General features: G+C 47.2%; 1 protein-coding gene across 1 annotated transcript; it reads right to left on the bottom strand.

Annotated features, from left to right (window-relative positions):
- Positions 1-44751: 44751 nt before the first annotated feature.
- Positions 44752-70373, bottom strand: LOC306982918 (tomoregulin-1-like). The gene is made up of 10 exons (XM_079583363.1): positions 69713-70373; positions 65529-65638; positions 65298-65427; positions 61324-61350; positions 61156-61246; positions 55936-56084; positions 55780-55827; positions 55537-55657; positions 48640-48801; positions 44752-44945 (listed from the first exon to the last, which is right to left on the bottom strand). The coding sequence occupies exons 1-10, from the start codon at positions 70335-70337 to the stop codon at positions 44861-44863; spliced, it is 1548 nt and encodes a 515-aa protein (XP_079439489.1). The 5' UTR covers positions 70338-70373; the 3' UTR covers positions 44752-44860.
- Between the last annotated feature and the right edge of the window lie 612 nt (positions 70374-70985).

The following is a 70985-nucleotide window of genomic DNA, read 5'->3' as shown; positions in this document are numbered from 1 at the left end:
CCCTGTATGGTCCCTGTATGGTCCCCGTATGGTCCCTGTATGGTCCCTGTATGGTCCCTGTACGGTCCCTGTATGGTCTCTGTATGGTCCCTGTACGGTCCCTGTATGGTCTCTGTATGGTCCCCGTATGGTCCCTGTATGGTCCCTGTATGGTCCCTGTACGGTCCCTGTATGGTCCCCGTATGGTCCCTGTATGGTCCCTGTATGGTCCCTGTATGGTCCCTGTATGGTCTCTGTATGGTCCCTGTACGGTCCCTGTATGGTCCCTGTATGGTCCCTGTATGGTCCCTGTACGGTCCCTGTATGGTCCCTGTATGGTCCCTGTATGGTCCCTGTATGGTCCCTGTATGGTCCCCGTATGGTCCCTGTATGGTCCCTGTACGGTCCCTGTATGGTCCCTGTATGGTCCCTGTATGGTCCCTGTACGGTCCCTGTATGGTCCCCGTATGGTCCCTGTATGGTCCCTGTATGGTCCCTGTATGGTCCCTGTATGGTCCCTGTATGGTCCCCGTATGGTCCCTGTATGGTCCCTGTATGGTCCCCGTATGGTCCCTGTACGGTCCCTGTATGGTCCCTGTATGGTCCCTGTATGGTCCCCGTATGGTCCCTGTATGGTCCCCGTATGGTCCCTGTATGGTCCCTGTATGGCCCCTGTTTGGTCTCTGTATGGTCTCTGTATGGTCCCTGTATGGCCCCTGTTTGGTCCCTGTATGGTCCCTGTATGGCCCCTGTTTGGTCTCTGTATGGTCCCTGTATGGTCCCTGTATGGTCCCTGTATGGTCTCTGTATGGTCTCTGTATGGTCTCTGTATGGTCCCTGTATGGTCTCTGTATGGTCTCTGTATGGTCTCTGTATGGTCCCTGTATGGTCTCTGTATGGTCTCTGTATGGTCTCTGTATGGTCCCTGTATGGTCTCTGTATGGTCCCTGTATGGTCTCTGTATGGTCCCTGTATGGTCTCTGTATGGTCTCTGTATGGTCTCTGTATGGTCCCTGTATGGTCTCTGTATGGTCTCTGTATGGTCTCTGTATGGTCTCTGTATGGTCTCTGTATGGTCCCTGTATGGTCTCTGTATGGTCTCTGTATGGTCTCTGTATGGTCCCTGTATGGTCTCTGTATGGTCCCTGTATGGTCTCTGTATGGTCTCTGTATGGTCTCTGTATGGTCCCTGTATGGTCTCTGTATGGTCTCTGTATGGTCCCTGTATGGTCTCTGTATGGTCTCTGTATGGTCCCTGTATGGTCTCTGTATGGTCCCTGTATGGTCCCTGTATGGTCTCTGTATGGTCTCTGTATGGTCTCTGTATGGTCCCTGTATGGTCCCTGTATGGTCTCTGTATGGTCCCTGTATGGTCTCTGTATGGTCTCTGTATGGTCTCTGTATGGTCCCTGTATGGTCTCTGTATGGTCCCTGTATGGTCTCTGTATGGTCTCTGTATGGTCCTTGTATGGTCTCTGTATGGTCTCTGTATGGTCTCTGTATGGTCTCTGTATGGTCTCTGTATGGTCTCTGTATAGTCTCTGTATGGTCCTTGTATGGTCTCTGTATAGTCTCTGTATGGTCTCTGTATGGTCTCTGTATGGTCTCTGTATGGTCCCTGTATGGTCCCTGTATGGTCTCTGTATGGTCCCTGTATGGTCTCTGTATGGTCTCTGTATGGTCTCTGTATGGTCCCTGTATGGTCTCTGTATGGTCTCTGTATGGTCCTTGTATGGTCTCTGTATGGTCTCTGTATGGTCTCTGTATGGTCCCTGTATGGTCTCTGTATGGTCTCTGTATGGTCTCTGTATGGTCTCTGTATGGTCCCTGTATGGTCTCTGTATGGTCCCTGTATGGTCCCTGTATGGTCTCTGTATGGTCTCTGTATGGTCTCTGTATGGTCCCTGTATGGTCCCTGTATGGTCTCTGTATGGTCCCTGTATGGTCTCTGTATGGTCTCTGTATGGTCCCTGTATAGTCTCTGTTTGGTCCCTGTATGGTCCCTGTATGGTCCCTGTATGGTCCTTGTATGGTCTCTGTATGGTCCTTGTATGGTCTCTGTATGGTCTCTGTATGGTCCTTGTATGGTCTCTGTATGGTCTCTGTATGGTCTCTGTATGGTCTCTGTATGGTCTCTGTATGGTCTCTGTATAGTCTCTGTATGGTCCTTGTATGGTCTCTGTATAGTCTCTGTATGGTCCTTGTATGGTCTCTGTATGGTCTCTGTATGGTCTCTGTATAGTCTCTGTATGGTCCCTGTATGGTCCCTGTATGGTCTCTGTATCGTCTCTGTATGGTCCCTGTATGGTCCCTGTATGGTCCCTGTATGGTCTCTGTATGGTCCCTGTATGGTCCCTGTATGGTCTCTGTATGGTCCCTGTATGGTCTCTGTATGGTCCCTGTATGGTCTCTGTATGGTCCCTGTATGGTCCCTGTATGGTCCCTGTTTGGTCTCTGTATGGTCTCTGTATGGTCCCTGTATGGTCTCTGTATGGTCTCTGTATGGTCCCTGTATGGTCTCTGTATGGTCTCTGTATGGTCTCTGTATGGTCTCTGTATGGTCTCTGTATGGTCTCTGTATGGTCCCTGTATGGTCTCTGTATGGTCCCTGTATGGTCCCTGTATGGTCCCTGTTTGGTCTCTGTATGGTCTCTGTATGGTCTCTGTATGGTCCCTGTATGGTCCCTGTATGGTCCCTGTTTGGTCTCTGTATGGTCCCTGTATGGTCCCTGTATGGTCCCTGTTTGGTCTCTGTATGGTCTCTGTATGGTCTCTGTATGGTCTCTGTATGGTCTCTGTATGGTCTCTGTATGGTCTCTGTATGGTCTCTGTATGGTCTCTGTATGGTCTCTGTATGGTCTCTGTATGGTCCCTGTATGGTCTCTGTATGGTCTCTGTATGGTCTCTGTATGGTCCCTGTTTGTCCCTGTATGGTCTCTGTATGGTCCCTGTTTGGTCTCTGTATGGTCTCTGTATGGTCTCTGTATGGTCTCTGTATGGTCTCTGTATGGTCTCTGTATGGTCCCTGTATGGTCTCTGTATGGTCCTTGTATGGTCTCTGTATGGTCTCTGTATGGTCTCTGTATGGTCTCTGTATGGTCTCTGTATGGTCCCTGTATGGTCTCTGTATGGTCCTTGTATGGTCTCTGTATGGTCTCTGTATGGTCCCTGTATGGTCTCTGTATGGTCTCTGTATGGTCTCTGTATGGTCTCTGTATGGTCCCTGTATGGTCTCTGTATGGTCTCTGTATGGTCTCTGTATGGTCCCTGTATGGTCTCTGTATGGTCCCTGTATGGTCTCTGTATGGTCTCTGTATGGTCTCTGTATGGTCTCTGTATGGTCTCTGTATGGTCTCTGTATGGTCCCTGTATGGTCTCTGTATGGTCTCTGTATGGTCTCTGTATGGTCTCTGTATGGTCTCTGTATGGTCTCTGTATGGTCCCTGTATGGTCTCTGTATGGTCTCTGTATGGTCTCTGTATGGTCTCTGTATGGTCTCTGTATAGTCTCTGTATGGTCCTGTATGGTCCCTGTATGGTCCCTGTATGGTCTCTGTATGGTCTCTGTATGGTCTCTGTATGGTCTCTGTATGGTCTCTGTATGGTCTCTGTGTGTGTTCCCTGTTTGGTCTCTGTATGGTCCCTGTATGGTCTCTGTTTGGTCCCTGTATGGTCTCTGTATGGTCTCTCTGTGTGTTCCCTGTTTGGTCCCTGTATGGTCTCTGTATGGTCCCTGTATGGTCTCTGTATGGTCTCTGTATGGTCCCTGTATGGTCTCTTTATGGTCTCTGTATGGTCCCTGTATAGTCCCTGTATGGTCTCTGTTTGGTCCCTGTATGGTCTCTGTATGGTCCCTGTATGGTCTCTGTATGGTCCCTGTATGGTCCCTGTATGGTCCCTGTATGGTCTCTGTATGGTCTCTGTATGGTCCCTGTATGGTCTCTGTATGGTCCCTGTATGGTCTCTGTATGGTCTCTGTATGGTCTCTTTATGGTCTCTGTATGGTCTCTGTATGGTCCCTGTATGGTCTCTGTATGGTCTCTGTGTGTGTTCCCTGTTTGGTCTCTGTATGGTCTCTGTGTTTTCCCTGTATGGTCTCTGTATGGTCTCTGTGTGTGTTCCCTGTTTGGTCTCTGTATGGTCTCTGTTTGGTCTCTGTTTGGTCTCTGTATGGTCTCTGTATGGTCTCTGTATGGTCTCTGTATAGTCCCTGTATGGTCTCTGTATGGTCTCTGTATGGTCTCTGTATAGTCCCTGTATGGTCCCTGTATGGTCTCTGTATGGTCTCTGTATGGTCCCTGTATGGTCCCTGTATGGTCCCTGTTTGGTCTCTGTATGGTCCTTGTATGGTCCTTGTATGGTCTCTGTATGGTCCTTGTATGGTCCTTGTATGGTCTCTGTATGGTCCCTGTATGGTCCCTGTTTGGTCTCTGTATGGTCCTTGTATGGTCCTTGTATGGTCTCTGTATGGTCCTTGTATGGTCTCTGTATGGTCTCTGTATGGTCCCTGTATGGTCCCTGTATGGTCCCTGTTTGGTCTCTGTATGGTCCTTGTATGGTCCTTGTATGGTCCCTGTATGGTCTCTGTATGGTCTCTGTTTGGTCTCTGTATGGTCTCTGTATGGTCCTTGTATGGTCCCTGTATGGTCTCTGTATGGTCTCTGTATGGTCCCTGTATGGTCCCTGTATGGTCCTTGTATGGTCTCTGTATGGTCTCTGTTTGGTCTCTGTATGGTCTCTGTATGGTCCTTGTATGGTCCCTGTAAGGTCTCTGTATGGTCTCTGTATGGTCTCTGTATGGTCTCTGTATGGTCTCTGTATGGTCCCTGTATGGTCTCTGTATGGTCCCTGTATGGTCTCTGTATGGTCTCTGTATGGTCTCTGTATGGTCTCTGTATGGTCTCTGTATGGTCTCTGTATGGTCCCTGTATGGTCTCTGTATGGTCTCTGTATGGTCTCTGTATGGTCTCTGTATGGTCTCTGTATGGTCTCTGTATGGTCCCTGTATGGTCTCTGTATGGTCTCTGTATGGTCTCTGTATGGTCTCTGTATGGTCTCTGTATAGTCTCTGTATGGTCCCTGTATGGTCCCTGTATGGTCCCTGTATGGTCTCTGTATGGTCTCTGTATGGTCTCTGTATGGTGTCTGTATGGTCTCTGTATGGTCTCTGTATGGTCTCTCTGTGTGTTCCCTGTTTGGTCCCTGTATGGTCTCTGTATGGTCTCTGTTTGGTCCCTGTATGGTCTCTGTATGGTCTCTCTGTGTGTTCCCTGTTTGGTCCCTGTATGGTCTCTGTATGGTCCCTGTATGGTCTCTGTATGGTCTCTGTATGGTCCCTGTATGGTCTCTTTATGGTCTCTGTATGGTCCCTGTATAGTCCCTGTATGGTCTCTGTTTGGTCCCTGTATGGTCTCTGTATGGTCCCTGTATGGTCCCTGTATGGTCCCTGTATGGTCTCTGTTTGGTCCCTGTATAGTCCCTGTATGGTCTCTGTTTGGTCCCTGTATAGTCCCTGTATGGTCTCTGTTTGGTCCCTGTATGGTCTCTGTATGGTCCCTGTATGGTCCCTGTATGGTCCCTGTATGGTCTCTGTATGGTCTCTGTATGGTCCCTGTATGGTCTCTGTATGGTCCCTGTATGGTCTCTGTATGGTCTCTTTATGGTCTCTGTATGGTCTCTGTATGGTCCCTGTATGGTCTCTGTATGGTCTCTGTGTGTGTTCCCTGTTTGGTCTCTGTATGGTCTCTGTGTTTTCCCTGTATGGTCTCTGTATGGTCTCTGTGTGTGTTCCCTGTTTGGTCTCTGTATGGTCTCTGTTTGGTCTCTGTTTGGTCTCTGTATGGTCTCTGTATGGTCTCTGTATGGTCTCTGTATAGTCCCTGTATGGTCTCTGTATGGTCTCTGTATGGTCTCTGTATAGTCCCTGTATGGTCCCTGTATGGTCTCTGTATGGTCTCTGTATGGTCCCTGTATGGTCCCTGTATGGTCCCTGTATGGTCCCTGTTTGGTCCTTGTATGGTCTCTGTATGGTCTCTGTATAGTCCCTGTATGGTCCCTGTATGGTCTCTGTATGGTCTCTGTATGGTCCCTGTATGGTCTCTGTATGGTCCCTGTATGGTCTCTGTATGGTCTCTGTATAGTCCCTGTATGGTCCCTGTATGGTCTCTGTATGGTCCCTGTATGGTCTCTGTATGGTCTCTGTATGGTCTCTGTATAGTCCCTGTATGGTCCCTGTATGGTCTCTGTATGGTCTCTGTATGGTCCCTGTTTGGTCTCTGTATGGTCCTTGTATGGTCCTTGTATGGTCTCTGTATGGTCTCTGTATAGTCCCTGTATGGTCCCTGTATGGTCTCTGTATGGTCTCTGTATGGTCCCTGTATGGTCCCTGTATGGTCCCTGTTTGGTCTCTGTATGGTCCTTGTATGGTCCTTGTATGGTCTCTGTATGGTCCTTGTATGGTCCCTGTATGGTCTCTGTATGGTCTCTGTTTGGTCTCTGTATGGTCTCTGTATGGTCCTTGTATGGTCCCTGTATGGTCTCTGTATGGTCTCTGTTTGGTCTCTGTTTGGTCTCTGTATGGTCTCTGTATGGTCCTTGTATGGTCCCTGTATGGTCTCTGTATGGTCCCTGTATGGTCCCTGTATGGTCCTTGTATGGTCTCTGTATGGTCCTTGTATGGGCCCTGTATGGTCTCTGTATGGTCCCTGTATGGTCTCTGTATGGTCTCTGTATGGTCCTTGTATGGTCCCTGTATGGTCTCTGTATGGTCTCTGTTTGGTCTCTGTATGGTCTCTGTATGGTCCTTGTATGGTCCCTGTATGGTCTCTGTATGGTCTCTGTTTGGTCTCTGTTTGGTCTCTGTATGGTCTCTGTATGGTCCCTGTATGGTCCCTGTATGGTCCTTGTATGGTCTCTGTATGGTCCTTGTATGGTCCTTGTATGGTCCCTGTATGGTCTCTGTATGGTCTCTGTTTGGTCTCTGTATGGTCCTTGTATGGTCTCTGTATGGTCCTTGTATGGTCTCTGTATGGTCCCTGTATGGTCTCAGTATGGTCTCTGTATGGTCCCTGTATGGTCCCTGTTTGGTCCCTGTATGGTCCCTGTATGGTCTCTGTATGGTCTCTGTATGGTCCCTGTATGGTCTCAGTATGGTCCCTGTATGGTCCCTGTATGGTCTCTGTTTGGTCTCAGTATGGTCTCTGTATGGTCCCTGTATGGTCCCTGTATGGTCCCTGTATGGTCCCTGTATGGTCCCTGTTTGGTCCCTGTATGGTCCCTGTATGGTCTCTGTATGGTCTCTGTATGGTCCCTGTATGGTCTCAGTATGGTCCCTGTATGGTCCCTGTATGGTCCCTGTATGGTCTCTGTATGGTCTCTGTATGGTCCCTGTTTGGTCCCTTTATGGTCCCTGTATGGTCCCTGTATAGTCTCAGTACTGTCCCTGTATGGTCTCTGTATGGTCCCTGTATGGTCTCTGTATGGTCCCTGTATGGTCTCAGTATGGTCCCTGTATGGTCTCTGTATAGTCCCTGTATTGTCCCTGTATGGTCTCTGTATTGTCCCTGTATAGTCCCTGTATGGTCTCTGTATTGTCCCTGTATAGTCCCTGTATGGTCTCTGTATGGTCCCTGTATGGTCCCTGTATAGTCCCTGTATTGTCCCTGTATGGTCTCTGTATTGTCCCTGTATGGTCCCTGTATGGTCTCTGTATGGTCTCTGTATGGTCCCTGTATGGTCTCTGTATGGTCTCTGTATGGTCCCTGTATGGTCCCTGTATGGTCCCTGTTTAGTCTCTGTATGGTCCCTGTATGGTCTCTGTATGGTCCCTGTATAGTCTCTGTATAGTCTCTGTATGGTCTCTGTATTGTCCCTGTATAGTCCCTGTATGGTCCCTGTTTAGTCTCTGTATGGTCCCTGTATGGTCTCTGTATGGTCCCTGTATGGTCTCTGTATGGTCCCTGTATGGTCCCTGTATGGTCCCTGTATGGTCTCTGTATAGTCTCTGTATAGTCTCTGTATGGTCTCTGTATGGTCCCTGTATGGCCCCTGTATGGTCCCTGTATGGTCCCTGTATGGTCCCTGTATGGTCTCTGTATAGTCTCTGTATGGTCTCTGTATGGTCTCTGTATGGTCTCTGTATGGTCTCTGTATTGTCCCTGTATAGTCCCTGTATGGTCCCTGTTTAGTCTCTGTATGGTCCCTGTATGGTCTCTGTATGGTCCCTGTATGGTCTCTGTATGGTCCCTGTATGGTCTCTGTATGGTCCCTGTATGGTCCCTGTATGGTCCCTGTATGGTCTCTGTATAGTCTCTGTATGGCCCCTGTATGGTCCCTGTATGGTCTCTGTATGGTCCCTGTATGGTCCCTGTATGGTCCCTGTATGGTCTCTGTATAGTCTCTGTATGGTCTCTGTATGGTCCCTGTATGGTCTCTGTATAGTCTCTGTATGGTCCCTGTATGGCCCCTGTATGGTCTCTGTATAGTCCCTGTATGGTCTCTGTATAGTCTCTGTATGGTCTCTGTATAGTCTCTGTATGGTCTCTGTATGGCCCCTGTATGGTCTCTGTATGGTCTCTGTATTGTCTCTGTATGGTCTCTGTATGGCCCCTGTATGGTCTCTGTATGGTCTCTGTTTGGTCTCTGTATTGTCTCTGTATGGTCTCTGTATGGTCTCTATATGGTCTCTGTATAGTCTCTGTATGGTCTCTGTATGGTCTCTGTATGGTCCCCGTATGGTCTCTGTATGGCCCCTGTATGGCCCCTGTATGGCCCCTGTATGGTCCCTTTATGGTCCCTGTATGGTCCCTGTATGGTCCCTGTATGGTCCCAGTATGGTCTCTGTATGGTCTCTGTATGGTCCCTGTGTGGTCCCTGTATGGTCCCTGTATGGTCTCTGTATGGTCTCTGTATGGTCTCTGTATGGTCCCTGTATGGTCCCTGTATGGTCCCTGTATGGTCTCTGTATGGTCTCTGTATGGTCCCTGTATGGTCCCTGTATGGTCCCAGTATGGTCTCTGTATGGTCTCTGTATGGTCCCTGTATGGTCCCAGTATGGTCCCAGTATGGTCTCTGTATGGTCTCTGTATGGTCTCTGTATGGTCCCTGTATGGTCCCTGTATGGTCTGTATGGTCTCTGTATGGTCCCTGTATGGTCCCTGTATGCTCCCTGTATAGTCCCTGTATGGTCTCTGTATGGTCTCTGTATGGTCTCTTTATGGTCTCTGTATGGTCCTTGTATGGTCTGTATGGTCTCTGTATGGTCTCTGTATGGTCTCTGTATGGTCTCTGTATGGTCTCTGTATGGTCCCTGTGTGGTCCCTGTATGGTCCCTGTATGGTCTCTGTATGGTCTCTGTATGGTCTCTGTATGGTCCCTGTATGGTCCCTGTATGCTCCCTGTATAGTCCCTGTATGGTCTCTGTATGGTCTCTGTATGGTCTCTGTATGGTCTCTGTATGGTCCCTGTATGGTCTCTGTATGGTCCCTGTATGGTCTCTGTATGGTCTCTGTATGGTCTCTGTATGGTCTCTGTATGGTCTCTGTATGGTCCCTGTATGGTCTCTGTATGGTCCCTGTATGGTCTCTGTATGGTCTCTGTATGGTCTCTGTATGGTCTCTGTATGGTCCCCGTATGGTCTCAGTTTGGTCCCTGTATGGTCTCTGTATGGTCCCTGTATGGTCTCTGTATGGTCTCTGTATGGTCTCTGTATGGTCCCTGTATGGTCTCTGTATGGTCCCTGTATGGTCTCTGTATGGTCTCTGTATGGTCTCTGTATGGTCTCTGTATGGTCTCTGTATGGTCCCTGTATGGTCTCTGTATGGTCCCTGTATGGTCTCTGTATAGTCTCTGTATGGTCTCTGTATGGTCTCTGTATGGTCTCTGTATGGTCTCTGTATAGTCTCTGTATGGTCTCTGTATAGTCTCTGTATGGTCCCCGTATGGTCTCAGTTTGGTCCCTGTATGGTCCCTGTATGGTCTCTGTATAGTCTCTGTATGGTCTCTGTATAGTCTCTGTATGGTCTCTGTATAGTCTCTGTATGGTCTCTGTATGGTCTCTGTATGGTCTCTGTATGGTCCCTGTATGGTCTCTGTATGGTCTCTGTATGGTCTCTGTATGGTCCCTGTATGGTCTCTGTATGGTCCCTGTATGGTCCCTGTATGGTCTCTGTATGGTCCCTGTATGGTCTCTGTACGGTCCCTGTATGGTCCCTGTATAGTCTCTGTATGGTCTCTGTATGGTCCCTGTATGGTCTCTGTATGGTCTCTGTATGGTCTCTGTATGGTCCCTGTATGGTCTCTGTATGGTCTCTGTATGGTCTCTGTATGGTCTCTGTACGGTCCCTGTATGGTCCCTGTATAGTCTCTGTATGGTCTCTGTATGGTCCCTGTATGGTCTCTGTATGGTCTCTGTATGGTCTCTGTATGGTCCCTGTATGGTCTCTGTATGGTCTCTGTATGGTCTCTGTATGGTCTCTGTGTGTGTTCCCTGTTTGGTCTCTGTATGGTCTCTGTATGGTCTCTGTATGGTCTCTGTATGGTCCCTGTATAGTCCCTGTATGGTCTCTGTATGGTCTCTGTATGGTCCCTGTATGGTCTCTTTATGGTCTCTGTATGGTCTCTGTATGGTCTCTGTATGGTCTCTGTATGGTCTCTGTATGGTCTCTGTATGGTCTCTGTATGGTCTCTGTATGGTCTCTGTATGGTCCCTGTATGGTCTCTGTATGGTCTCTGTATGGTCTCTGTATGGTCCCTGTATGGTCTCTGTATGGTCTCTGTATGGTCCCTGTATGGTCTCTTTATGGTCTCTGTATGGTCTCTGTATGGTCTCTGTGTGTGTTCCCTGTTTGGTCTCTGTATGGTCCCTGTATGGTCTCTGTTTGGTCCCTGTATGGTCCCTGTATGGTCCCTGTATGGTCTCTGTATGGTCTCTGTATGGTCCCTGTATGGTCTCTGTATGGTCCCTGTATGGTCTCTTTATGGTCTCTGTATGGTCTCTGTATGGTCCCTGTATGGTCTCTGTATGGTCTCTGTATGGTCTCTGTATGGTCCCTGTATGGTCTCTGTATGGTCTCTGTGTGTGTTCCCTGTTTGGTCTCTGTATGGTCTCTGTGTTTTCCCTGTATGGTCTCTGTATGGTCTCTGTATGGTCTCTGTATAGTCCCTGTATGGTCTCTGTATGGTCTCTGTATGGTCTCTGTATGGTCTCTGTATAGTCCCTGTATGGTCTCTGTATGGTCTCTGTATGGTCTCTGTATAGTCCCTGTATGGTCCCTGTATGGTCTCTGTATGGTCTCTGTATGGTCCCTGTATGGTCCCTGTATGGTCCCTGTTTGGTCTCTGTATGGTCCTTGTATGGTCCTTGTATGGTCCCTGTTTGGTCTCTGTATGGTCCCTGTATGGTCCCTGTTTGGTCTCTGTATGGTCTCTGTATAGTCCCTGTATGGTCTCTGTATGGTCTCTGTATGGTCTCTGTATGGTCCCTGTTTGGTCCCTTTATGGTCCTTGTATGGTCCTTGTATGGTCCCTGTATGGTCTCTGTATGGTCCCTGTATGGTCTCTGTATGGTCCCTGTATGGTCCCTGTATGGTCCCTGTTTGGTCTCTGTATGGTCCCTGTATGGTCCCTGTTTGGTCTCTGTATGGTCTCTGTATAGTCTCTGTATGGTCCCTGTATGGTCCCTGTATGGTCCCTGTTTGGTCTCTGTATGGTCCCTGTATGGTCCCTGTATGGTCTCAGTATGGTCTCTGTATGGTCTCTGTATGGTCTCTGTATGGTCCCTGTATGGTCTCAGTATGGTCTCTGTATGGTCTCTGTATGGTCCCTGTATGGTCTCAGTATGGTCTCTGTATGGTCTCTGTATGGTCTCTGTATGGTCCCTGTATGGTCTCAGTATGGTCTCTGTATGGTCTCTGTATGGTCCCTGTATGGTCTCTGTATGGTCCTTGTATGGTCCCTGTATGGTCTCTGTATGGTCCCTGTATGGTCCCTGTATGGTCCCTGTTTGGTCTCTGTATGGTCCCTGTATGGTCCCTGTTTGGTCTCTGTATGGTCTCTGTATGGTCTCTGTATGGTCCCTGTTTGGTCCCTTTATGGTCCTTGTATGGTCCTTGTATGGTCCCTGTATGGTCTCTGTATGGTCTCTGTATGGTCTCTGTATGGTCTCTGTATGGTCTCTGTATGGTCCCTGTATGGTCCCTGTATGGTCTCTGTATGGTCTCTGTATGGTCCCTGTATGGTCTCTGTATAGTCCCTGTATGGTCCCTGTATGGTCCCTGTATGGTCTCAGTATGGTCCCTGTATGGTCTCTGTATGGTCCCTGTATGGTCTCAGTATGGTCCCTGTATGGTCCCTGTATGGTCCCTGTATGGTCTCTGTATGGTCTCTGTATGGTCCCTGTTTGGTCCCTTTATGGTCCCTGTATAGTCTCAGTATGGTCCCTGTATGGTCTCTGTATGGTCTCTGTATGGTCTCTGTATGGTCCCTGTATGGTCTCTGTATGGTCTCTGTATGGTCTCTGTATGGTCCCTGTATGGTCTCTGTATGGTCCCTGTATGGTCTCAGTATGGTCTCTGTATGGTCTCTGTATGGTCCCTGTATTGTCTCTGTATGGTCCCTGTGTGGTCCCTGTATGGTCCCTGTATGGTCTCAGTATGGTCTCTGTATGGTCTCTGTATGGTCCCTGTATTGTCCCTGTATGGTCTCTGTATGGTCCCTGTATGGTCTCAGTATGGTCTCTGTATGGTCTCTGTATGGTCCCTGTATTGTCCCTGTATGGTCTCTGTATAGTCCCTGTATTGTCCCTGTATGGTCTCTGTATTGTCCCTGTATAGTCCCTGTATGGTCTCTGTATGGTCCCTGTATGGTCTCTGTATGGTCTCTGTATGGTCCCTGTATGGTCTCTGTATGGTCTCTGTATGGTCCCTGTATAGTCCCTGTATGGTCCCTGTTTAGTCTCTGTATGGTCTCTGTATGGTCCCTGTATGGTCTCTGTATAGTCTCTGTATAGTCTCTGTATGGTCTCTGTATGGTCCCTGTATGGCCCCTGTATGGTCTCTGTATGGTCCCTGTATGGTCTCTGTATAGTCTCTGTATGGTCTCTGTATGGTCCCTGTATGGCCCCTGTATGGTCCCTGTATGGTCTCTGTATTGTCTCTGTATAGTCCCTGTATGGTCTCTGTATAGTCTCTGTATGGTCTCTGTATAGTCTCTGTATGGTCTCTGTATGGCCCCTGTATGGTCTCTGTATGGTCTCTGTATTGTCTCTGTATGGTCTCTGTATGGCCCCTGTTTGGTCTCTGTATTGTCTCTGTATGGTCTCTGTATGGTCCCCGTATGGTCTCTGTATGGTCTCTGTATGGTCTCTGTATGGTCTCTGTATGGTCTCTGTATGGTCTCTGTATGGCCCCTGTATGGCCCCTGTATGGCCCCTGTATGGCCCCTGTATGGTCCCTTTATGGTCCCTGTATGGTCCCTGTATGGTCCCTGTATGGTCCCAGTATGGTCTCTGTATGGTCTCTGTATGGTCCCTGTATGGTCCCTGTATGGTCTCTGTGTGTGTTCCCTGTTTGGTCCCTGTATGGTCTCTGTATGGTCCCTGTATAGTCCCTGTATGGTCTCTGTATGGTCTCTGTATGGTCCCTGTGTGGTCCCTGTATGGTCCCTGTATGGTCTCTGTGTGTGTTCCCTGTTTGGTCCCTGTATGGTCTCTGTATGGTCCCTGTATAGTCCCTGTATGGTCTCTGTATGGTCCCTGTATGGTCTCTGTATGGTCCCTGTATAGTCCCTGTATGGTCTCTGTATGGTCCCTGTATGGTCTCTGTATGGTCTCTGTATGGTCTCTGTATGGTCCCTGTATGGTCTCTGTATGGTCCCTGTATAGTCCCTGTATGGTCTCTGTATGGTCCCTGTATGGTCTCTGTATGGTCTCTGTATGGTCTCTGTATGGTCCCTGTATGGTCTCTGTATGGTCTCTGTGTGTGTTCCCTGTTTGGTCTCTGTATGGTCTCTGTGTTTTCCCTGTATGGTCTCTGTATGGTCTCTGTATGGTCCCTGTATGGTCTCTGTATGGTCTCTGTATGGTCTCTGTATGGTCTCTGTATGGTCTCTGTATGGTCTCTGTATGGTCTCTGTATAGTCTCTGTATGGTCCCTGTATGGTCCCTGTATGGTCTCTGTATGGTCTCTGTATGGTCTCTGTATGGTCTCTGTATGGTCCCTGTATGGTCTCTGTATGGTCTCTGTATGGTCCCTGTATAGTCTCTGTATGGTCTCTGTATGGTCCCTGTATGGTCTCTGTATGGTCTCTGTATGGTCTCTGTATGGTCCCTGTATGGTCTCTGTATGGTCCCTGTATGGTCTCTGTATGGTCTCTGTATGGTCTCTGTATGGTCTCTGTATGGTCTCTGTATGGTCTCTGTATGGTCCCTGTATAGTCTCTGTATGGTCTCTGTATGGTCCCTGTATGGTCTCTGTATGGTCCCTGTATGGTCCCTGTATGGTCTCTGTATGGTCTCTGTATGGTCTCTGTATGGTCTCTGTATGGTCCCTGTATGGTCTCTGTATGGTCTCTGTATGGTCCCTGTATGGTCTCTGTATGGTCCCTGTATGGTCTCTGTATGGTCTCTGTATGGTCCCTGTATGGTCTCTGTATGGTCCCTGTATGGTCCCTGTATGGTCTCTGTATGGTCCCTGTATAGTCTCTGTATGGTCTCTGTATGGTCCCTGTATGGTCTCTGTATGGTCTCTGTATGGTCCCTGTATGGTCTCTGTATGGTCCCTGTATGGTCTCTGTATGGTCTCTGTATGGTCTCTGTATGGTCTCTGTATGGTCTCTGTATGGTCTCTGTATGGTCCCTGTATAGTCTCTGTATGGTCTCTGTATGGTCCCTGTATGGTCTCTGTATGGTCTCTGTATGGTCTCTGTATGGTCCCTGTATGGTCTCTGTATGGTCTCTGTATGGTCTCTGTTTGGTCTCTGTATGGTCCCTGTATGGTCTCTGTATGGTCTCTGTATGGTCTCTGTATGGTCTCTGTATGGTCTCTGTATGGTCTCTGTATGGTCCCTGTATGGTCTCTGTATGGTCTCTGTATGGTCTCTGTATGGTCTCTGTATGGTCTCTGTATAGTCTCTGTATGGTCCCTGTATGGTCTCTGTATGGTCTCTGTATGGTCTCTGTATAGTCTCTGTATGGTCCCTGTATGGTCCCTGTATGGTCCCTGTATGGTCTCTGTATGGTCTCTGTATGGTCTCTGTATGGTCTCTGTATGGTCTCTGTATAGTCTCTGTATGGTCCCTGTATGGTCCCTGTATGGTCCCTGTATGGTCTCTGTATGGTCTCTGTATGGTCTCTTTATGGTCTCTGTATGGTCTCTGTATGGTCTCTGTGTGTGTTCCCTGTTTGGTCTCTGTATGGTCCCTGTATGGTCTCTGTTTGGTCCCTGTATGGTCTCTGTATGGTCTCTCTGTGTGTTCCCTGTTTGGTCCCTGTATGGTCTCTGTATGGTCCCTGTATGGTCTCTGTATGGTCTCTGTATGGTCCCTGTATGGTCTCTTTATGGTCTCTGTATGGTCCCTGTATAGTCCCTGTATGGTCTCTGTTTGGTCCCTGTATGGTCTCTGTTTGGTCCCTGTATGGTCTCTGTATGGTCCCTGTATGGTCCCTGTATGGTCCCTGTATGGTCCCTGTATGGTCTCTGTATGGTCCCTGTATGGTCCCTGTATGGTCCCTGTATGGTCTCTGTATGGTCCCTGTATGGTCTCTGTATGGTCTCTTTATGGTCTCTGTATGGTCTCTGTATGGTCCCTGTATGGTCTCTGTATGGTCTCTGTGTGTGTTCCCTGTTTGGTCTCTGTATGGTCTCTGTGTTTTCCCTGTATGGTCTCTGTATGGTCTCTGTGTGTGTTCCCTGTTTGGTCTCTGTATGGTCTCTGTTTGGTCTCTGTTTGGTCTCTGTATGGTCTCTGTATGGTCTCTGTATGGTCTCTGTATGGTCTCTGTATGGTCTCTGTATGGTCTCTGTATGGTCTCTGTATGGTCCCTGTATGGTCCCTGTATGGTCCCTGTTTGGTCTCTGTATGGTCCTTGTATGGTCCTTGTATGGTCTCTGTATGGTCCTTGTATGGTCCCTGTATGGTCTCTGTATGGTCCTTGTATGGTCCCTGTATGGTCTCTGTATGGTCTCTGTATGGTCCTTGTATGGTCCTTGTATGGTCTCTGTATGGTCCTTGTATGGTCCCTGTATGGTCTCTGTATGGTCTCTGTATGGTCCTTGTATGGTCCCTGTATGGTCTCTGTATGGTCTCTGTATGGTCTCTGTATAGTCCCTGTATGGTCCCTGTATGGTCTCTGTATGGTCTCTGTATGGTCCCTGTATGGTCCCTGTATGGTCCCTGTTTGGTCTCTGTATGGTCCTTGTATGGTCCTTGTATGGTCTCTGTATGGTCCTTGTATGGTCCCTGTATGGTCTCTGTATGGTCTCTGTTTGGTCTCTGTATGGTCTCTGTATGGTCCTTGTATGGTCCTTGTATGGTCTCTGTATGGTCCTTGTATGGTCCCTGTATGGTCTCTGTATGGTCTCTGTATGGTCCTTGTATGGTCCCTGTATGGTCTCTGTATGGTCTCTGTTTGGTCTCTGTATGGTCTCTGTATGGTCCTTGTATGGTCCCTGTATGGTCTCTGTATGGTCTCTGTATGGTCCCTGTATGGTCCCTGTATGGTCCTTGTATGGTCTCTGTATGGTCCTTGTATGGTCCCTGTATGGTCTCTGTATGGTCTCTGTATGGTCTCTGTATGGTCCTTGTATGGTCCCTGTATGGTCTCTGTATGGTCTCTGTTTGGTCTCTGTATGGTCTCTGTATGGTCCTTGTATGGTCCCTGTATGGTCTCTGTATGGTCTCTGTATGGTCCCTGTATGGTCCCTGTATGGTCCTTGTATGGTCTCTGTATGGTCTCTGTATGGTCCTTGTATGGTCCTTGTATGGTCCCTGTATGGTCTCTGTATGGTCTCTGTTTGGTCTCTGTATGGTCTCTGTATGGTCCTTGTATGGTCCCTGTATGGTCTCTGTATGGTCTCTGTATGGTCCCTGTATGGTCTCTGTATGGTCTCTGTATGGTCCCGGTATGGTCCCTGTATGGTCTCTGTATGGTCTCTGTATGGTCTCTGTATGGTCTCTGTATGGTCTCTGTATGGTCTCTGTATGGTCTCTGTATGGTCCCTGTATAGTCTCTGTATGGTCTCTGTATGGTCTCTGTATGGTCTCTGTATGGTCTCTGTATGGTCTCTGTATGGTCCCTGTATGGTCTCTGTATGGTCTCTGTATGGTCTCTGTATGGTCCCTGTATGGTCTCTGTATGGTCCCTGTATGGTCTCTGTATGGTCTCTGTATGGTCTCTGTATGGTCTCTGTATGGTCTCTGTATGGTCTCTGTATGGTCCCTGTATGGTCTCTGTATGGTCTCTGTATGGTCTCTGTATGGTCTCTGTATGGTCTCTGTATGGTCTCTGTATGGTCCCTGTATGGTCTCTGTATGGTCTCTGTATGGTCTCTGTATGGTCTCTGTATGGTCTCTGTATGGTCTCTGTATGGTCCCTGTATGGTCTCTGTATGGTCTCTGTATGGTCTCTGTATGGTCTCTGTATGGTCTCTGTATAGTCTCTGTATGGTCCCTGTATGGTCCCTGTATGGTCCCTGTATGGTCTCTGTATGGTCTCTGTATGGTCTCTGTATGGTCTCTGTATGGTCTCTGTATGGTCTCTGTGTGTGTTCCCTGTTTGGTCCCTGTATGGTCTCTGTATGGTCCCTGTATGGTCTCTGTATGGTCTCTGTATGGTCCCTGTATGGTCTCTCTGTGTGTTCCCTGTTTGGTCCCTGTATGGTCCCTGTATGGTCCCTGTATGGTCTCTGTATGGTCTCTGTGTGTGTTCCCTGTTTGGTCTCTGTATGGTCCCTGTATGGTCTCTGTTTGGTCCCTGTATGGTCTCTGTATGGTCTCTCTGTGTGTTCCCTGTTTGGTCCCTGTATGGTCTCTGTATGGTCCCTGTATGGTCTCTGTATGGTCTCTGTATGGTCCCTGTATGGTCTCTTTATGGTCTCTGTATGGTCCCTGTATAGTCCCTGTATGGTCTCTGTTTGGTCCCTGTATGGTCTCTGTATGGTCCCTGTATGGTCTCTGTATGGTCCCTGTATGGTCCCTGTATGGTCCCTGTATGGTCTCTGTATGGTCTCTGTATGGTCCCTGTATGGTCTCTGTATGGTCCCTGTATGGTCTCTGTATGGTCTCTTTATGGTCTCTGTATGGTCTCTGTATGGTCCCTGTATGGTCTCTGTATGGTCTCTGTGTGTGTTCCCTGTTTGGTCTCTGTATGGTCTCTGTGTTTTCCCTGTATGGTCTCTGTATGGTCTCTGTGTGTGTTCCCTGTTTGGTCTCTGTATGGTCTCTGTTTGGTCTCTGTTTGGTCTCTGTATGGTCTCTGTATGGTCTCTGTATGGTCTCTGTATAGTCCCTGTATGGTCTCTGTATGGTCTCTGTATGGTCTCTGTATAGTCCCTGTATGGTCCCTGTATGGTCTCTGTATGGTCTCTGTATGGTCCCTGTATGGTCCCTGTATGGTCCCTGTTTGGTCTCTGTATGGTCCTTGTATGGTCCTTGTATGGTCTCTGTATGGTCCTTGTATGGTCCTTGTATGGTCTCTGTATGGTCCCTGTATGGTCCCTGTTTGGTCTCTGTATGGTCCTTGTATGGTCCTTGTATGGTCTCTGTATGGTCCTTGTATGGTCTCTGTATGGTCTCTGTATGGTCCTTGTATGGTCTCTGTATGGTCCTTGTATGGTCTCTGTATGGTCTCTGTATGGTCCCTGTATGGTCTCTGTATGGTCCCTGTATGGTCCCTGTATGGTCCCTGTATGGTCCTTGTATGGTCTCTGTATGGTCTCTGTATGGTCTCTGTATGGTCCCTGTATGGTCTCTGTATGGTCTCTGTATGGTCTCTGTATGGTCTCTGTATGGTCTCTGTATGGTCTCTGTATGGTCCCTGTATGGTCTCTGTATGGTCTCTGTATGGTCTCTGTATGGTCTCTGTATGGTCTCTGTATGGTCTCTGTATGGTCTCTGTATGGTCTCTGTATGGTCCCTGTATGGTCTCTGTATGGTCTCTGTATGGTCTCTGTATGGTCTCTCTGTGTGTTCCCTGTTTGGTCCCTGTATGGTCTCTGTATGGTCTCTGTTTGGTCCCTGTATGGTCTCTGTATGGTCTCTCTGTGTGTTCCCTGTTTGGTCCCTGTATGGTCTCTGTATGGTCCCTGTATGGTCTCTGTATGGTCTCTGTATGGTCCCTGTATGGTCTCTTTATGGTCTCTGTATGGTCCCTGTATAGTCCCTGTATGGTCTCTGTTTGGTCCCTGTATGGTCTCTGTATGGTCCCTGTATGGTCCCTGTATGGTCCCTGTATGGTCTCTGTTTGGTCCCTGTATAGTCCCTGTATGGTCTCTGTTTGGTCCCTGTATAGTCCCTGTATGGTCTCTGTTTGGTCCCTGTATGGTCTCTGTATGGTCCCTGTATGGTCCCTGTATGGTCCCTGTATGGTCTCTGTATGGTCTCTGTATGGTCCCTGTATGGTCTCTGTATGGTCCCTGTATGGTCTCTGTATGGTCTCTTTATGGTCTCTGTATGGTCTCTGTATGGTCCCTGTATGGTCTCTGTATGGTCTCTGTGTGTGTTCCCTGTTTGGTCTCTGTATGGTCTCTGTGTTTTCCCTGTATGGTCTCTGTATGGTCTCTGTGTGTGTTCCCTGTTTGGTCTCTGTATGGTCTCTGTTTGGTCTCTGTTTGGTCTCTGTATGGTCTCTGTATGGTCTCTGTATGGTCTCTGTATAGTCCCTGTATGGTCTCTGTATGGTCTCTGTATGGTCTCTGTATAGTCCCTGTATGGTCCCTGTATGGTCTCTGTATGGTCTCTGTATGGTCCCTGTATGGTCCCTGTATGGTCCCTGTATGGTCCCTGTTTGGTCCTTGTATGGTCTCTGTATGGTCTCTGTATAGTCCCTGTATGGTCCCTGTATGGTCTCTGTATGGTCTCTGTATGGTCCCTGTATGGTCTCTGTATGGTCCCTGTATGGTCTCTGTATGGTCTCTGTATAGTCCCTGTATGGTCCCTGTATGGTCTCTGTATGGTCCCTGTATGGTCTCTGTATGGTCTCTGTATGGTCTCTGTATAGTCCCTGTATGGTCCCTGTATGGTCTCTGTATGGTCTCTGTATGGTCCCTGTTTGGTCTCTGTATGGTCCTTGTATGGTCCTTGTATGGTCTCTGTATGGTCTCTGTATAGTCCCTGTATGGTCCCTGTATGGTCTCTGTATGGTCTCTGTATGGTCCCTGTATGGTCCCTGTATGGTCCCTGTTTGGTCTCTGTATGGTCCTTGTATGGTCCTTGTATGGTCTCTGTATGGTCCTTGTATGGTCCCTGTATGGTCTCTGTATGGTCTCTGTTTGGTCTCTGTATGGTCTCTGTATGGTCCTTGTATGGTCCCTGTATGGTCTCTGTATGGTCTCTGTTTGGTCTCTGTTTGGTCTCTGTATGGTCTCTGTATGGTCCTTGTATGGTCCCTGTATGGTCTCTGTATGGTCTCTGTATGGTCCCTGTATGGTCCCTGTATGGTCCTTGTATGGTCTCTGTATGGTCCTTGTATGGGCCCTGTATGGTCTCTGTATGGTCCCTGTATGGTCTCTGTATGGTCTCTGTATGGTCCTTGTATGGTCCCTGTATGGTCTCTGTATGGTCTCTGTTTGGTCTCTGTATGGTCTCTGTATGGTCCTTGTATGGTCCCTGTATGGTCTCTGTATGGTCTCTGTTTGGTCTCTGTTTGGTCTCTGTATGGTCTCTGTATGGTCCCTGTATGGTCCCTGTATGGTCCTTGTATGGTCTCTGTATGGTCCTTGTATGGTCCTTGTATGGTCCCTGTATGGTCTCTGTATGGTCCTTGTATGGTCCTTGTATGGTCTCTGTATGGTCTCTGTTTGGTCTCTGTATGGTCCTTGTATGGTCTCTGTATGGTCCTTGTATGGTCCTTGTATGGTCTCTGTATGGTCCCTGTATGGTCTCTGTATGGTCTCTGTTTGGTCTCTGTATGGTCCCTGTATGGTCTCTGTATGGTCCTTGTATGGTCCTTGTATGGTCTCTGTATGGTCCCTGTATGGTCTCTGTATGGTCTCTGTTTGGTCTCTGTATGGTCCTTGTATGGTCTCTGTATGGTCCTTGTATGGTCTCTGTATGGTCCCTGTATGGTCTCAGTATGGTCTCTGTATGGTCCCTGTATGGTCCCTGTTTGGTCCCTGTATGGTCCCTGTATGGTCTCTGTATGGTCTCTGTATGGTCCCTGTATGGTCTCAGTATGGTCCCTGTATGGTCCCTGTATGGTCTCTGTTTGGTCTCAGTATGGTCTCTGTATGGTCCCTGTATGGTCCCTGTATGGTCCCTGTATGGTCCCTGTATGGTCCCTGTTTGGTCCCTGTATGGTCCCTGTATGGTCTCTGTATGGTCTCTGTATGGTCCCTGTATGGTCTCAGTATGGTCCCTGTATGGTCCCTGTATGGTCCCTGTATGGTCTCTGTATGGTCTCTGTATGGTCCCTGTTTGGTCCCTTTATGGTCCCTGTATGGTCCCTGTATAGTCTCAGTACTGTCCCTGTATGGTCTCTGTATGGTCCCTGTATGGTCTCTGTATGGTCCCTGTATGGTCTCAGTATGGTCCCTGTATGGTCTCTGTATAGTCCCTGTATTGTCCCTGTATGGTCTCTGTATTGTCCCTGTATAGTCCCTGTATGGTCTCTGTATGGTCCCTGTATGGTCCCTGTATGGTCCCTGTATGGTCCCTGTATGGTCCCTGTATAGTCCCTGTATTGTCCCTGTATGGTCTCTGTATTGTCCCTGTATGGTCCCTGTATGGTCTCTGTATGGTCTCTGTATGGTCCCTGTATGGTCTCTGTATGGTCTCTGTATGGTCCCTGTATGGTCCCTGTATGGTCCCTGTTTAGTCTCTGTATGGTCCCTGTATGGTCTCTGTATGGTCCCTGTATAGTCTCTGTATAGTCTCTGTATGGTCTCTGTATTGTCCCTGTATAGTCCCTGTATGGTCCCTGTTTAGTCTCTGTATGGTCCCTGTATGGTCTCTGTATGGTCCCTGTATGGTCTCTGTATGGTCCCTGTATGGTCCCTGTATGGTCCCTGTATGGTCTCTGTATAGTCTCTGTATAGTCTCTGTATGGTCTCTGTATGGTCCCTGTATGGCCCCTGTATGGTCCCTGTATGGTCCCTGTATGGTCCCTGTATGGTCTCTGTATAGTCTCTGTATGGTCTCTGTATGGTCTCTGTATGGTCTCTGTATGGTCTCTGTATTGTCCCTGTATAGTCCCTGTATGGTCCCTGTTTAGTCTCTGTATGGTCCCTGTATGGTCTCTGTATGGTCCCTGTATGGTCTCTGTATGGTCCCTGTATGGTCTCTGTATGGTCCCTGTATGGTCCCTGTATGGTCCCTGTATGGTCTCTGTATAGTCTCTGTATGGCCCCTGTATGGTCCCTGTATGGTCTCTGTATGGTCCCTGTATGGTCCCTGTATGGTCCCTGTATGGTCTCTGTATAGTCTCTGTATGGTCTCTGTATGGTCCCTGTATGGTCTCTGTATAGTCTCTGTATGGTCCCTGTATGGCCCCTGTATGGTCTCTGTATAGTCCCTGTATGGTCTCTGTATAGTCTCTGTATGGTCTCTGTATAGTCTCTGTATGGTCTCTGTATGGCCCCTGTATGGTCTCTGTATGGTCTCTGTATTGTCTCTGTATGGTCTCTGTATGGCCCCTGTATGGTCTCTGTATGGTCTCTGTTTGGTCTCTGTATTGTCTCTGTATGGTCTCTGTATGGTCTCTATATGGTCTCTGTATAGTCTCTGTATGGTCTCTGTATGGTCTCTGTATGGTCCCCGTATGGTCTCTGTATGGCCCCTGTATGGCCCCTGTATGGCCCCTGTATGGTCCCTTTATGGTCCCTGTATGGTCCCTGTATGGTCCCTGTATGGTCCCAGTATGGTCTCTGTATGGTCTCTGTATGGTCCCTGTGTGGTCCCTGTATGGTCCCTGTATGGTCTCTGTATGGTCTCTGTATGGTCTCTGTATGGTCCCTGTATGGTCCCTGTATGGTCCCTGTATGGTCCCAGTATGGTCTCTGTATGGTCTCTGTATGGTCCCTGTATGGTCCCAGTATGGTCTCTGTATGGTCTCTGTATGGTCCCTGTATGGTCCCTGTATGGTCCCAGTATGGTCTCTGTATGGTCTCTGTATGGTCCCTGTATGGTCCCTGTATGGTCCCAGTATGGTCTCTGTATGGTCTCTGTATGGTCTCTGTATGGTCTCTGTATGGTCCCTGTATGGTCCCTGTATGGTCTGTATGGTCTCTGTATGGTCTCTGTATGGTCTCTGTATGGTCCCTGTATGGTCCCTGTATGCTCCCTGTATAGTCCCTGTATGGTCTCTGTATGGTCTCTGTATGGTCTCTTTATGGTCTCTGTATGGTCCTTGTATGGTCTGTATGGTCTCTGTATGGTCTCTGTATGGTCTCTGTATGGTCTCTGTATGGTCTCTGTATGGTCCCTGTGTGGTCCCTGTATGGTCCCTGTATGCTCCCTGTATAGTCCCTGTATGGTCTCTGTATGGTCTCTGTATGGTCCCTGTATGGTCCCTGTATGCTCCCTGTATAGTCCCTGTATGGTCTCTGTATGGTCTCTGTATGGTCTCTGTATGGTCTCTGTATGGTCCCTGTATGGTCTCTGTATGGTCCCTGTATGGTCTCTGTATGGTCTCTGTATGGTCTCTGTATGGTCTCTGTATGGTCTCTGTATGGTCCCTGTATGGTCTCTGTATGGTCCCTGTATGGTCTCTGTATGGTCTCTGTATGGTCTCTGTATGGTCTCTGTATGGTCCCCGTATGGTCTCAGTTTGGTCCCTGTATGGTCTCTGTATGGTCCCTGTATGGTCTCTGTATGGTCCCTGTATGGTCTCTGTATGGTCTCTGTATGGTCTCTGTATGGTCCCTGTATGGTCTCTGTATGGTCCCTGTATAGTCTCTGTATGGTCCCTGTATGGTCTCTGTATGGTCCCTGTATGGTCTCTGTATGGTCTCTGTATGGTCTCTGTATGGTCTCTGTATGGTCTCTGTATGGTCTCTGTATGGTCTCTGTATGGTCTCTGTATAGTCTCTGTATGGTCCCCGTATGGTCTCAGTTTGGTCCCTGTATGGTCCCTGTATGGTCTCTGTATAGTCTCTGTATGGTCTCTGTATAGTCTCTGTATGGTCTCTGTATAGTCTCTGTATGGTCTCTGTATGGTCCCTGTATGGTCTCTGTATGGTCTCTGTATGGTCTCTGTATGGTCCCTGTATGGTCTCTGTATGGTCCCTGTATGGTCCCTGTATGGTCTCTGTATGGTCCCTGTATGGTCTCTGTACGGTCCCTGTATGGTCCCTGTATAGTCTCTGTATGGTCTCTGTATGGTCCCTGTATGGTCTCTGTATGGTCTCTGTATGGTCTCTGTATGGTCCCTGTATGGTCTCTGTATGGTCCCTGTATGGTCTCTGTATGGTCTCTGTGTGTGTTCCCTGTTTGGTCTCTGTATGGTCTCTTTATGGTCTCTGTATGGTCTCTGTATGGTCTCTGTGTGTGTTCCCTGTTTGGTCTCTGTATGGTCTCTGTATGGTCTCTGTATGGTCTCTGTATGGTCCCTGTATAGTCCCTGTATGGTCTCTGTATGGTCTCTGTATGGTCCCTGTATGGTCTCTTTATGGTCTCTGTATGGTCTCTGTATGGTCTCTGTATGGTCTCTGTATGGTCTCTGTATGGTCTCTGTATGGTCTCTGTATGGTCTCTGTATGGTCTCTGTATGGTCCCTGTATGGTCTCTGTATGGTCTCTGTATGGTCTCTGTATGGTCCCTGTATGGTCTCTGTATGGTCTCTGTATGGTCCCTGTATGGTCTCTTTATGGTCTCTGTATGGTCTCTGTATGGTCTCTGTGTGTGTTCCCTGTTTGGTCTCTGTATGGTCCCTGTATGGTCTCTGTATGGTCTCTGTATGGTCTCTGTATGGTCCCTGTATGGTCCCTGTATGGTCCCTGTATGGTCTCTGTATGGTCTCTGTATGGTCCCTGTATGGTCTCTGTATGGTCCCTGTATGGTCTCTTTATGGTCTCTGTATGGTCTCTGTATGGTCCCTGTATGGTCTCTGTATGGTCTCTGTATGGTCTCTGTATGGTCCCTGTATGGTCTCTGTATGGTCTCTGTGTGTGTTCCCTGTTTGGTCTCTGTATGGTCTCTGTGTTTTCCCTGTATGGTCTCTGTATGGTCTCTGTATGGTCTCTGTATAGTCCCTGTATGGTCTCTGTATGGTCTCTGTATGGTCTCTGTATGGTCTCTGTATAGTCCCTGTATGGTCTCTGTATGGTCTCTGTATGGTCTCTGTATAGTCCCTGTATGGTCCCTGTATGGTCTCTGTATGGTCTCTGTATGGTCCCTGTATGGTCCCTGTATGGTCCCTGTTTGGTCTCTGTATGGTCCTTGTATGGTCCTTGTATGGTCCCTGTTTGGTCTCTGTATGGTCCCTGTATGGTCCCTGTTTGGTCTCTGTATGGTCTCTGTATAGTCCCTGTATGGTCTCTGTATGGTCTCTGTATGGTCTCTGTATGGTCCCTGTTTGGTCCCTTTATGGTCCTTGTATGGTCCTTGTATGGTCCCTGTATGGTCTCTGTATGGTCCCTGTATGGTCTCTGTATGGTCCCTGTATGGTCCCTGTATGGTCCCTGTTTGGTCTCTGTATGGTCCCTGTATGGTCCCTGTTTGGTCTCTGTATGGTCTCTGTATAGTCTCTGTATGGTCCCTGTATGGTCCCTGTATGGTCCCTGTTTGGTCTCTGTATGGTCCCTGTATGGTCCCTGTATGGTCTCAGTATGGTCTCTGTATGGTCTCTGTATGGTCCCTGTATTGTCTCTGTATGGTCCCTGTGTGGTCCCTGTATGGTCCCTGTATGGTCTCAGTATGGTCTCTGTATGGTCTCTGTATGGTCCCTGTATGGTCTCAGTATGGTCTCTGTATGGTCTCTGTATGGTCCCTGTATGGTCTCAGTATGGTCTCTGTATGGTCTCTGTATGGTCCCTGTATGGTCTCTGTATGGTCCTTGTATGGTCCCTGTATGGTCTCTGTATGGTCCCTGTATGGTCCCTGTATGGTCCCTGTTTGGTCTCTGTATGGTCCCTGTATGGTCCCTGTTTGGTCTCTGTATGGTCTCTGTATGGTCTCTGTATGGTCCCTGTTTGGTCCCTTTATGGTCCTTGTATGGTCCTTGTATGGTCCCTGTATGGTCTCTGTATGGTCTCTGTATGGTCTCTGTATGGTCTCTGTATGGTCTCTGTATGGTCCCTGTATGGTCCCTGTATGGTCTCTGTATGGTCTCTGTATGGTCCCTGTATGGTCTCTGTATAGTCCCTGTATGGTCCCTGTATGGTCCCTGTATGGTCTCAGTATGGTCCCTGTATGGTCTCTGTATGGTCCCTGTATGGTCTCAGTATGGTCCCTGTATGGTCCCTGTATGGTCCCTGTATGGTCTCTGTATGGTCTCTGTATGGTCCCTGTTTGGTCCCTTTATGGTCCCTGTATAGTCTCAGTATGGTCCCTGTATGGTCTCTGTATGGTCTCTGTATGGTCTCTGTATGGTCCCTGTATGGTCTCTGTATGGTCTCTGTATGGTCTCTGTATGGTCCCTGTATGGTCTCTGTATGGTCCCTGTATGGTCTCAGTATGGTCTCTGTATGGTCTCTGTATGGTCCCTGTATTGTCTCTGTATGGTCCCTGTGTGGTCCCTGTATGGTCCCTGTATGGTCTCAGTATGGTCTCTGTATGGTCTCTGTATGGTCCCTGTATTGTCCCTGTATGGTCTCTGTATGGTCCCTGTATGGTCTCAGTATGGTCTCTGTATGGTCTCTGTATGGTCCCTGTATTGTCCCTGTATGGTCTCTGTATAGTCCCTGTATTGTCCCTGTATGGTCTCTGTATTGTCCCTGTATCGTCCCTGTATGGTCTCTGTATGGTCCCTGTATGGTCTCTGTATGGTCTCTGTATGGTCCCTGTATGGTCTCTGTATGGTCTCTGTATGGTCTCTGTATGGTCTCTGTATTGTCCCTGTATAGTCCCTGTATGGTCCCTGTTTAGTCTCTGTATGGTCTCTGTATGGTCCCTGTATGGTCTCTGTATAGTCTCTGTATAGTCTCTGTATGGTCTCTGTATGGTCCCTGTATGGCCCCTGTATGGTCTCTGTATGGTCCCTGTATGGTCTCTGTATAGTCTCTGTATGGTCTCTGTATGGTCCCTGTATGGCCCCTGTATGGTCCCTGTATGGTCTCTGTATTGTCTCTGTATAGTCCCTGTATGGTCTCTGTATAGTCTCTGTATGGTCTCTGTATAGTCTCTGTATGGTCTCTGTATGGCCCCTGTATGGTCTCTGTATGGTCTCTGTATTGTCTCTGTATGGTCTCTGTATGGCCCCTGTATGGTCTCTGTATGGTCTCTGTTTGGTCTCTGTATTGTCTCTGTATGGTCTCTGTATGGTCCCCGTATGGTCTCTGTATGGTCTCTGTATGGTCTCTGTATGGTCTCTGTATGGTCTCTGTATGGTCTCTGTATGGCCCCTGTATGGCCCCTGTATGGCCCCTGTATGGCCCCTGTATGGTCCCTTTATGGTCCCTGTATGGTCCCTGTATGGTCCCTGTATGGTCCCAGTATGGTCTCTGTATGGTCTCTGTATGGTCCCTGTATGGTCCCTGTATGGTCTCTGTATGGTCTCTGTATGGTCTCTGTATGGTCTCTGTATGGTCCCTGTGTGGTCCCTGTATGGTCCCTGTATGGTCTCTGTGTGTGTTCCCTGTTTGGTCCCTGTATGGTCTCTGTATGGTCCCTGTATAGTCCCTGTATGGTCTCTGTATGGTCCCTGTATGGTCTCTGTATGGTCCCTGTATAGTCCCTGTATGGTCTCTGTATGGTCCCTGTATGGTCTCTGTATGGTCTCTGTATGGTCTCTGTATGGTCCCTGTATGGTCTCTGTATGGTCCCTGTATAGTCCCTGTATGGTCTCTGTATGGTCCCTGTATGGTCTCTGTATGGTCTCTGTATGGTCTCTGTATGGTCCCTGTATGGTCTCTGTATGGTCTCTGTGTGTGTTCCCTGTTTGGTCTCTGTATGGTCTCTGTGTTTTCCCTGTATGGTCTCTGTATGGTCTCTGTATGGTCCCTGTATGGTCTCTGTATGGTCTCTGTATGGTCTCTGTATGGTCTCTGTATGGTCTCTGTATGGTCTCTGTATGGTCTCTGTATAGTCTCTGTATGGTCCCTGTATGGTCCCTGTATGGTCTCTGTATGGTCTCTGTATGGTCTCTGTATGGTCTCTGTATGGTCCCTGTATGGTCTCTGTATGGTCTCTGTATGGTCCCTGTATAGTCTCTGTATGGTCTCTGTATGGTCCCTGTATGGTCTCTGTATGGTCTCTGTATGGTCTCTGTATGGTCCCTGTATGGTCTCTGTATGGTCCCTGTATGGTCTCTGTATGGTCTCTGTATGGTCTCTGTATGGTCTCTGTATGGTCTCTGTATGGTCTCTGTATGGTCCCTGTATAGTCTCTGTATGGTCTCTGTATGGTCCCTGTATGGTCTCTGTATGGTCCCTGTATGGTCCCTGTATGGTCTCTGTATGGTCTCTGTATGGTCTCTGTATGGTCTCTGTATGGTCCCTGTATGGTCTCTGTATGGTCTCTGTATGGTCCCTGTATGGTCTCTGTATGGTCCCTGTATGGTCTCTGTATGGTCTCTGTATGGTCCCTGTATGGTCTCTGTATGGTCCCTGTATGGTCCCTGTATGGTCTCTGTATGGTCCCTGTATAGTCTCTGTATGGTCTCTGTATGGTCCCTGTATGGTCTCTGTATGGTCTCTGTATGGTCCCTGTATGGTCTCTGTATGGTCCCTGTATGGTCTCTGTATGGTCTCTGTATGGTCTCTGTATGGTCTCTGTATGGTCTCTGTATGGTCTCTGTATGGTCCCTGTATAGTCTCTGTATGGTCTCTGTATGGTCCCTGTATGGTCTCTGTATGGTCTCTGTATGGTCTCTGTATGGTCCCTGTATGGTCTCTGTATGGTCTCTGTATGGTCTCTGTTTGGTCTCTGTATGGTCCCTGTATGGTCTCTGTATGGTCTCTGTATGGTCTCTGTATGGTCTCTGTATGGTCTCTGTATGGTCTCTGTATGGTCCCTGTATGGTCTCTGTATGGTCTCTGTATGGTCTCTGTATGGTCTCTGTATGGTCTCTGTATAGTCTCTGTATGGTCCCTGTATGGTCTCTGTATGGTCTCTGTATGGTCTCTGTATAGTCTCTGTATGGTCCCTGTATGGTCCCTGTATGGTCCCTGTATGGTCTCTGTATGGTCTCTGTATGGTCTCTGTATGGTCTCTGTATGGTCTCTGTATAGTCTCTGTATGGTCCCTGTATGGTCCCTGTATGGTCCCTGTATGGTCTCTGTATGGTCTCTGTATGGTCTCTTTATGGTCTCTGTATGGTCTCTGTATGGTCTCTGTGTGTGTTCCCTGTTTGGTCTCTGTATGGTCCCTGTATGGTCTCTGTTTGGTCCCTGTATGGTCTCTGTATGGTCTCTCTGTGTGTTCCCTGTTTGGTCCCTGTATGGTCTCTGTATGGTCCCTGTATGGTCTCTGTATGGTCTCTGTATGGTCCCTGTATGGTCTCTTTATGGTCTCTGTATGGTCCCTGTATAGTCCCTGTATGGTCTCTGTTTGGTCCCTGTATGGTCTCTGTTTGGTCCCTGTATGGTCTCTGTATGGTCCCTGTATGGTCCCTGTATGGTCCCTGTATGGTCCCTGTATGGTCTCTGTATGGTCCCTGTATGGTCCCTGTATGGTCCCTGTATGGTCTCTGTATGGTCCCTGTATGGTCTCTGTATGGTCTCTTTATGGTCTCTGTATGGTCTCTGTATGGTCCCTGTATGGTCTCTGTATGGTCTCTGTGTGTGTTCCCTGTTTGGTCTCTGTATGGTCTCTGTGTTTTCCCTGTATGGTCTCTGTATGGTCTCTGTGTGTGTTCCCTGTTTGGTCTCTGTATGGTCTCTGTTTGGTCTCTGTTTGGTCTCTGTATGGTCTCTGTATGGTCTCTGTATGGTCTCTGTATGGTCTCTGTATGGTCTCTGTATGGTCTCTGTATGGTCTCTGTATGGTCCCTGTATGGTCTCTGTATGGTCTCTGTATGGTCTCTGTATGGTCTCTGTATGGTCTCTGTATGGTCTCTGTATGGTCTCTGTATGGTCTCTGTATGGTCTCTGTATGGTCTCTGTATGGTCTCTGTATGGTCTCTGTATGGTCCCTGTATGGTCCCTGTATGGTCCCTGTTTGGTCTCTGTATGGTCCTTGTATGGTCCTTGTATGGTCTCTGTATGGTCCTTGTATGGTCCCTGTATGGTCTCTGTATGGTCCTTGTATGGTCCCTGTATGGTCTCTGTATGGTCTCTGTATGGTCTCTGTATGGTCTCTGTATGGTCCTTGTATGGTCCCTGTATGGTCTCTGTATGGTCTCTGTTTGGTCTCTGTATGGTCTCTGTATGGTCCTTGTATGGTCCCTGTATGGTCTCTGTATGGTCTCTGTATGGTCTCTGTATAGTCCCTGTATGGTCCCTGTATGGTCTCTGTATGGTCTCTGTATGGTCCCTGTATGGTCCCTGTATGGTCCCTGTTTGGTCTCTGTATGGTCCTTGTATGGTCCTTGTATGGTCTCTGTATGGTCCTTGTATGGTCCCTGTATGGTCTCTGTATGGTCTCTGTTTGGTCTCTGTATGGTCTCTGTATGGTCCTTGTATGGTCCTTGTATGGTCTCTGTATGGTCCTTGTATGGTCCCTGTATGGTCTCTGTATGGTCTCTGTATGGTCCTTGTATGGTCCCTGTATGGTCTCTGTATGGTCTCTGTTTGGTCTCTGTATGGTCTCTGTATGGTCCTTGTATGGTCCCTGTATGGTCTCTGTATGGTCTCTGTATGGTCCCTGTATGGTCCCTGTATGGTCCTTGTATGGTCTCTGTATGGTCCTTGTATGGTCCCTGTATGGTCTCTGTATGGTCTCTGTATGGTCTCTGTATGGTCCTTGTATGGTCCCTGTATGGTCTCTGTATGGTCTCTGTTTGGTCTCTGTATGGTCTCTGTATGGTCCTTGTATGGTCCCTGTATGGTCTCTGTATGGTCTCTGTATGGTCCCTGTATGGTCCCTGTATGGTCCTTGTATGGTCTCTGTATGGTCTCTGTATGGTCCTTGTATGGTCCTTGTATGGTCCCTGTATGGTCTCTGTATGGTCTCTGTTTGGTCTCTGTATGGTCTCTGTATGGTCCTTGTATGGTCCCTGTATGGTCCCTGTATGGTCCCTGTATGGTCCTTGTATGGTCCTTGTATAGTCTCTGTATGGTCTCTGTATGGTCCTTGTATGGTCCTTGTATGGTCCCTGTATGGTCTCTGTATGGTCCTTGTATGGTCCTTGTATGGTCCCTGTATGGTCTCTGTATGGTCTCTGTTTGGTCTCTGTATGGTCCTTGTATGGTCTCTGTATGGTCCTTGTATGGTCCTTGTATGGTCCCTGTATGGTCTCTGTATGGTCCTTGTATGGTCTCTGTATGGTCCCTGTATGGTCTCAGTATGGTCTCTGTATGGTCCCTGTATGGTCCCTGTATGGTCCCTGTATGGTCCCTGTATGGTCCCTGTTTGGTCCCTGTATGGTCCCTGTATGGTCTCTGTATGGTCTCTGTATGGTCCCTGTATGGTCTCAGTATGGTCCCTGTATGGTCCCTGTATGGTCCCTGTATGGTCTCTGTATGGTCTCTGTATGGTCCCTGTTTGGTCCCTTTATGGTCCGTGTATGGTCCCTGTATAGTCTCAGTATGGTCCCTGTATGGTCTCTGTATGGTCCCTGTATGGTCTCTGTATGGTCCCTGTATGGTCTCAGTATGGTCCCTGTGTGGTCTCTGTATAGTCCCTGTATTGTCCCTGTATGGTCTCTGTATTGTCCCTGTATAGTCCCTGTATGGTCTCTGTATTGTCCCTGTATAGTCCCTGTATGGTCCCTGTATGGTCCCTGTATGGTCTCTGTATGGTCCCTGTTTAGTCTCTGTATGGTCCCTGTATGGTCTCTGTATGGTCCCTGTATGGTCTCTGTATGGTCCCTGTATGGTCCCTGTATGGTCCCTGTATGGTCTCTGTATAGTCTCTGTATAGTCTCTGTATGGTCTCTGTATTGTCCCTGTTTAGTCTCTGTATGGTCCCTGTATGGTCTCTGTATGGTCCCTGTATGGTCTCTGTATGGTCTCTGTATGGTCTCTGTATGGTCTCTGTATGGTCTCTGTATGGTCTCTTTATGGTCCCTGTATGGTCCCTGTATGGTCCCAGTATGGTCTCTGTATGGTCTCTGTATGGTCTCTGTATGGTCCCTGTGTGGTCCCTGTATGGTCCCTGTATGGTCTCTGTATGGTCTCTGTATGGTCTCTGTATGGTCCCTGTATGGTCCCTGTATGGTCCCTGTATGGTCCCAGTATGGTCTCTGTATGGTCTCTGTATGGTCCCTGTATGGTCCCAGTATGGTCTCTGTATGGTCTCTGTATGGTCTCTGTATGGTCTCTGTATGGTCTCTGTATGGTCTCTGTATGGTCTCTTTATGGTCTCTGTATGGTCTCTGTATGGTCCCTGTATGGTCTCTTTATGGTCCCTGTATGGTCCCAGTATGGTCTCTGTATGGTCTCTGTATGGTCTCTGTATGGTCTCTGTATGGTCCCTGTGTGGTCCCTGTATGGTCCCTGTATGGTCTCTGTATGGTCTCTGTATGGTCTCTGTATGGTCCCTGTATGGTCCCTGTATGGTCCCTGTATGGTCCCAGTATGGTCTCTGTATGGTCTCTGTATGGTCCCTGTATGGTCTCTTTATGGTCCCTGTATGGTCCCAGTATGGTCTCTGTATGGTCTCTGTATGGTCTCTGTATGGTCTCTGTATGGTCCCTGTGTGGTCCCTGTATGGTCCCTGTATGGTCTCTGTATGGTCTCTGTATGGTCTCTGTATGGTCCCTGTATGGTCCCTGTATGGTCCCTGTATGGTCCCAGTATGGTCTCTGTATGGTCTCTGTATGGTCCCTGTATGGTCCCAGTATGGTCCCTGTGTGGTCCCTGTATGGTCCCTGTATGGTCTCTGTATGGTCTCTGTATGGTCTCTGTATGGTCCCTGTATGGTCCCTGTATGGTCCCTGTATGGTCCCAGTATGGTCTCTGTATGGTCTCTGTATGGTCCCTGTATGGTCCCAGTATGGTCTCTGTATGGTCTCTGTATGGTCTCTGTATGGTCTCTGTATGGTCTCTGTATGGTCTCTGTATGGTCTCTTTATGGTCTCTGTATGGTCTCTGTATGGTCCCTGTATGGTCCCAGTATGGTCTCTGTATGGTCTCTGTATGGTCTCTGTATGGTCCCTGTATGGTCTCTGTATGGTCTCTTTATGGTCTCTGTATGGTCCTTGTATGGTCTGTATGGTCTCTGTATGGTCTCTGTATGGTCTCTGTATGGTCTCTGTATGGTCTCTGTATGGTCCCTGTGTGGTCCCTGTATGGTCCCTGTATGGTCTCTGTATGGTCTCTGTATGGTCCCTGTATGCTCCCTGTATAGTCCCTGTATGGTCTCTGTATGGTCTCTGTATGGTCTCTGTATGGTCTCTGTATGGTCTCTGTATGGTCCCTGTATGGTCTCTGTATGGTCCCTGTTTGGTCTCTGTATAGTCTCTGTATGGTCCTTGTATGGTCCCTGTATGGTCTCTGTATGGTCCCTGTATGGTCTCTGTATGGTCCTTGTATGGTCCCTGTATGGTCCCTGTATGGTCTCTGTATGGTCCTTGTATGGTCTCTGTATGGTCTCTGTATAGTCTCTGTATGGTCTCTGTATGGTCTCTGTATGGTCTCTGTATGGTCCCTGTATGGTCTCTGTATGGTCCTTGTATGGTCCCTGTATGGTCTCTGTATGGTCCCTGTATGGTCTCTGTATGGTCCCTGTATTGTCTCTGTATGGTCCTTGTATGGTCCCTGTATGGTCCCTGTATGGTCTCTGTATGGTCCTTGTATGGTCCCTGTATTGTCTCTGTGTGGTCCCTTTATAGTCTCTGTATGGTCCCTGTATGGTCTCTGTATGGTCTCTGTATGGTCTCTGTATGGTCCCTGTATGGTCCCTGTATTGTCTCTGTGTGGTCCCTTTATAGTCTCTGTATGGTCCCTGTATGGTCTCTGTATGGTCTCTGTATGGTCTCTGTATGGTCCTTGTATGGTCCCTGTATTGTCTCTGTATGGTCCCTGTATTGTCTCTGTATGGTCCCTGTTTGGTCCCTGTATGGTCCCTGTATGGTCTCTGTATGGTCCCTGTATGGTCTCTGTATGGTCCCTGTATGGTCTCTGTATGGTCTCTGTATGGTCTCTGTATGGTCCTTGTATGGTCCCTGTATTGTCTCTGTATGGTCCCTGTATTGTCTCTGTATGGTCCCTGTTTGGTCCCTGTATGGTCCCTGTATTGTCTCTGTATGGTCCCTGTTTGGTCCCTGTATGGTCCCTGTATGGTCTCTGTATGGTCTCTGTATGGTCCCTGTATGGTCTCTGTATGGTCTCTGTATGGTCCCTGTATAGTCTCTGTATGGTCCCTGTATGGTCTCTGTATGGTCTCTGTATGGTCCCTGTATGGTCCCTGTATGGTCTCTGTATGGTCTCTGTACGGTCTCTGTATGGTCCCTGTATGGTCTCTGTATGGTCTCTGTATGGTCCCTGTATAGTCTCTGTATGGTCCCTGTATGGTCCCTGTATGGTCTCTGTATGGTCCCTGTATAGTCTCTGTATGGTCCCTGTATGGTCCCTGTATGGTCCCTGTATGGTCTCTGTATGGTCCCTGTATGGTCTCTGTATGGTCCCTGTATGGTCCCTGTATGGTCCCTGTATGGTCTCTGTATGGTCTCTGTATGGTCCTTGTATGGTCCCTGTATGGTCCCTGTATGGTCCCTGTATGGTCTCTGTATGGTCTCTGTACGGTCTCTGTATGGTCCCTGTATGGTCTCTGTATGGTCTCTGTATGGTCCCTGTATAGTCTCTGTATGGTCCCTGTATGGTCTCTGTATGGTCCCTGTATAGTCTCTGTATGGTCCCTGTATGGTCCCTGTATGGTCCCTGTATGGTCCCTGTATGGTCCCTGTATGGTCTCTGTATGGTCTCTGTACGGTCTCTGTATGGTCCCTGTATGGTCTCTGTATGGTCTCTGTATGGTCCCTGTATAGTCTCTGTATGGTCCCTGTATGGTCTCTGTATGGTCTCTGTATGGTCTCTGTATGGTCTCTGTATGGTCCTTGTATGGTCCTTGTATGGTCCCTGTATGGTCTCTGTATGGTCCCTGTATGGTCTCTGTATGGTCCCTGTATAGTCTCTGTATGGTCCCTGTATGGTCCCTGTATGGTCCCTGTATGGTCCCTGTATGGTCCCTGTATGGTCTCTGTACGGTCTCTGTATGGTCCCTGTATGGTCTCTGTATGGTCTCTGTATGGTCTCTGTACGGTCTCTGTATGGTCCCTGTATGGTCTCTGTATGGTCTCTGTATGGTCCCTGTATAGTCTCTGTATGGTCCCTGTATGGTCCCTGTATGGTCTCTGTATGGTCTCTGTATGGTCCCTGTATGCTCCCTGTATAGTCCCTGTATGGTCTCTGTATGGTCTCTGTATGGTCTCTGTATGGTCTCTGTATGGTCTCTGTATGGTCCCTGTATGGTCTCTGTATGGTCCCTGTTTGGTCTCTGTATAGTCTCTGTATGGTCCTTGTATGGTCCCTGTATGGTCTCTGTATGGTCCCTGTATGGTCTCTGTATGGTCCTTGTATGGTCCCTGTATGGTCCCTGTATGGTCTCTGTATGGTCCTTGTATGGTCTCTGTATGGTCTCTGTATAGTCTCTGTATGGTCTCTGTATGGTCTCTGTATGGTCTCTGTATGGTCCCTGTATGGTCTCTGTATGGTCCTTGTATGGTCCCTGTATGGTCTCTGTATGGTCCCTGTATGGTCTCTGTATGGTCCCTGTATTGTCTCTGTATGGTCCTTGTATGGTCCCTGTATGGTCCCTGTATGGTCTCTGTATGGTCCTTGTATGGTCCCTGTATTGTCTCTGTGTGGTCCCTTTATAGTCTCTGTATGGTCCCTGTATGGTCTCTGTATGGTCTCTGTATGGTCTCTGTATGGTCCCTGTATGGTCCCTGTATTGTCTCTGTGTGGTCCCTTTATAGTCTCTGTATGGTCCCTGTATGGTCTCTGTATGGTCTCTGTATGGTCTCTGTATGGTCCTTGTATGGTCCCTGTATTGTCTCTGTATGGTCCCTGTATTGTCTCTGTATGGTCCCTGTTTGGTCCCTGTATGGTCCCTGTATGGTCTCTGTATGGTCCCTGTATGGTCTCTGTATGGTCCCTGTATGGTCTCTGTATGGTCTCTGTATGGTCTCTGTATGGTCCTTGTATGGTCCCTGTATTGTCTCTGTATGGTCCCTGTATTGTCTCTGTATGGTCCCTGTTTGGTCCCTGTATGGTCCCTGTATTGTCTCTGTATGGTCCCTGTTTGGTCCCTGTATGGTCCCTGTATGGTCTCTGTATGGTCTCTGTATGGTCCCTGTATGGTCTCTGTATGGTCTCTGTATGGTCCCTGTATAGTCTCTGTATGGTCCCTGTATGGTCTCTGTATGGTCTCTGTATGGTCCCTGTATGGTCCCTGTATGGTCTCTGTATGGTCTCTGTACGGTCTCTGTATGGTCCCTGTATGGTCTCTGTATGGTCTCTGTATGGTCCCTGTATAGTCTCTGTATGGTCCCTGTATGGTCCCTGTATGGTCTCTGTATGGTCCCTGTATAGTCTCTGTATGGTCCCTGTATGGTCCCTGTATGGTCCCTGTATGGTCTCTGTATGGTCCCTGTATGGTCTCTGTATGGTCCCTGTATGGTCCCTGTATGGTCCCTGTATGGTCTCTGTATGGTCTCTGTATGGTCCTTGTATGGTCCCTGTATGGTCCCTGTATGGTCCCTGTATGGTCTCTGTATGGTCTCTGTACGGTCTCTGTATGGTCCCTGTATGGTCTCTGTATGGTCTCTGTATGGTCCCTGTATAGTCTCTGTATGGTCCCTGTATGGTCTCTGTATGGTCCCTGTATAGTCTCTGTATGGTCCCTGTATGGTCCCTGTATGGTCCCTGTATGGTCCCTGTATGGTCCCTGTATGGTCTCTGTATGGTCTCTGTACGGTCTCTGTATGGTCCCTGTATGGTCTCTGTATGGTCTCTGTATGGTCCCTGTATAGTCTCTGTATGGTCCCTGTATGGTCTCTGTATGGTCTCTGTATGGTCTCTGTATGGTCTCTGTATGGTCCTTGTATGGTCCTTGTATGGTCCCTGTATGGTCTCTGTATGGTCCCTGTATGGTCTCTGTATGGTCCCTGTATAGTCTCTGTATGGTCCCTGTATGGTCCCTGTATGGTCCCTGTATGGTCCCTGTATGGTCCCTGTATGGTCTCTGTATGGTCTCTGTACGGTCTCTGTATGGTCCCTGTATGGTCTCTGTATGGTCTCTGTATGGTCCCTGTATAGTCTCTGTATGGTCCCTGTATGGTCCCTGTATGGTCTCTGTATGGTCTCTGTATGGTCTCTGTATGGTCCTTGTATGGTCCTTGTATGGTCCCTGTATGGTCTCTGTATGGTCTCTGTATGGTCTCTGTATGGTCTCTGTATGGTCCCTGTATGGTCTCTGTATGGTCTCTGTATGGTCTCTGTATGGTCCCTGTATGGTCTCTGTATGGTCTCTGTATGGTCCCTGTATGGTCTCTGTATGGTCTCTGTATGGTCCCTGTATGGTCTCTGTATGGTCCCTGTATAGTCTCTGTATGGTCTCTGTATGGTCTCTGTATGGTCCCTGTATGGTCTCTGTATAGTCTCTGTATGGTCCCTGTATGGTCCCTGTATAGTCTCTGTATGGTCTCTGTATAGTCTCTGTATGGTCCCTGTATAGTCCCTGTATGGTCTCTGTATGGTCTCTGTATGGTCCCTGTATGGTCCCTGTATAGTCTCTGTATAGTCTCTGTATGGTCTCTGTATAGTCCCTGTATGGTCTCTGTATGGTCTCTGTATGGTCTCTGTATGGTCCCTGTATAGTCCCTGTATGGTCTCTGTATGGTCTCTGTATGGTCCCTGTATAGTCTCTGTATAGTCTCTGTATGGTCTCTGTATGGTCTCTGTATAGTCCCTGTATGGTCTCTGTATGGTCTCTGTATGGTCCCTGTATAGTCTCTGTATAGTCTCTGTATGGTCTCTGTATAGTCCCTGTATGGTCTCTGTATGGTCTCTGTATGGTCTCTGTATGGTCCCTGTATAGTCCCTGTATGGTCTCTGTATGGTCTCTGTATGGTCCCTGTATAGTCTCTGTATAGTCTCTGTATGGTCTCTGTATGGTCTCTGTATGGTCCCTGTATGGTCCCTGTATAGTCTCTGTATAGTCTCTGTATGGTCTCTGTATAGTCTCTGTATGGTCCCTGTATAGTCCCTGTATGGTCTCTGTATGGTCTCTGTATGGTCTCTGTATGGTCCCTGTATGGTCCCTGTATAGTCCCTGTATGGTCTCTGTTTGGTCTCTGTTTGGTCTCTGTATAGTCTCTGTATGGTCCCTGTATAGTCTCTGTATGGTCCCTGTATGGTCTCTGTATGGTCCCTGTATGGTCTCTGTATGGTCTCTGTATGGTCTCTGTATGGTCTCTGTATGGTCCCTGTATGGTCCCTGTATGGTCCCTGTATGGTCCCTGTATGGTCTCTGTATGGTCTCTGTATGGTCCCTGTATGGTCTCTGTATGGTCTCTGTATGGTCTCTGTATAGTCTCTGTATGGTCTCTGTATAGTCTCTGTATGTTCCCTGTATGGTCCCTGTATAGTCTCTGTATGGTCTCTGTATGGTCTCTGTATGGTCTCTGTATAGTCCCTGTATGGTCTCTGTATGCTCCCTGTATGGTCCCTGTATGGTCCCTGTATGGTCCCTGTATGGTCTCTGTATGGTCCCTGTATGGTCTCTGTATGGTCTCTGTATGGTCCCTGTATGGTCTCTCTATGGTCTCTGTATGGTCCCTGTATGGTCTCTGTATGGTCTCTGTATGGTCTCTGTATGGTCCCTGTATGGTCTCTGTATGGTCCCTGTATGGTCCCTGTATGGTCTCTGTATGGTCCCTGTATAGTCTCTGTATGGTCTCTGTATGGTCCCTGTATGGTCTCTGTATGGTCCCTGTATGGTTTCCGGTAGGGTCAGTGAAAAGAGGCTTTGAAACAGTGGATAATTTAACTTTATTGATCTACGACACTAAACGACAGGTCATGCATCATCATCATCATCATCACAGCTACAGTAAACGTCCCGCCTCTCAGCGACGGGCTCCAGCTTATCGTCTCCTACGGTAAAAACAGCCAAAGACAGACACAGTACCAGCATTTACATCGGCGACCAGCAGGGGGCGGCGGGCGGAGCCAACGGAAAGTGCACGAAAAAAAGAGATCGGTACAAAGGTCTGAGAATCGTTTGTGAAAGGATTTATAAACAGCGTTGGGATAAAACACGGCGTCGGGATAAAACACGGCGTCGGGATAAAATACGGCGTCGGGATAAAACATATATAAAAATGTTGTTTCTTTTCTTTGATGTTTTATTAGGAATGGGCGAATCGATACCACATAAGTTTGTTTTTTACATTGGCTTATAGTGACCTCTAGTGGCGCGTGTTATTGTTGCGGTTCTGCTGATGCTCGTGGGGACAGAACAAAAGTATTATATTATTATAGTAGAAACTATTAAAAAAAACCTTTAACCTCTTAACTCTCGCCTGAACCGAGAGGATCTTTTTCCTCACGGTATCAGATTTTTTTCCCAGCAGTTTTTTTGTTGGTAATTCAACTCATTTTTGTCACATTTTGTCATTTTTTTTGTCATTTTTTCGTCAATTTTTTGTCATTTTTTTGTCACATTTTTGTCATATTTTTGGTCAATTTTTTGTCATTTTTTTGTCAATTTCTTATCCATTTTTTATTAAATTTTGTCATTTTTTCGTCCATTTTTATCCAATTTTTGTCACATTTTGTCCAAAAAAAATGGTCACATTTTTGTCATTTTTTCACCAATTTTGTGTCGATTTCTTGTGACATTTTTGCCACTTTTTCATCAATTTTCCGTCATTTTTTTGTCAATGTTTTCTCACTTTTTTGTCACATTTCCATCATTGTTTTTGTCTCAGTTCTGTCGCTATTTTTACAGCTTTTTTCCACAAGCTTTTGGACTGGGAAAACTCGGTTCAGGTGGGAGGTAAGGGGTTAATAGACCATCAGTATTTGTGAAACTCCACAGAGAGTTACAGAACATACTTATTTCTCAGACTCGTTAGCCAAAAATGCCGCACCTACTGCTATAAAAGTCATACTTACCAAAATCGGTACTTCCGGTTTAGCGGAGACGATGCTAACGGCGCAGCTACGCTAACCCCAGAAGTACCAACTTTAGTAAATATGACTTTTTTAGCAGCAGGTGCGGCATTTTTGGCTAACGAGTCTGAGAGATAAGTCTGCTCAGTCACTCTCTGCGGAGTTTCACAAATATTCACGGTTGTTTTAAAGAGTTTTTAACGTTTTCTTTTTCTCGCATATTAGCCGTTATGCTAGCCGTTATGCTAGCCGTTTCCATGGTAACGATAAACAACTGAGCCGGAACTACTTTCAGCTAAGGTAATGTCATTTTAAATCACCCATTAATTACATAAAATAGCCAGTTTTAGAAAAGTATGTTGATTGAAGTACAGTAAAAAATGCAGTATTGCCCATCCCTAGTTTTTATGCCCAATTTTTGCCCCGTTTTCACACCAATTTTTTTTTGTTTTACTAATATTTCCTCAATTTCCCCCCATCTTCCACACATTATTGCTCTGTTTCCTGGTTCTAGACGCCACATATTTTAGCATCGGGAAAAAGTGTCGTTTAAAGCAGCACTATGCGACTTTTTATGCGGGAAAAAAAGTTGATATTCGTGCTTATTTGACCTTGTAGTGTAAAGTTTAAAGTGTAAAGTGTAAAGTAAAGACCACTTTTACATCGCTGCGTCACTACAAAGTCAAATAAGCACAAATATCAACTGTTTTCCCACATTTAAAGTCGAATAGTGCAGTTTTAAGCACCGGTAATGGGGGAAAAACTGTCTCTCAGTAACTCTCCGTCCACGATATGTTTTTTTTTGTTCAGTTTTGTGTCTTGTTTGGTTTATCCTCCGCACAGTTTGTCCCAGTCGTGGAATGTTCGCTCCTCCTTTCACGCGCGACGACGAAGTGAAACTTAAACGACTCTAAACGTTCATTTCCCACCGGGTTTTATGGCGTTTTTTTTTCTTCCCTTTTTATATAAAAAATCTGCAAACACAAAAAAAAAAAACCCGCCTCGTTTCTGCCGCCCCCCGCTGGTCACACGTGGAATCTTTAAATTAGCTTCAGTCAAAAACAAAACACATCTTAAACATCTTAAACCAGCATCCATTACCGGAATGGCATCAAAATGTAAAAACCATCGAGTTAAAATAATAATTATTACAAGGACATTAATATCACGTCTGTACAGGGTTTGAACCTTTAGTAAGAGTAGAAAAAACAGCATTATTTTGGTTTTTCGGTGCGTTTCTGTCATAACAAAATGTACAAAAAAACGAAGCTCCCCGTGAGACGCAGAGGCGAGGAAGGGGGGGCGGGGGTTTCGGGGCTGGTCCCTGATTGGTCCGTGAGTCCGGCACAAAAACAAACAACAACAACAACGCGATTCTTCCGTGAAAAAAGGAAATCAAGTGTAAACAGATGAGGGACGTGTGGAGATACTGCGGTCCCCGACTTCAGGGGGGACGGGGGCGGCGGCTTTAAAAGGCCCCGCCCTCACCCAGCGCATCTCACACACTTCTGCTTTAAACAAGTCGAGAAGAGCGACAGAACGAGGAGGAGAAAGAAGAGAACCCGGAGCTCTGGGCTGAAGGGGGTGGAGCCTCTGGTCATGTGATGGACGGCTGAGGAGGCGAAAGGTAAGGAGCTCCAGAGGCTACTTTAACCTCTTAAGGCGAGACACTTTAGGTGAAAGTATTGATGTTTCACGCAGTGGTGGAAGTGGAGATTTGTATCTGTTTTCCTCCCTTTACATCTTAGTTTTCACGTCAGATATAAAAATGATGATGTTTATTTTATGATGTTTTGTCTGCGAGGCGGAGCTAACCAGGAAGTAGAAAGCCCGTCTTTCCCGCGGGTTTTCATTCATAAATATTGACAGATTTGACATCCACGTGTCCTGCTAAGGGGCCCCGTGATGACGCTTTCGCCCAAATATGGTGTTTTTCCTCCTACGAGACGCTGGAGCGGAAAAGTGGAAGAACGGGCCGAGCATGAGCACTCGCTACAAAACTTCAGGGCTGGTTTTCTCTGAATGAGAGAAGCCGCACTCGGGCAGAGCCTGAGCCCTTATAGAAGCTCCCACAGACTCCACACTTTACAGGCTGAGACACAACAAGGTTTTGAAGGTTTTTTCAGAGGGATTTTTTAATATCTAATTCCTAGCCTGATTTATTCAGCTTTGAAACCAAAAAAACAGGCTGAGTTTTTACAGATTTTTTCACTGATGATTAGTTTATTGAAAAACTAAACAAAATATCCAAAATCCCCTCCGAAAAAATCTTAGTCACTAATATGTCAATAAAATAAAACCATAACATTTAATCTGGCTCAATTCATTATTTTGATTTCCCAAAACATAGGCAATTTTGGCCATTTTAAAGGAATAGGCCACCGTTTTTACATACTAAGATATGTTCTTACCTCACTTTAGACGTGTAAATATATCCCCGTCTGGTCTTTGTCCGTGCGCTCACACATACGCAGCCTCTCCCACATGTCATATAGCTCCAAAAAAGCTCTCGATAGAAGCTACCAAGCTCTTCCACGTGTTCCCTATTTAAATAAAGTTACGTGAAGTGTTTTCATGCGAAGTATATTTACCCAGAAATGTAGCATGTCGATTTTATAAGCAAATAAAAAGGGGGACTATATTGTGAGGCGTAATGATACGAGGAGTAAAACGTCCGCGCAGTAATTCCTAAAGGTTATTGACGGAAGTGAGCGGGGGAAGTCTTTAGGAGTTACTACGCGGACGCTGTGCTCCTCGTATCATTACGCCTCACAATATAGTCCCCCTTTTTATCTGCTTATAAAATCGACATGCTACATTTCTGGGTAAATATACTTCGCATGAAAACACTTCACGTAACTTTATTTAAATAGGGAACACGTGGAAGAGCTTGGTAGCTTCTATCGTGAGCTTTTTCGGAGCTATGTGACATGTGGGAGAGGCTGCGTATGTGCTCCGTTTGCGTGACAGAGCGCACGGACAAAGACCAGACGGGGATATATTAACACGTCTAAAGTGAGGTAAGAACATATCTTAGTATGTAAAAACGGTGGCCTATTCCTTTAATGCTCAAAATGCCTTATTTTTTCTCATATTTATATCTGTAATGTTATTTTTTTTCCCTGTTCACCTGCCGTGTCTCGCCTTAACGGAGCACGGTTTCCCCACTTCAGCATTACCCAAATCTAAAATCTTCTTGACTGTAAATCAGTATCGGTATCGAGAAAAATGACCCCAAAAGCCGGGTTTCTTCATCGTCAAAGGACCAGGGGCCGAATCCTCCAATTAAAGCCTCACTTTCTGCATAAGCCAGTGTTAGTACATCAGAAACACTGGAAAAACGTCCATCTTAAAGTAGATTAAATTATTAAACTTCGCTTGAATAAAGTGTTTTTATCTTTAATTTGAGTGTTTTCTGGTGGAATATCAAGTCTAAATCAGGCCCATATGGATAACCAAACAGCAGATTGTTCAGTAGAAGTGAAAAAACGGCAGTGCTAGCTAACCGTTAGCATTAGCCCGATGCTAACATGTAGCAGCAAGTTAGCATTCTCTGTTCTTTATGTATTTATGGGCAGTCGAACCACTTTGGTCCTTTATATTTATAATCCAGCATTTGTTTAAGTAGTTAGATTCAGTGTAGCAGTAGAAGTGAAAAAACGGCAGTTGTAGCTAGTGCTAGGTAACTGTTAGCATTAGCCCGATGCTAACATGTAGCAGCATGTTAGCATTCTCCGTTATTTATGTATTTATGTGCTGTCGAACCACTTTGCTCCATGTCTTTATATTCATAATTCAGTAAGTAAGTAAAAAAGGTAAGTAGTTTTTGAATAATTTGATAAAGTTGATGTTTTTCTCCGTCTGTATTTATACATTTGAAAGCTAAGTCCTACCTCGCTTTGTCAAGAAGCTTTTAGATTTGGGGAAGACAAAGTGGAGGAACAGGTCTCGATCCAGGTGAAGGTTAAGAGTTAAACTGAAACTGACTGAAGTCGCAATGATAAGGTTTGTCCACCAGATGTCAGTGTTCAGACAGAAGCAGCTCTGAGACTCGCCCGTCACTAAACTAAACGGTTCTAAAAACGCAGCTAAAACAGGCTGAAGGTTCTGCGCTGGGTGAAGGCGGGGCTTAAGGGGTCAGAGGACAAAATGGCGGCGCCCTCTGCGTCCCACGAGGCTCCGGAAACATAAGGCGAGAGCAGAGGCACCGAGTCGAGGGTCTGAGTCCGTGAGTAAGAAAAACACGTGGGTGACTTTTTAAAAAAAGGAAGTGACATCATCGTTGCGTCGCCGCGGTTACATCATCCGCGACGACGTGCCGGACGGGAAGTGGCCGAGGTGCTGCTTCTGCCGGCGGCCGCGCTTCGACTTGTTACAGCGCCTGGAACAGGAGGGCAAAACATGTACAACAGGGGAAGGACGAGAGTTAGGACTGAGCATGTTTGTGGAGGCGCCACAGACCGATACTGGGGACATCGGCCGATATTAACCTCTTAAATCCCAACTACACCCAGAGCATTTTCGACAGGTCAGCTTTACCCAAATCCTGTAGGCCAGTGCAACACCTCATTTGAAAGCTAAGATCTACAAAACTCATCTAAATGGATCTTTTTCCTCACGTCATCAGATCTTTTTCTATCTTTTTTGGGGCATTCAACTCATTTTGTAACTTTTTAGTCATTTTTTTATTTTCATTTTTTTATTTTCATTTTTTTGGTCACATTTTTGTTACATTTTTTTGTCTTTTTTTTCATTTTTTTTTCATTTTTTTTTTTCATTTTTTGTCATTTTTCGCCATTTTTAGTCATTTTTTTGGTCATTTTTTGTCACATTTTTTGTCATTTTTTTGCCATTTTTTTTTTTCATTTTTTGTCGTTTTTTGTCACATTTTTGTCACATTTTTGTCATTTTTTTGTCGTTTTTTTGTCGTTTTTTTGTCGTTTGTCCTTTTTTTGTCCTTTTTTGCCATTTTTTTTTTCATTTTTTGTCGTTTTTTTGTCACATTTTTGTCATTAATTTGTCGTTTTTTTGTCATTTTTTGTCACATTTTTGTCATTTTTTTGTCGTTTTTTTGTCGTTTTTTTGTCTTTTTTTGTCGTTTTTTGTCATTTTTTGTCGTTTTTTTGTCATTTTTTGTCACATTTTTGTCATTTTTTTGTCGTTTTTTTGTCATTTTATGCCATTTTTTTGGTCATTTTTTGTCACATTTTTGTCATTAATTTGTCGTTTTTTTGTCATTTTTTGTCACATTTTTGTCATTTTTTGGTCGTTTTTTTTGTCATTTTTTTGTCACATTTTCATTTCATTTTCATTTTCTCACCTTTTTTCCAGAAGCTTTTGGACTGGGGTAAAGCTGGAGAAAATGTGCATTTTCTTCAACATTCTTACTTTTTCCACAGCAGATTGGTTTGTAATTAGTAAATTTACTCGTGTACATTTCCTTAAGTAAAGTAGGCGACACATTTAAGAGCCGTTATATTAGAATTGTGCTGATGCCATTTATTTATTTATTTTCATTCAATATAATGTTTTATTTTTATGTCTCTGTCCATCATAGACAGAAAAGTCCATGTCCTAAAGCTCCCAATGCCTGAGCTTTATTCATTTATGTGTTTTTATTTAACAATAGTATTGAGATGTTTCTTAAATGGTCTCTTTTCGTCTTTACTTCAGCTCCTGTAGATTTTCTCGTGTGTTTGTAGTAACTTAGCGAGAAGCTACAGCGTTTTCATTGTTCTGCTGCAGCTCATTTTCCCTCAATATAAACATGCTGTATGTCTTTCATTTGGATTTTCTGAGGACTTTTTAGTCGCTGGGTTAGTTTTTCAGATGAATAAACCTCTGGGCTTAAAACGGCGTCAGAATGGCCAAAACTGTTAGCCGTGAGTTAGCATCGTTAGCCTGTATGTTGTAAACACTGCAGACGTTTAGCTCTGGGTAAATCCAGCTCAGACTCTGGTTTAGAGAGCGCAGTCTGGAATAAAGTCAGCTCTATGTGGATTATTGTGTTTACACTAAACTATTCTACAGTTTGTTTGTACCCAAATTAATGGTATCGGTATCGGTGCATCCCTACAAATAATCATGTATCGTATAAAACATAACAGTATTTTCCAATAGTCGTAGATTTACCTTTAAGGCTGAAATTACGACCAAAACGATCTTTGATTTGAACAGTTTCAGATGGAAAACGTTCCCTTTAAATGTCTCACGTTCCTACATTAGATCAGTATTTCAAACACTTACATTATGTTTAGTTACTTTACAGTTTAATCAAACGCTTTAGTGAACTTGTTCCAGACTCAAACGTCGTTCACGGGTTTAGTCGCTGAAAGTTGTGTTTTCAAACTCTGAGAGACAAACCCTGTATCGGTTCATCAATATCGGATAGTATCGCTGATATATCGTATTGTTCCCAGTATCGGCTCTGCCCCTAAACTACAGTTACAGCTTTACAGTGGGGGTTAAGCTGCAGTGCGCCCCCTGCTGGATAAAGCAGATCTAGACCCTCAGCTTTTAGGAGAGCTGATGTTGATCGACCTGAGGACCAGCAGAGGGCGCTCCGGGTCTGCAACTGTTTATTACTGACTTTACACAGGACGTCCCAGCTCTTGTGGTTACGGCCTTAAAGGGATGTTTCAGGATGTTTGACATAGGGCCTCATGTCCTCGTTATCCAGAGTGTTGCTGATTTATGGAGATATTTATATTTTTTGTAATTCATGCAGTTCGTATATTTGAAGAGTTTTGTGGTGCTAGGCTAGTGCATTTCTATGGTATCAGCTAGCGTACATTAAAAACAGTGTGACCCGCTCCACAGAGCACCTGAGGCAAATCACTGATAACACCAGACTAACCATATAAACGTCTGTGTCCATAGAGTCATTTAACCTCTTAACTCCCGCCTGAACCGAGAGGAGCTTTTTCCTCACGTCAGATTTTTTTTTTCATCATTTTTTTGTTGGGTATTCAACTCATTTTTGTAACTTTTTTGTCAAATTTTTAAATCAAATTTTTGTCACATTGTCATTTTTTTGTCATTTTTTGTCACATTTTTGTCACATTTTTGTCTTTTTTTGTCACATTTTTGTCATTTTTTTGTCATTTTTTTGTCAATTTTTAGTAATTTTTTTGTCATTTTTTTTGTCACATTTTTGTCATTTTTTTGTCACATTTTTGTCATTTTTTTCTCACATTTTTGTCATTTTTTTCTCACATTTTTGTCATTTTTTTCTCACATTTTTGTCACATTTTTTGTCATTTTTTTGTAACATTTTTGTCATTTTTTGTCACATTTTTGTCAATTTTTTGTCATTTTTTTGTCACATTTTTGTCATTTTTTTGTCATTTTTTCGTCATTTTTTGTCATTTTTTTGTCACATTTTTTGTCTTTTTTTTGTCACATTTTTGTCATTTTTTTGTCATTTTTTTGTCACATTTTTGTCATTTTTTTGTCATTTTTTTGTCATTTTTTTGTCATTTTTTTGTCATTTTTTTGTCATTTTTTTGTCACATTTTTTGTCATTTTTTTGTCATTTTTTTGTCACATTTTTGTCACATTTTTGTCACATTTTTCTCACTTTTTTGTCACATTTCCATCATTGTTTTCATCTCAGTTTTGTCGCTATTTTCACAGCTTTTTTCCAGAAGCTTTTGGATTGGGGTAAAGCCAAACTGGAGAAAATGTGCTCGGTTCAGGCGGGAGTTAAGGGGTTAAAGACCTTATATTTGAGCAGCTTCAGCTTCGTGGTTGTATAAGCTACGCGGCGGTGGAGTGATCTGCGAGAAAATAGTCCCTCAATCGTTCATGTGATGCAGGTCAGTTATATTCACAGACGTTTATATGGTTAGTCTGGTGTTATAAGTGACTCAGGTGCTCTGTGGAGCGGGTCACACTGTTTCTAATGCAGGCTAGCTGATACCATAGACATGCACTAGCCTAGCACTAGCCTAGCATCACGAAACTCTTCAAACATAAGAACTGAATAGATTACAAAAAGAAATCAGCAACTCTGGATAACGAGGAAATGAGGCCCTGTGTCAAACATCCAGCCCTGACAGGAATGAGCGTCGCACCTGGTGAAGCACATGACCACGGCCACGATGACGGCGATCTGCACGGCGCCGATGATGGCGGCGATCAGGACGTAGTGCAGCTTCTGACCACTGGGGACGACGTAGAGGATGTTAAAGTCCAGCAGCTGATCGCACTGAGGCCCGCCGTACGCCGCCTCGCACCTGAGGACAAACGAGGACAAACGAGGTCAACAACGAGGACAGAGGGGGTTTAATCTGATCGCACTGAGGCCGCCGTACGCCGCCTCGCACCTGAGGACAAACGAGGACAAACGAGGTCAACAACGAGGACAGAGAGGGTTTAATCTGATCGCACTGAGGCCGCCGTACGCCGCCTCGCACCTGAGGACAAACGAGGACAAACGAGGTCAACAACGAGGTCAGAGAGGGTTTAATCTGATCACACTGAGGCCGCCGTACGCCGCCTCGCACCTGAGGACAAACGAGGACAAACGAGGTCAACAACGAGGACAGAGAGGGTTTAATCTGATCGCACTGAGGCCGCCGTACGCCGCCTCACACCTGAGGACAAACGAGGACAAACGAGGACAAACGAGGAGGTCAGACACGGGACAGAGAGGGTTTAATCCGATCACACTGAGGCCGCCGTACGCCGCCTCGCACCTGAGGACAAACGAGGACAAACGAGGACAAACGAGGACAGAGAGGGTTTAATCCGATCACACTGAGGCCCGCCGTACGCCGCCTCGCACCTGAGGACAAACGAGGTCAAACACGGGACAGAGAGGGTTTAATCTGATCGCACTGAGGCCGCCGTACGCCGCCTCACACCTGAGGACAAACGAGGACAAACGAGGTCAAACACGAGGTCAGAAAGGGTTTAATCTGATCGCACTGAGGCCCGCCGTACGCCGCCTCACACCTGAGGACAAACGAGGACAAACGAGGTCAAACACGAGGTCAGAAAGGGTTTAATCTGATCGCACTGAGGCCCGCCGTACGCCGCCTCGCACCTGAGGACAAACGAGGACAAACGAGGTCAAACACGAGGACAGAGAGGGTTTAATCTGATCGCACTGAGGCCGCCGTACGCCGCCTCGCACCTGAGGACAAACGAGGACAAACGAGGTCAAACACGAGGACAGAGAGGGTTTAATCTGATCGCACTGAGGCCGCCGTACGCCGCCTCACACCTGAGGACAAACGAGGACAAACGAGGTCAACAACGAGGTCAGAGAGGGTTTAATCTGATCACACTGAGGCCCGCCGTACGCCGCCTCACACCTGAGGACAAACGAGGACAAACGAGGTCAACAACGAGGTCAGAGAGGGTTTAATCTGATCGCACTGAGGCCCGCCGTACGCCGCCTCGCACCTGAGGACAAACGAGGACAAACGAGGTCAACAACGAGGACAGAGAGGGTTTAATCTGATCGCACTGAGGCCCGCCGTACGCCGCCTCACACCTGAGGACAAACGAGGTTAACAACGAGGTCAAACACGAGGTCAGAAAGGGTTTAATCTGATCACACTGAGGCCGCCGTACGCCGCCTCGCACCTGAGGACAAACGAGGTCAAACACGAGGACAGAGAGGGTTTAATCTGATCGCACTGAGGCCGCCGTACGCCGCCTCACACCTGAGGACAAACGAGGACAACAACGAGGTCAACAACGAGGTCAGAGAGGGTTTAATCTGATCACACTGAGGCCGCCGTACGCCGCCTCGCACCTGAGGACAAACGAGGACAACAACGAGGTCAACAACGAGGTCAGAGAGGGTTTAATCTGATCACACTGAGGCCGCCGTACGCCGCCTCGCACCTGAGGACAAACGAGGACAAACGAGGTCAAACGAGGACAAACGAGGTCAACAACGAGGTCAGAGAGGGTTTAATCTGATCGCACTGAGGCCCGCCGTACGCCGCCTCACACCTGAGGACAAACGAGGTCAACAACGAGGTCAACAAGGAGGTCAGAGAGGGTTTAATCTGATCACACTGAGGCCGCCGTACGCCGCCTCGCACCTGAGGACAAACGAGGACAAACGAGGTCAGACACGAGGTCAGAGAGGGTTTAATCTGATCGCACTGAGGCCGCCGTACGCCGCCTCACACCTGAGGACAAACGAGGTTAACAACGAGGTCAAACACGAGGTCAGAAAGGGTTTAATCTGATCACACTGAGGCCGCCGTACGCCGCCTCACACCTGAGGACAAACGAGGACAACAACGAGGTCAGAGAGGGTTTAATCTGATCGCACTGAGGCCCGCCGTACGCCGCCTCGCACCTGAGGACAACAACGAGGTTAACAACGAGGTCAACAACGAGGTCAGAGAGGGTTTAATCTGATCGCACTGAGGCCCGCCGTACGCCGCCTCGCACCTGAGGACAAACGAGGTTAACAACGAGGTCAACAACGAGGTCAGAGAGGGTTTAATCTGATCACACTGAGGCCCGCCGTACGCCGCCTCGCACCTGAGGACAAACGAGGACAAACGAGGTCAAACGAGGTCAGAGAGGGTTTAATCTGATCACACTGAGGCCGCCGTACGCCGCCTCACACCTGAGGACAAACGAGGACAACAAGGAGGTCAAACACGAGGTCAGAGAGGGTTTAATCTGATCGCACTGAGGCCCGCCGTACGCCGCCTCACACCTGAGGACAAACGAGGTTAACAACGAGGTCAACAACGAGGTCAGAGAGGGTTTAATCTGATCACACTGAGGCCGCCGTACGCCGCCTCGCACCTGAGGACAAACGAGGTCAAACACGAGGACAGAGAGGGTTTAATCTGATCGCACTGAGGCCCGCCGTACGCCGCCTCACACCTGAGGACAACAACGAGGTCAACAACGAGGTCAGAGAGGGTTTAATCTGATCACACTGAGGCCGCCGTACGCCGCCTCACACCTGAGGACAACAACGAGGTCAACAACGAGGTCAGAGAGGGTTTAATCTGATCGCACTGAGGCCCGCCGTACGCCGCCTCACACCTGAGGACAACAACGAGGTCAACAACGAGGTCAGAGAGGGTTTAATCTGATCGCACTGAGGCCCGCCGTACGCCGCCTCACACCTGAGGACAAACGAGGTTAACAACGAGGTCAAACACGAGGTCAGAAAGGGTTTAATCTGATCACACTGAGGCCCGCCGTACGCCGCCTCGCACCTGAGGACAAACGAGGACAAACGAGGTCAAACGAGGTCAGAGAGGGTTTAATCTGATCACACTGAGGCCGCCGTACGCCGCCTCACACCTGAGGACAAACGAGGACAACAAGGAGGTCAAACACGAGGTCAGAGAGGGTTTAATCTGATCGCACTGAGGCCCGCCGTACGCCGCCTCACACCTGAGGACAACAACGAGGTCAACAACGAGGTCAGAGAGGGTTTAATCTGATCACACTGAGGCCGCCGTACGCCGCCTCACACCTGAGGACAACAACGAGGTCAACAACGAGGTCAGAGAGGGTTTAATCTGATCACACTGAGGCCGCCGTACGCCGCCTCACACCTGAGGACAACAACGAGGTCAACAACGAGGTCAGAGAGGGTTTAATCTGATCACACTGAGGCCGCCGTACGCCGCCTCACACCTGAGGACAAACGAGGTTAACAACGAGGTCAAACACGAGGTCAGAAAGGGTTTAATCTGATCACACTGAGGCCGCCGTACGCCGCCTCGCACCTGAGGACAAACGAGGTCAAACACGAGGACAGAGAGGGTTTAATCTGATCGCACTGAGGCCGCCGTACGCCGCCTCACACCTGAGGACAACAACGAGGTCAACAACGAGGTCAGAGAGGGTTTAATCTGATCGCACTGAGGCCGCCGTACGCCGCCTCACACCTGAGGACAACAACGAGGTCAACAACGAGGTCAGAGAGGGTTTAATCTGATCGCACTGAGGCCGCCGTACGCCGCCTCACACCTGAGGACAAACGAGGACAAACGAGGTCAAACGAGGTCAACAACGAGGTCAGAGAGGGTTTAATCTGATCGCACTGAGGCCGCCGTACGCCGCCTCACACCTGAGGACAACAACGAGGTCAACAACGAGGTCAGAGAGGGTTTAATCTGATCACACTGAGGCCGCCGTACGCCGCCTCACACCTGAGGACAAACGAGGACAAACGAGGTCAACAACGAGGTCAGAGAGGGTTTAATCTGATCACACTGAGGCCGCCGTACGCCGCCTCGCACCTGAGGACAAACGAGGACAAACGAGGTCAACAACGAGGTCAGAGAGGGTTTAATCTGATCACACTGAGGCCGCCGTACGCCGCCTCGCACCTGAGGACAAACGAGGACAAACAAGGTCAAACGAGGTCAGAGAGGGTTTAATCTGATCGCACTGAGGCCCGCCGTACGCCGCCTCACACCTGAGGACAAACGAGGTCAACAACGAGGACAGAGAGGGTTTAATCTGATCGCACTGAGGCCCGCCGTACGCCGCCTCGCACCTGAGGACAAACGAGGACAAACGAGGACAACAACGAGGTCAGCAAGGAGGTCAGAGAGGGTTTACTCCAGTTCTTAGTCCCAGGTTTAGTCCTGGTTTAGTCCAGGTTTAGTCCTGGTTTAGCCCTGGTTTAGTCCAGGTTTAGTCCTGGTTTAGTCCTGGTTTAGTCCTGGTTTAGTCCTGGTTTAGTCCTGGTTTAGTCCAGGTTTAGTCCTGGTTTAGTCCTGGTTTAGTCCTGGTTTAGCCCTGGTTTAGGCCTGGTTTAGGCCTGGTTTAGTCCTGGTTTAGTCCTGGTTTAGTCCTGGTTTAGTCCTGGTTTAGCCCTGGTTTAGTCCAGGTTTAGTCCTGGTTTAGTCCTGGTTTAGTCCTGGTTTAGTCCTGGTTTAGCCCTGGTTTAGTCCTGGTTTAGTCCTGGTTTAGTCCAGGTTTAGTCCTGGTTTAGTCCTGGTTTAGCCCTGGTTTAGTCCTGGTTTAGTCCTGGTTTAGCCCTGGTTTAGTCCTGGTTTAGCCCTGGTTTAGTCCTGGTTTAGTCCTGGTTTAGCCCTGGTTTAGTCCTGGTTTAGTCCTGGTTTAGCCCTGGTTTAGTCCTGGTTTAGTCCTGGTTTAGTCCTGGTTTAGTCCTGGTTTAGTCCTGGTTTAGTCCTGGTTTAGTCCTGGTTTAGCCCTGGTTTAGTCCTGGTTTAGTCCTGGTTTAGCCCTGGTTTAGTCCTGGTTTAGCCCTGGTTTAGTCCTGGTTTAGTCCTGGTTTAGCCCTGGTTTAGTCCTGGTTTAGTCCTGGTTTAGCCCTGGTTTAGTCCTGGTTTAGCCCTGGTTTAGTCCTGGTTTAGTCCTGGTTTAGCCCTGGTTTAGTCCTGGTTTAGTCCTGGTTTAGCCCTGGTTTAGTCCTGGTTTAGTCCTGGTTTAGTCCTGGTTTAGTCCTGGTTTAGTCCTGGTTTAGCCCTGGTTTAGTCCTGGTTTAGGCCTGGTTTAGTCCTGGTTTAGTCCTGGTTTAGTCCTGGTTTAGTCCTGGTTTAGCCCTGGTTTAGTCCAGGTTTAGTCCTGGTTTAGTCCTGGTTTAGTCCTGGTTTAGCCCTGGTTTAGTCCTGGTTTAGTCCTGGTTTAGTCCTGGTTTAGTCCAGGTTTAGTCCTGGTTTAGCCCTGGTTTAGTCCAGGTTTAGTCCTGGTTTAGTCCAGGTTTAGTCCTGGTTTAGTCCTGGTTTAGTCCAGGTTTAGTCCAGGTTTAGTCCTGGTTTAGTCCTGGTTTAGGCCTGGTTTAGTCCTGGTTTAGTCCTGGTTTAGTCCTGGTTTAGTCCTGGTTTAGTCCTGGTTTAGTCCTGGTTTAGCCCTGGTTTAGTCCAGGTTTAGTCCTGGTTTAGTCCTGGTTTAGTCCTGGTTTAGTCCTGGTTTAGTCCTGGTTTAGCCCTGGTTTAGTCCTGGTTTAGCCCTGGTTTAGTCCAGGTTTAGTCCTGGTTTAGTCCTGGTTTAGTCCTGGTTTAGTCCTGGTTTAGCCCTGGTTTAGTCCTGGTTTAGTCCTGGTTTAGTCCAGGTTTAGTCCTGGTTTAGTCCTGGTTTAGTCCTGGTTTAGCCCTGGTTTAGTCCTGGTTTAGGCCTGGTTTAGTCCTGGTTTAGTCCTGGTTTAGTCCTGGTTTAGTCCTGGTTTAGCCCTGGTTTAGTCCAGGTTTAGTCCTGGTTTAGTCCAGGTTTAGTCCTGGTTTAGCCCTGGTTTAGCCCTGGTTTAGCCCTGGTTTAGCCCTGGTTTAGTCCTGGTTTAGTCCTGGTTTAGCCCTGGTTTAGTCCTGGTTTAGCCCTGGTTTAGCCCTGGTTTAGCCCTGGTTTAGCCCTGGTTTAGTCCTGGTTTAGCCCTGGTTTAGCCCTGGTTTAGCCCTGGTTTAGCCCTGGTTTAGTCCTGGTTTAGCCCTGGTTTAGCCCTGGTTTAGCCCTGGTTTAGTCCAGGTTTAGTCCCGGTTTAGGCCTGGTTTAGCCCAGGTTTAGCCCTGGTTTAGGCCTGGTTTAGCCCAGGTTTAGCCCTGGTTTAGTCCTGGTTTAGACCTGGTTTAGCCCTGGTTTAGTCCAGGTTTAGTCCAGGTTTAGTCCTGGTTTAGTCCAGGTTTAGTCCTGGTTTAGTCCTGGTTTAGCCCTGGTTTAGCCCTGGTTTAGTCCTGGTTTAGTCCTGGTTTAGCCCTGGTTTAGTCCTGGTTTAGCCCTGGTTTAGCCCTGGTTTAGCCCTGGTTTAGTCCAGGTTTAGTCCCGGTTTAGGCCTGGTTTAGCCCAGGTTTAGCCCTGGTTTAGGCCTGGTTTAGCCCAGGTTTAGCCCTGGTTTGGTCCTGGTTTAGACCTGGTTTAGCCCTGGTTTAGTCCTGGTTTAGCCCTGGTTTAGTCCTGGTTTAGACCTGGTTTAGTCCAGGTTTAGTCCAGGTTTACTCCAGTTCTTAGTCCCAGGTTTAGACCTTGTTTAGTCCAGGTTTAGTCCAGGTTTAGTCCAGGTTTAGTACCTGCAGGTGGGGAGGTTGTGCCTCATCTCACACTGGCCGTGCTCACAGAACTGGGCGTAGTCCTCAGGACAGGGGGCGGAGCTCTCCACAAGCCCCTCCCCTTCGCCAGGTTTGGAAACAGCTGCAAAAACAAAGACAGTTTTCATTAGTCTTTTGCTCTTCAGTCCTGGATCCGTCCTGGTCCAGTCCTGGTCCTGGTCCTGATCCTGGTCTGAGGTTTGAATAAAGCAGCTGGAGTTTTACCGTAAACGTCCGGTTTGTTCTTGGATCCGTCGTCTTTACGGTTTTTATCTGGAAACAAAAGCGTGACTTTAGTGTTGATGCAGTGATGCCGAGTGTCCACCAGAGGGCGGTGGTACCAGGAGGGTCAGGGGTCAGGGGTCAGGGCGTGGGCGGTACCTGAGCAGCGCCCCACGTGGCGGATGTCGATCTTGGTCTGTTTGAGGCAGGACGCCTCCCGGACGTGACAGGGCGTCGGGTACGTGTCGCCGTCGCTGCCGCACACGGGGTTCTCGTTGTGTCCGTTACACACGATGTTACACATGCAGCTGCAACACGGAACACGGAACACGGCTTTAACATACGCACAACACGGCTTTAACACAGAACACGGCTTTAGCATACACGGAACACGGCTTTAGTCCACATGAAGACCTTCAATATTTAACCTTTTTAACTTTGTTGTCCCAATAGGCTATAGGGGAAACACATGGAACAGGCTAACGGCTATAGGGAAACACATGGAACAGGCTAACGGCTATAGGGAAATACATGGAACAGGCTAACGGCTATAGGGAAATACATGGAACAGGCTAACGGCTATAGGGAAATACATGGAACAGGCTAACGGCTATAGGGAAATACATGGAACAGGCTAACGGCTATAGGGAAATACATGGAACAGGCTAACGGCTATAGGGAAATACATGGAACAGGCTAACGGCTATAGGGAAATACATGGAACAGGCTAACGGCTATAGGGAAATACATGGAACAGGCTAACGGCTATAGGGGAAACACATGGAACAGGCTAACGGCTATAGGGGAAACACATGGAACAGGCTAACGGCTATAGGGAAATACATGGAACAGGCTAACGGCTATAGGGGAAACACATGGAACAGGCTAACGGCTATAGGGAAACACATGGAACAGGCTAACGGCTATAGGGGAACACATAGAACAGGCTAACGGCTATAGGGAAACACATGGAACAGGCTAACGGCTATAGGGAAACACATGGAACAGGCTAACGGCTATAGGGAAACACATGGAACAGGCTAACGGCTATAGGGGAAACACATGAAACAGGCTAACGGCTATAGGGAAACACATGGAACAGGCTAACGTCTATAGGGAAACACATGGAACAGGCTAACGGCTATAGGGAAACACATGGAACAGGCTAACGGCTATAGGGAAACACATGGAACAGGCTAACGGCTATAGGGAAACACATGGAACAGGCTAACGGCTGTAGGGAAACACATGGAACAGGCTAACGGCTATAGGGAAACACATGGAACAGGCTAACGACTATAGGGAAACACATGGAACAGGCTAACGGCTATAGGGAAATACATGTAACAGGCTAACGGCTATAGGGAAATACATGGAACAGGCTAACGGCTATAGGGAAACACATGGAACAGGCTAACGGCTATAGGGAAACACATGGAACAGGCTAACGGCTATAGGGGAAACACATGGAACAGGCTAACGGCTATAGGGAAACACATGGAACAGGCTAACGGCTATAGGGAAACACATGGAACAGGCTAACGGCTATAGGGGAAACACATGGAACAGGCTAACGGCTATAGGGAAACACATGGAACAGGCTAACGGCTATTGGGAAACACATGGAACATGCTAACGGCTATAGGGAAATACATGGAACAGGCTAACAGCTATAGGGGAAACACATGGAACATGCTAACAGCTATAGGGAAACACATGGAACAGGCTAACGGCTATAGGGAAACACATGGAACAGGCTAACGGCTATAGGGAAAATACATGGAACAGGCTAACGGCTATAGGGAAACACATGGAACAGGCTAACGGCTATAGGGGAAACACATGGAACAGGCTAACGGCTATAGGGAAACACATGGAACAGGCTAACGGCTATAGGGGAAACACATGGAACAGGCTAACGGCTATAGGGAAACACATGGAACAGGCTAACGGCTATAGGGGAAACACATGGAACAGGCTAACGGCTATAGGGAAACACATGGAACAGGCTAACGGCTATAGGGGAAACACATGGAACAGGCTAACGGCTATAGGGAAACACATGGAACAGGCTAACGGCTATAGGGGAAACACATGGAACAGGCTAACGGCTATAGGGAAACACATGGAACAGGCTAACGGCTATAGGGGAAACACATGGAACAGGCTAACGGCTATAGGGAAACACATGGAACAGGCTAACGGCTATAGGGGAAACACATGGAACAGGCTAACGGCTATAGGGAAACACATGGAACAGGCTAACGGCTATAGGGGAAACACATGGAACAGGCTAACGGCTATAGGGAAACACATGGAACAGGCTAACGGCTATAGGGGAAACACATGGAACAGGCTAACGGCTATAGGGAAACACATGGAACAGGCTAACGGCTATAGGGGAAACACATGGAACAGGCTAACGGCTATAGGGAAACACATGGAACAGGCTAACGGCTATAGGGAAACACATGGAACAGGCTAACGGCTATAGGGAAACACATGGAACAGGCTAACGGCTATAGGGGAAACACATGGAACAGGCTAACGGCTATAGGGGAAACACATGGAACAGGCTAACGGCTATAGGGGAAACACATGGAACAGGCTAACGGCTATAGGGGAAACACATGGAACAGGCTAACGGCTATAGGGAAACACATGGAACAGGCTAACGGCTATAGGGAAACACATGGAACAGGCTAACGGCTATAGGGGAAACACATGGAACAGGCTAACGGCTATAGGGAAACACATGGAACAGGCTAACGGCTATAGGGAAACACATGGAACAGGCTAACGGCTATAGGGAAACACATGGAACAGGCTAACGGCTATAGGGGAAACACATGGAACAGGCTAACGGCTATAGGGAAACACATGGAACAGGCTAACGGCTATAGGGAAACACATGGAACAGGCTAACGGCTATAGGGAAACACATGGAACAGGCTAACGGCTATAGGGAAACACATGGAACAGGCTAACGGCTATAGGGGAAACACATGGAACAGGCTAACGGCTATAGGGAAACACATGGAACAGGCTAACGGCTATAGGGAAACACATGGAACAGGCTAACGGCTATAGATACAGATGGCATCTCTAGAATCGCCCATATATGGTCATTTTTGAAAACAGTTAAGGGGGAAAACAATTTTGAAAAAAGGTACATTTTCTTTAATTACTAGCTGAGACCCGGCCTTCGGCCGGGCCTCGCTAGTCTCCACATTTGATATTCTGAGATTGTGAGTGATTACAAAGAAATGTCCAACCCGTCACACAGTTCAGCTGTAGACCAGTGGTTCCCAACCCAGTCCAAAAACTATGGCCACTACAAATGAGTAAAAGAATGAAGGCAAAAAACAATTTCAAACAAACTGCAATTGGAGTGTTTGATGCACCCGTACTCCTTTCTTACAAACTACGACACAATATTTTCGCTAAACTCGGGGAACAGGATTGAAGAGACAGCGGAATAATTATGGATAAATATTAGGGGTTCAGCTGTAACGGTTTGGTTCACGGTGCAGGACCCGTGGTTTGGTGCATCACGGTAGTTTACAATCAAACAAATAATGAGTTGGTTTTGAACTGAAATAGCCTAATGATCGTTGTTAGACAGTATTTATAACCTTACAATAAAATGGGCAATGCTTTCAAAGCTGCTTTAGAATAAAATGTACCTCTGGGCAAAATAGAAAACAAATGGTCCAGCAGCAACGTAAAAAAAACAGGAAAAAAAACTACGCAGTGCAGGCCATGCGCTCGTTAACAGGTAGTTTCATTTTCGCTTTTACTCACACGGAGGATAAATCAGTCGGAGCAGCGCGTGTGATTACAGGCTCGTGTTTGAGCAGGTTTTGGGCACGCACACACACATACACACTCGCGCACACACATACACACACGCACACACATACACACTCGCGCACACACACATCGCCCTGTTTGGATGCGCGCACACGCACGGCAGTCAGATCTCGTGCACTCGCGTTTTTGTGACAGCGGGTTGTCCTCGGACAGCAGCACCACCAACCACACACACACTCAGTACTGTCGCCAGGCTTCCTGGTGTTCCCAAACGGTCTCCCATCCCAGTCCTAACCAGGCCCTTCCCTGCTTAGCTTCAAAGTCGGTATGGGAAATAAACATGGCGGCGGCCATTGAGATAGCGTTTTCTATAATAGATTCAAAAACTACTTTAACAAATGCTGAAATATGAAAATAGTTTTCTACTAAATAAAGATACAAAGACATGGGGAGGAGCAAAGTGGGAGTCAACAGCCCACAAATACATGAATAACGGAGAATGCTAACTTGATGCTACATGTTAGCATCGGGCTAATGCTAACGGTTAGCTAGCGCTTGCTACAACTGCCGTTTTTTCACTTCTACTGAACAATCTGTTGCAACAAAATATCCATATTTACATATTTCCGCCTGACTTTACTTATGTGTGATAAATAACTTGATATTCCTCCAGAAAATGGCTAAAAAGAGTGAAAAAATGTGTTTCTCTAAAGATTCTATTTTCCCCCTCGGTGAAGCCACGCCCCCTTCTATGACGAGATGCCGTCTGTATCAATAGGGAAACACATGGAACATGCTAACGGCTATAGGGAAACACATGGAACAGGCTAACGGCTATAGGGAAACACATGGAACAGGCTAACGGCTATAGGGAAACACATGGAACAGGCTAACAGCTATTGGGAAACACATGGAACAGGCTAACGGCTATAGGGAAACACATGGAACAGGCTAACGGCTATTGGGAAACACATGGAACAGGCTAACGGCTATAGGGAAACACATGGAACAGGCTAACGGCTATTGGGAAACACATGGAACAGGCTAACGGCTATAGGGAAACACATGGAACAGGCTAACGGCTATTGGGAAACACATGGAACAGGCTAACGGCTATTGGGAAACACATGGAACAGGCTAACAGCTATTGGGAAACACATGGAACAGGCTAACGGCTATTGGGAAACACATGGAACAGGCTAACAGCTATTGGGAAACACATGGAACAGGCTAACGGCTATTGGGAAACACATGGAACAGGCTAACGGCTATTGGGAAACACATGGAACAGGCTAACGGCTATAGGGAAACACATGGAACAGGCTAATGGCTATAGGGAAACACATGGAACAGGCTAATGGCTATAGGGAAACACATGGAACAGGCTAACGGCTATAGGGAAACACATGGAACAGGCTAACGGCTATAGGGAAACACATGGAACAGGCTAATGGCTATAGGGAAACACAAATCTGCCCCTGGTCCTAAACCATCACACTGAACCAGAGTAGGAACCAGAGTAGGAACCAGAGTAGGAACCAGAGTAGGAACCAGAGCGAGACTCACATCAGGTCCTCCGAGTCCTCGTCGCACTCCGCCCCGAACTTACAGCTCCCACACTTGGAGACTTTCTTCCCGCGGCCTGAGCCTTCGTCGTCTGCGGGAAAAGACAAACGGTTTAGGCTCGAGCGAGTGTCGAACGTGAGGAAAATACAGGAATGAAAGTGGATTCACCTCCGTCTCCAGATCCTGAGCTCCCGTCTGAGAAACAAGGCAAGGCAAGGCAAGTTTATTTGTAGAGCACAATTCATACACAAGGCAATTCAAAGTGCTTCACAGTTGCATAAATATAAGAAAACAAATACAATCAATAAAACATCAACATAGAATTAATCAATTACAGTAAGAGGCAAGAGTGTAGATAAAATACTTTCAGTTATATGCATTTTTAAGTCTTGTTTTGATTCGCTCTGTCTTGAGCACTATTTTTAAGTCTTGTTTTGACTCGCTCTGTCTTGAGCACTATTTCGCTCTGTCTTGAGCACTATTTTTAAGTCTTGTTTTGACTTGCTCTGTCTTGAGCACTATTTCGCTCTGTCTTGAGCACTATTTTTAAGTCTTGTTTTGACTCGCTCTGTCTTGAGCACTATTTCGCTCTGTCTTGAGCACTATTTTTAAGTCGTGTTTGGACTCGCTCTGTCTTGAGCACTATTTCGCTCTGTCTTGAGCTCTATTTTTAATTCTTGTTGTGACTCGCTCTGTCTTGAGCACCATTTTTAAGTCTTGTTTTGACTCGCTCTGTCTTGAGCACTATTTCGCTCTGTCTTGAGCACTATTTCGCTCTGTCTTGAGCACTATTTCGCTCTGTCTTGAGCACTATTTTTCTTGCTCGTTCAAAAGTAAGTTACCTAACCTCTGTTTTTGTCGCTCCTTCTCCTCTGGACATCAATATAAAATTAATCAATTACAGTAAAAGACGAGAGTGCAGATAAAATACTTTCAGTTATATACACGGGCAAACAGAACTGTTTTCAGCCTGGATTTGAACATTGTCAGAGTTGAGGCCTGTCTCACATCCTCGTGAAGACTGTTCCAGATTTTAGCTGCATGAAACTGAAACGCAGTCTCACCGTGTTTATTATTGACTCTGGGAACCACCAGGAGGCCCCTCCCTGAGGTTCTCAGGGCCCGAGATGGTTCATACGGCTCTAACATGTCAGAGATGTACTTTGGAGCTAAACCATGAAATGACTTGTACACAAGCAGAGCTGTTTTAAAGTCTATTCTCTGAGTGACAGGAAGCCAGTGCAGAGACTGGAGCACTGGACTAATATGGTCGTATTTCCTGGTTCTTGTCAGGACTCGAGCAGCAGCGTTCTGGATGTACTGTAGCTGTCTGATAGCTCGTTTAGAGAGGCCAGTGAGTAGGCCGTTACAGTAGTCTAATCTGCTGGAGACAAATGCATGGATAAGTCTCTCTAAGTCTGGTTTTGACACTATTCCTCTGATCTTAGCAATGTTTTTCAGATGGTAAAAAGCTGCTGATGTTATTGCTTTGATGTGGCTGTTTAAGTTCAGGTCTGAGTCCATGATTACTCCTAGATTTCTAACCTGATTTTTGGTTTTAGAGAGAGAGACTCAAGGTGACTGACAACACTTTGTCTTTGTGCCTGTGGGCCAAAAACAATGATCTCAGTTTTGTCTGAGTTTAGTTGGAGAAAGTTGTTTTGCATCCACAAACTGATCTGTTGGATGCAGTGACAGAGTGTATCTACAGGCCCATGTTCACCAGCCGTCAGTGACACGTAGATTTGAGTGTCATCTGCATAGTTGTGGTACGACACGTTGTTGCTGTTTATTAGCTGACCCAATGGAAGCATGTACATGTTGAATAAGAGAGGTCCCAAGATTGACCCCTGGGGGACTCCACAGGTCATGGCAATTTTGTCTGAGACACAGTTGCCAATTTCAACAAAGTACGTCCTGTCCTCGAGATAGGACTTAAACCAGTTTAGAGCATTACCAGAGATTCCCACCCAGTTTTCTAACCTGTGAAGTAAGATCCCGTGGTCCACTGTGTCAAAGGCAGCGCTCAGGTCCAGCAGAACTAAAACTGAGACCTTACCTGCGTTGGTGTTCATACGGATATCATTTGTCACCTTGATCAGAGCTGTCTCAGTGCTGTGGTGGGGCCTAAAGCCTGACTGGAAAGTATCAAACACATTGTTAGACAGGAGAAAGTAAGTGAGCTGCTGATATACTACTTTCTCTAGGACTTTTCCTAAGAATGGCAGGTTTGATATGGGCCGGTAGTTGTTCATTACCTTGGCATCAAGGCTGCTCTTCTTTAGAAGAGGCTTGATGACTGCAGTTTTCAAGGCCTTTGGAAATGCTCCAGTCTCGAGTGAGATGTTAACTAACTGAGCAAGTTGTGGTAACAAGCTGGTCAGCACAGACTTCAGAAATTTAGTGGGTAATTCATCAAGGCAGCATGTACATGAACTCAGACCAGAGATAACCTCTTCGATTGTTTTGTCAGTAACAGGTGTGAAATGTGTCAGCTCAAGGTGTTTATCTGGTGGCAGAGTTTCTATTTGTGTTGTGGAGATTATGGCATTTTTAATGCTTTGGACTTTGTCATAGAAAAATATTGCAAACTCATTACACTTAGATGTAGAGATTAGTTCTAGGGGCAGTGAAACTGGAGGGTTAGTTAATCTGTTTACTGTGGAAAACAGAACGCGAGAATTGTTTCTGCAGTTTGAGATGATTTTAGAGAAGTACTTCTCCCTTGCTCCACGCAAAATATGGTTGAACACACAAAGTACTTCTTTGTAAACCTCAAAATGAACCTGGAGCTTTGACTTGCGCCATTTCCGTTCGGCTTTTCGGCACTCCCTTTTCTGTGCCCTGACCGAATCTTCACTTCTCCAAACACACAAAAAACATTACTATTTCAGTGTTCATTGAAAATACAAACATTAAAGGGATGTTTCAGGATTTTTGACACAGGGCCTCATTTCCTCGTTATCCAAAGTGTTGCTGTTTTATGGAGATATATATATTTTTTTGTAATATATGCAGTTCTTATATTTGAAGAGTTTCGTGGTGCTAGGCTAGTGCTAGGCTAGTGCATGTCTATGGTATCAGCTAGCCTGCATTAAAAACAGTGTGACCCGCTCCACAGAGCACCTGAGTCACTTATAACACCAGACTAACCATATAAACGTCTGTGAATATAACTGACCTGCATCACATGAACGATGGCATTTTGAGGGACTATTTTCTCGCAGATCACTCCGCCGCCGCGTAGCTTATACAACCACGAAGCTGAAGCTGCTCAAATATAAGGTATTTTAACCCCTTAACTCCCGCCTGAACCGAGCACATTTTCTGCAGTTTGGCTTTACCCCAATCCAAAAGCTTCTGGAAAAAAGCTGTGAAAATAGCGACAAAACTGAGACGAAAACAATGATGGAAATGTGACAAAAAAGTGATGAAAAATTTATGAAAAAGTGGCAAAAATGTCACAAAAATGTCACAAGTAATTGACAAAAAATGACAAAAGTTTGATTAAAACAATGACAAAAAAATGACAAAAAAATAGACAAAAAAATTACAAAAAATAGACAAAAAATTGCAAAAAAAATGACAGAAAATTACCAAAAAAAATTACAAAAATGTCACAAAAAATGTGACAAAAAATGACAAAAAATTTGACAAAAAATGGCAACAAAAAGAATGGCAAAAAAAATGGCAAAAAATGACAAAAATTTGATTAAAAAAAAGGACGAAAATGTGATAAAAATTTGACCAAAAAATTACAAAAAAATGACCATAAAATGACAAAACGTACAAAAATGAGTTAAATACCCAACAAAAAAATGATGGAAAAACAATATCTGATGACGTGAGGAAAAACTTCCTCCTGGTTCAGGCGGGAGTTAAGAGGTTAAATGATTCTATGGACACAGACATGTAATATGGTTAGTCTGGTGTTATCAGTGATTTTCCTCAGGTGCTCTGTGGAGCGGGTCACACTGTTTTTAATGCAGGCTAGCTGATACCATAGAAATGCACTAGCCTTGCACTAGCCTAGCGCCACGAAACTCTTCAAATATAAGAACTGCATGAACTACAAAAAAAAATATCTCCAGAAATCAGCAACACTCTGGATACATAACATCTGTAATTAACCGAAGACTGACCGCTGTAGCAGGCGCCCGGCGACACCACACTTAGGGGGCGCTGTTTCTTGCAGGCGGCTCGTCTCAGGAAGCACTCGTTCTGGTACGTGTCTCCGTTGGATCCGCACACCGGGACGTACTTCTTATGGCACTGAGGACGCACACGCACAGAGGCCGGTTACCACGGCGACGCCCCCCCCCCCCCCCCCCCCCCCCGCAGAAACACACCCCGGTACAGACGTAGTTACTCACGTGGAACTGGCAGACACACTTGATCTCCGCTCCGTTCTCACGACACGTTCCTCCGAAGCGACAGGTCCCGGCGTCGCACACGCGGAGGTCGCTCTTCTTCTGGGACAGGTCTGAGAACAACAGCATCACACTTTTATTTATAACATGCTAACGGCTATAGGGAAACACATGGAACAGGCTAACGGCTATAGGAAACACATGGAACATGCTAACGGCTATAGGGAAACACATGGAACAGGCTAACGGCTATAGGGAAACACATGGAACAGGCTAACGGCTATAGGGAAACACATGGAACAGGCTAACGGCTATAGGGAAACACATGGAACAGGCTAACGGCTATAGGGAAACACATGGAACAGGCTAACGGCTATAGGGAAACACATGGAACAGGCTAACGGCTATAGGGGAACACATGGAACAGGCTAACGGCTATAGGGAAATACATGGAACAGGCTAACGGCTATGGGGAACACATGGAACAGGCTAACGGCTATAGGGAAATACATGGAACAGGCTAACGGCTATAGGGGAACACATGGAACAGGCTAACGGCTATAGGGAAATACATGGAACAGGCTAACGGCTATAGGGAAATACATTGAACAGGCTAACGGCTATAGGGAAATACATGGAACAGGCTAATGGCTATAGGGGAAACACATGGAACAGGCTAACGGCTAAAGGGAAACACATGGAACAGGCTAACGGCTATAGGGAAACACATGGAACAGGCTAACGGCTATAGGGAAACACATGGAACAGGCTAACGGCTATAGGGAAACACATGGAACAGGCTAACGGCTATAGGGAAACACATGGAACAGGCTAACGGCTATGGGGAAACACATGGAACAGGCTAACGGCTATAGGGAAACACACGGAACAGGCTAACGGCTATAGGGGAAATACATGGAACAGGCTAACGGCTATAGGGAAACACATGGAACAGGCTAACGGCTATAGGGGAAATACATGGAACAGGCTAAAGGCTATAGGGAAACACATGGAACAGGCTAACGGCTATAGGGAAACACATGGAACAGGCTAACGGCTATAGGGAAACACATGGAACAGGCTAACGGCTATAGGGAAATACATGGAACAGGCTAACGGCTATAGGGAAATACATGGAACAGGCTAACGGCTATAGGGAAACACATGGAACAGGCTAACGGCTATAGGGAAATACATGGAACAGGCTAACGGCTATAGGGAAACACATGGAACAGGCTAACGGCTATAGGGAAATACATGGAACAGGCTAACGGCTATGGGGAAACACATGGAACAGGCTAACGGCTATAGGGAAATACATGGAACAGGCTAACGGCTATGGGGAAATACATGGAACAGGCTAACGGCTATGGGGAAACACATGGAACAGGCTAACGGCTATAGGGAAACACATGGAACAGGCTAACGGCTATAGGGAAATACATGGAACAGGCTAACGGCTATAGGGAAACACATGGAACAGGCTAACGGCTATAGGGAAATACATGGAACAGGCTAACGGCTATAGGGGAAACACATGGAACAGGCTAACGGCTATAGGGGAAACACATGGAACATGCTAACGGCTATAGGGAAACACATGGAACAGGCTAACGGCTATAGGGAAACACATGGAACAGGCTAACGGCTATAGGGGAAACACATGGAACAGGCTAACGGCTATAGGGAAACACATGGAACAGGCTAACGGCTATAGGGAAACACATGGAACAGGCTAACGGCTATAGGGCACATACATTGAACACATGGAACCAGCTTTTAGATTTGGGTAAAGCCAAACTGGGGAAAGTGTGCTTGGTTCAGGCAGGGGTTAAGAGGTGAATGCATATATCGTGATACGTATCGCATCGTCCCAGCTAGGGATGCACTGATCCGATACTGGCGTAGGATATCGAAGCCGATACTGGAAACATATGAATATGGGCTGTACATCATTGTAAAGGGGAGAACGCGGGGAATAGCATGTTTGTATTTGAACACAGACGTCTCTACATCTGAGTAAATCCTGTTTAAACATGAACTTTGACCCCACACGCTGAATGAGACTCAGTGGTTCCCGTCGCTCACACGTCTCCGCTCGGAGCCTTTGTGAAGGTCGAGGTTTTAACAGCCGCCTCCGGTCTCCATGGAAACACCCCCCCCCCGAGAGTCAGCGCCACAAAACAACAACAACAGCAGAGCCCGGAGCTCGTCCACACACAGACCGGGACGGCATCTGCAGACCCCGAACACACTCAGAACCACAAGGATTTGGATCTGCTGATGTTTGTCTTTCAAGCGAGTTCTCCTGAAGAGTAGCCTGGCATCCAGACTAATCTCCGATGTTTATTCATTCATAAACAGGAGACTAGTCTGGCGACCCTGTCGTAGAAAAGCTACTGCTGGAGGCGGGACTAATGTGGGACCGAAGCGCAGCAGCCAATGAGAACAGAGCGGATGTGACGACAGAAACAGCAACAAGAAAGTTGTATCATTGGGACATTAACAATGGCGCTCCTGCCACACGGAGTTCAGGAAATGACTTCTGTCGTTTATGTCAGAAACACTTAAGAATACAAGCAAACTGGAGCATTACGTGAAGCTTGTGTTGAAAAACTACAAAACAAAGGAGCAACAACGTGACGTTCAGGAGCTGCTCTGATTGGTCGGTCGGCTCCATAACTCTGCGTCACTTCCTTTGAAAGCGCGAGTGTTGCCAGACCCTCTTCTGTAAAGAGTCTGGTTGGCGAGACTAACCTGAAGAGCCGACTGAACATGTCCTGAATATCTCACACAGCGCCCCCTGCTGTCACAGCTCAACACAAGCATGTTCTACACTTCAGCTTCACATACACGAAGAATGACGAGACGTGTTGAAAAACATGGGCCCGACCTCAGAAAAACCACATCAGTCGAGATAATATCAATATATTGCAGATCGATATCGCAGATCGATATCGCAGATCCACAGTTTTTAATATTATGCTGCCCTGATTTATTTGTTTTTACCTATTTTTGTAAAACTTTAACAATTTCACAGAACTCAGTTGTTTTGTGTTTATTATAGACGAGACATGAGTCAATAACACAGTGACTGGTCCCGGTCCTGAGGCCTGAGGTCCGGTCCTGAGACCCGGTCCTGAGACCCGGTCCCGAGGCCTGGTCCTGATGCCTGGGGCCCGGTCCTGGGGCCTGGTCCTGAGGCCTGGTCCCGGTCTGGCTTCAGTCCCGGCTTTAGTCCTGGCTCTGCTCTGTAATTATCCTTAAATAGAGGCGCGGGGCAGAGGAGCGGTCACATCTGGAGCACAGACTCCAGCTCAGCCTCGCACAGGGTTAGTCCTGGTTATGTAGATCAGGACAGGACTCTCTCAAACTTCAAACCCTTTTATTCCATTTGAATCCAAAAATATGACACTTTTAACTTTGGTATATTTGGTATTTTCAGAGGAACGAGGGAAATATCGACGTGAAGTGACGGGAAACACTGGTTATGTTTGGATCAGATTCTGTAAAACTGAAAATCACCTTATTTTGCATAAGACATGACGAACACATGACTTTGAGATCACAGTATTTGTATTTGTGCAGAAAAACAGTCGAGTGATGTCATTATTTAAGACATTTCGATTTAATGCCAGTTTAGACACATTTTAATGCTTTTAAAGGCTTTAATTTGGACACGATTTGTTTAATAACAAGTTTACAGGCTCGTTATTACAGTCCTAACAGTCCTCACACAGTAGACCTGGTTTAGCCCTGGTTTAGTCCTGGTTTAGTCCTGGTTTAGTCCTGGTTTAGTCCTGGTTTAGTCCTGGTTTAGTCCTGGTTTTGCCCTGGTTTGGCCCCAGTTTTGCCCTGGTTTAGCCCTGGTTTAGCCCTGGTTTAGCCCTGATTTGGCCCGTGTTTAGTCCTGGTTTGGCCCTGGTTTAGACCTGATTTGGCCCGTGTTTAGCCCGTGTTTAGCCCTGGTTTTTCCCTAGTTTAGCCCGTGTTTTGCCCTGGTTTAGACCTGGTTTAGCCCTGGTTTTGCCCTGGTTTGGCCCGTGTTTACTCCTGGTTTAGCCCTGGTTTAGCCCGTGTTTTGCCCTGGTTTAGACCTGGTTTAGCCCGTGTTTATCCCGTGTTTAGCCCGTGTTTAGCCCGTGTTTAGCCCGTGTTTACCCCGGCCGCGGCTCCCCGGCTCTTACCTGTGCACTCCGAGGCCTTCCCGGGCCCACAGTCCTGCCCACTGCGGGGGAACGAGCTCCAGGACGCGGGCAGGAGCAGCAGCATCAGCCCCAGGGAGAACCACGACCCTGGGCACAAAGCAGCGGCCATGATGGAGGAGGCGGAGGAGCTGCGGATGAATGGAGCCGCGGAACGGGCACGGATCCGCGGAGGAACCACCGGGAGATCACGCGTTAAAGCCCGGCTCCAGAGCGGGGGGGGTCCGTCCGTGCTGGGACTGGGCCGGGGAGAGGCGCTCCAAACTCGGTCAGGGAAACAAAGCCTGTGCGCTGCTGCTGCTGGGCCTGGGGCTGCTTCCTTCAGGCCGACCCCCACTCTCTGACTCCCCGTGCGTCCGTGTGCGCTCAGCCGGACGCAGCGGCCTCCATCCCCCTCCAAACCCCCCTGTTTCCCCCCAAAACACTCCCACAAACCCGCGGCGGTGCGTTCCGGGACGAGGCGGAGGTCAGAGCCGACAGAGAGCGCGGTGCGCGGGGCAGAGCTGCGGAGAGGAGCCGCTGGGACGGTGCGGGACGGAGAGGGGCCACTTTTGTGTTCGTCTCCAGCGGAGGGGCTGCGGGGCTGCGGGGCGGAGCGGCTGCACATCCAGGGCCGCGGCAGGAGGAACAGCGCCCTCTGCTGTCCGGAAGAGAGAACACTGGCCCTGGTTTGACTGATTTATATGACTGTTTAACCCCTTAACTCCCGCCTGAACCGAGCGCATTTTCTCCAGTTTGGCTTTACCCCAATCCAAAAGCTTCTGGGAAAAAGGTGTGAAAAAGTGACAGAACTGAGATGAAAACAATGATTTAAATATGACCAAAAAGTGAGAAAACGTTGACAAAAATGTGACAAAAAAATGACCAAAATGTAGCAAAAAAAATGTAGCAAAAATGACAGAAAATGTGACAAAAATGTGATAAAAAAAAATGGATGAAAAAATTACAAAAAATTGACAAAAAATGACAAAAATTTGACAAAAAATTGACAAAAAATATGACAAAAAAGTGACGAAAAATTGATGAAAAAGTGGCAAAAATGTCACAAAAATGTCCCAAGAAATTAACAAAAATGTGACGAAAAAATTACAAAAATGTGATAAAAATGGACCAAAAAAAAAAAAAAATGTGATAAAAACTTACCAAAAAAATGAGAGAAAAAAATGTGATAAAAAATATTACATAAATTTGACCAAAATGACACAAATTTGACAAAAAATTGACAAAAAATAACAAAAAAATGACAAAAAAGACA

This window comes from Gobius niger (assembly GCF_951799975.1).
Source record: "Gobius niger genome assembly, contig: SCAFFOLD_92, whole genome shotgun sequence".
NCBI lineage: Eukaryota > Metazoa > Chordata > Actinopteri > Gobiiformes > Gobiidae > Gobius > Gobius niger.
Note: the sequence above shows the minus strand (reverse complement) of the source record. Positions and strands in the feature narration are given on the sequence as shown.

Excerpts from the sequence above, each read along its gene's own strand:
- LOC306982918 (XM_079583363.1), bottom strand. The coding sequence starts at position 70,337 with ATGTGCAGCCGCTCCGCCCCGCAGCCCCGCAGCCCCTCCGCTGGAGAC. Across the intron at positions 61,351-65,297 it reads GCCGGGCGCCTGCTACAGCG|ACGGGAGCTCAGGATCTGGA; the intron begins GTCAGTCTTCGG and ends CTTGTTTCTCAG. Across the intron at positions 56,085-61,155 it reads GAGGACTCGGAGGACCTGAT|CTGCATGTGTAACATCGTGT; the intron begins GTGAGTCTCGCT and ends TCCGTGTTGCAG.